This window comes from Neopelma chrysocephalum, unplaced genomic scaffold (genome assembly GCF_003984885.1).
Source record: "Neopelma chrysocephalum unplaced genomic scaffold, ASM398488v2 Primary Assembly neopelma1_75, whole genome shotgun sequence".
Taxonomy (NCBI): Eukaryota; Metazoa; Chordata; class Aves; order Passeriformes; family Pipridae; genus Neopelma; species Neopelma chrysocephalum.
In genome coordinates this window covers 9,140,211-9,211,063 of record NW_020897736.1, presented here as the reverse complement: position 1 = coordinate 9,211,063, position 70,853 = coordinate 9,140,211, and the positions used below count along the sequence as shown (strand labels likewise).

Below are 70,853 nucleotides of genomic sequence, written 5' to 3'. Positions count from 1 at the left end.
GCCACAGCCATTAAATACTTCCCTAGAACTAGCTTAGTATCTACAGAAGTCTGAAATCCATCATTTCAAACCTAATGGAAATAAATCCAGGGAAACACCTCATCTAGTCAAGTTAGAGCAAAACTCAGGAAAGCAGAGGATATTTGCAAAGTCCCAGCACGTAAAGCTTCACCCTGCAACATCATCAGGTAGGATCCTCCAGCACTTACTAAAATAGAATCATAGAATTGTTCAGGTTGGAAAAGACCTTGAAGATCACCAAGTCCAGCTGTTAATGGGGGATGCAAGGTGATGGCTGTGCCCTGGGAACCTGGCTCCTCCAAGAACATCACAAATCTAGAGCTTCTTGCAATAACTGAATACATCTACTGTTCAGTTACCCTGAAACCCCTCGCTCCTCTCCCAGCACAGCCATGACTCATCCTTCAGAGAATGGTGCAGACAATTAGGAGCATCTGTCAGTAAAGCCAGTGACAAACAACTCTGAGCACACATACTTTGGTCCATAGTTTTGGCAACTCTGAAGTGTTTGGGAAATATATCACCCCACAGCAGCCTGACCCCAGCTTGTTTGCCAAGCAAGTGCTGTTAACGGGGAGCCTGTTAAAAAGGCCATGGTTGTAGGACACTCCTGGTCTGTGGAGCAATCAGGCTGAATTATGGTGTTGATCATTAATTACTGGGGATGAAAGGGGGAAGAAGGACAGGCTTAAATTAAAAGCAAAACCATAGTTCTTTAGGCACATGGTAAACATGGAATAAAGACAAAGGCACTCAGCTCTTCCCTGTAACCATACCTGGGACCAAGGGATCAGGGCTCTCTTGCCAGTTCACAGTGCTGCTGTCCTTGTATAATATATCTCAAATTGCTTGAGAAATGTATCCACCACTTATTACCACCCTTGATGCTGCTTTCAAGATCTCCTTGATTCCAGAGATTTAGCATAGGATTAGCCGAGCTCTGGGGTGCAAACATATATGGTCTCTACAATCTCAGTCAAGAGGTCTCACCCCTTCCCTGCACCCATTCCAGCACTCTACCATCCAAACTTGCCACTGCTCACTTGTTTCCAGCTTGCACAGGTGCAGCGCAGGAAATTCCCTGGTAACAAAAATAAACTTTTTTCCCCCAAAAGCCTTCCAGGAGAAAACACTGCAAAGCACAGCAAACTTTTGGCACACCCAGGTCTTTCATGAGTGACCAGTCCAGCAAGGACATTTGGCTGCTGAGCAAGTTCAAATTCACCTCTGGCCAACCCTTACACAGATGGAAACCACTGACTCAACCCCAGGTTCCCTGGCTGCTCTCCCCACCCAGCCAAGGAACCCAGCCACTGTGTCATCCCCCTGGAGCCCTAGAGTACTGATTTCAAGCTTCCCACCCTGTTTTCCAAACTAAGCTGGGATCCTTCTAGCTAATTCCAACAACAACAACAAAAAATTCTTCATCAGGAGTCCCAACATTTTAGCGTCTGAAGCCAAATCTCACTAAGTGTGCACACCTCAGAAGACCCTCAGCCTTGGGAGATCTCATGGGAGATCTTTGCTGCCAAATCCCAGGAGAAGCTGCAGTGTTCCTCAGGTCAGGGCAGAGTGTCATTCCATCATACCACCTTTTCCCAGGGCGGCAGGGAAGGAAAAAGGTCAACAAGAGCAAAAGCACAGACAGGTCTTTTGTCTCTGAGCTGCCTGTCACTGTGCAACCAGATGTGAGCAGAGTTTAAAAGGAAGGATTTATATGACTGCCTTGCCAGACCAGGCTCAGATGCTTTTTCCAAGGTAAGACATAAGAAAAAGATCAGTTTCACTCTCTGCTTTCACTCATGGAAGGAAAAAGAGGTTGACTTTAATTAATTTTGCTTATAAATGAGCTGTGCTCCCTGGGTAAAAGCTCATAGAAACTTAACATAGGGCTAACAAAAGCAAACCTGACAGTACCTCAGGTAAAACACAGCTGACACCACTGTTTCTTCTGGGTTCTTATTTGCAAAATAATCACAATTCACTGCACAGCTTGGAGGGATCGCTTTCCTTCTAGATACAGCCATGCACTCGCCTCATGCCCTGCCCATACACAAGTGTCAGTAGAGACAAATCTGAACTGAAATTTAATGAATCCAGCTAATTCATTATCTGAAAGACTGATGTGTTTCAGTTCTGTTTCATCTTGATTTTTTTTCCTTCCAAGCCGAGCACACCAGATGGCCAATACCACTCTCATTGCTAGCTACTAATCAGCCACTTCCATATGATATTTGCCATGAAGAATTAATACAATTAGGTCAGGATGTAAAGACATCATATTATTCATGGCAACAAGCCCAGATTTACTTTTTATTCCTCCTGCAACTGCCTGCAGCTCGGGTGAGGTCAGAATCCAGGTCCCTTTGCGTTGCACTGAGCTGAGCTGCTCCAGGTCTCACTGCACAGAACTCCTGCAGCTGCAACTCTGGTTCCCCTTCCGTAAGAAGTACAGTCAAATTCAGTTGCAAAAGGAAACCTTGCTAAGAGATCTCCAAGTCCACGCTTCACAAAAGGATGACGGCCTTGTAACATCTCTGACCTTTATTTTTTATTTTCCCTTCTTTTTCAGTCACCACAATGGACACGAGAAATAGTGATGGAGAATTCCTAAAAAGTGATGGACAGACTTCTGCCGGCCAAGCCCTCAGAGCTGAAAGCTCACAGAGCAGAGGATGGAAGGACTATGCCATGCCCTTACACCCTGTCACAGTGCTCCTCCCCAGCTGCTCACCCAGAAGGGAATAAGTGGATCAGTTATTTGTCACTGCTTCATTATTTTTCTTTTAAAATCATTGTTGGATTTTTCTTCCTTTTGTTTTCCATATCTAAGTAACTGAAATATAAATGATTTTTCCTGCAGCAGAGGTTAGCTCAGGGGCAGGACCCAGGTTTGCCTGGGAAGGATAGTTCCTCTCTGTTCCCCTCTCAGGGCACATTCCCAGTTCTCACCCACAATGAGTTTGATTTATTTTAATGTTCCTCTTTCTCATGGTTTAAGGATGTGAGCGAAAGCGGGATTGCCCAGTGATGTACAGGATATTAACTCTTGACCATTCACTCTGATAAAAACACACAAGGCATGATTTTGGCCAAGTTGATGGCTTTTTTCCCTGTGTCATAGATTCCCTGCCCCTACCAAGAATTCAAGCTGCAAATCAAGACTATTCTCTGTACAGTGTTCAGGGATGCAAAGGTGGAGGAAGAAAGTGCTCAGGCTGCAGGACAGGATGGAAGCAGATCCAGGACCTGCACCTGGGCACAGCCGAGGGGTCAGGACACCTGGCAAGTCCCACACAGGGCTGCTGTGCCACCCCCAGAGCTCATTCCCAAGAAGGGCTCTGCTGTCTCACCCTGCATCCTGCAGGCCTGCCCGAGGCAAACCCTCTCCTGCAAACCACGCGATGGCTCTGCTCTGCTTCCTCCGGCTACTTGCAATTCCAGACATCTGTGTTTACTCCGTGACCCATAACAGAGAGTTGTTTTCCCTGGAAGGGCTCCATCACTGCCTTTCTCCTGGTGCCTACCATGTGTCCATTTCTTTTTATTTTTTTTTTTAAGGAAGGTCTGCATGCTGCTATTTTCAGCACCCTCTCCATGTGCTAGAGGCAATTCATGCTTTGGGACACATGGCAAAGACTGCAGAAATATTTCCTGTTGGTCCAAGGAGACGCTTTCCTAGCAAAAAAAAAAACACATCACAGCGCTTCAAAGAGCCCATTCCCCATGTACAGCACAGCACACGAGGCAGATGCAGTACTCAAAAAAAGTTTGCTTTTGACACCACAAAAACTGAAAACCCTACAGAGAACCAGAAAGCTGAACAAGGTAGTCACATCTACTGCAACCCATTTCTAAGACAAAATATTCTCTCTGTTACTGCATTCATGTTGTTACACAAGAGGAACGTGACATCCCTGCCTGATTCCTTATGGAGCAGACTAGCCAAAAGTCACTGGACATGGACCTAAACCCCAAACCTGTTTCTAGACAGACAGCTCAGTCACAGCCTTCATAGCTGGCTCCATCTCCTGCTATCACACAGTACAGGGAAGGCATGGTCCCTCCCAGGACTGCCAGCTTTCATTCCTGCTCCAAATACCCTTTCATTTTTCTCCTGTGTGACAGCAGGATGACCAAGCTGTCATCTCATCACTTCCCTGTGGCAAGACACTAAGGGACACTAATTCACTGACCAGGAACAACCTCCTGAACTAACATTCTTCACATTCACGTAAATCCTTTCTTGTGCTCTCCCGTTTCACTTTGTGACCCAAGGAGAAAAAAATATTAGTGTAAAAAGTTTGTTATTATTATCATTATTATATAGCATGGGAGAGGACAAGGCACAGGTAGCAGTGGGGGCTGAATGTATCATCCCAGCTGGGTGGATGGGAGGTGGCAGGAAGGAGAAGGGGTCTGCAGGAAGCCAGCAGAGCAGTTCAGGAACAGGGATAGCGCTGGCTCCCAAAGACCCCTTCCAACATGGAAGCGGATGTTTTTTCCCTTCCTACAGGACTGATTCCCTTTTGCTCTGCACTGAGATTTCCCTGCTGCCCTGGTGGAACTGGGAGGTGCTTGGCTGGGACTGGAGCCCGCTCAGGCTGCACAGGGCCAAGCCCCAGAGCTACACGTGTGTGCACCCACTCACCTCCCTCCTCCCAGGAGCAGGGAGGGGGTCAGCCCAGGAGAGCCCGGGGTGCAGGGCAGAAGGGGCTTTGAAGGCTGACAGCCTCAGGTGTGAGCCTGTGACTGCAGACATTCCTGCAAAGCAGGAGCAAGAGATTTGTTACCTGGAGAGGGCTGATGCTTGATGAGTGATGTCTTCATCAGCTGTCCAAGAGCGGGTTATTCTGCCTGCAGGCAGCTTCTGCTTCGTTAGGGCCAAGAGCCTGAATGCAAGACACAGTGAGGTCCTTAAGACATCTGTGAAAGAGGGAGAGGACTGAGGAAAAAAACTATATTAGCTGGGGAAAGGGTGCCTCTCCTGTTTCCGTGTCAGCTGGTGAGGAGCTGTGGAAGGCTCACAGAGCTCCCGCCTGCCTGCACACTCCTCAGCATGGGACCTGCAGAAACGTGTTCCCCCTCCTCAGGAACTCGTGTCACTAATCTGGCAGCCAGCCCTCCAAGGGGGGATGGCCAAGCAGCCACAGCTCTAGAAAACAGAGACAGTGGGACATATGGAGCTTTCAGCATTTTTCTGATTTCCAGAACTTGGAGTTTTTTTTCCAGTGGTGAGGCATTCCTCTGGGTAGAGAATGCCAGGTTAAGCCTGGTTCTCTGAGGAACCTGTCAAAGACAAGTCACAAATACCCCACGTACTGCCAGATGAAAATCACAGGGAGGATTTTGGAAGAGAATATTTGGGTACATTGTGGCAAGGAGCAAGAGCCTGAAGGAAAGTGCAGGAGAGATGGGCTCCCAGCTGTCATCCCACCCACACTGCTGGATGGTCCCGCAAGCACAGAGAAACAAACCCTGTGCCCCACTCCCTTTATCTTTAAATCCAGGCTGGTTCATTACCAGCACATTTTTAGAGTCAACACATGAGGTTTAATTTATTAGTGCCCATAAAATCCTTTGCATTCCAGGGTGGGAGTTCTCTGCAGCACAAACCTCACTGCTGCCTTCTGCTGCCAAAGCACGCCTGTCACTTCTTGGTGCTCACCAGACCACAGCAAGGCACTTCCTGGGTAGCACCAAACTGGGATATTTTCCTAGGGTGTAGTTCACTTTTCCTTCCTCTCACATAGATTTTAGGCTTCATAAAACACACACCCCAGAGAACCCCATCTCCCCACCATGCAACCACAGCGACAAGACTTGGGAATGTGCAGATCCAGCTCTCACTGGGGATGCAGCCCAAATCCTGGCACCTCTGATGCAAGTGGAAGCAAGAACACTCACCAGTGCTGAGGGGTTATTTCTCATCCCAGAGAGGCTGGACATTGGTGGGAACAGGATGACAGCTACTCATAATTCATATTGTTTGGCCATCAGGAAGGAACAGTCTCCATTCACTCCTTACCCAGCCTAGATCCCAGCATCACAACACACTTTCCCCCCTGCAAAGTCAGGAGACAAGGAGCCCTGGGACATCAAAAGGAGGCAGGGAGACAGGCCAAAGACAAGGCAAGGGGTATACAGAGGCACTCCCTGTCTGCTCTGCTCAGGTGGAGCTGTTCAGGAATACTTTCAGGTTTGGCTAATCCCTTTTTAGAAATACATTTCAAGTGCTATTTCTGAAGGTCCTCGAGGCAAGATGGCTTCAACTATAAACCTTTGGCTAAACAGTGAAACCTAACCATGCTCAATTTACCTCCCCACCTGAGGGTATGTCAGTCTTACACTCTCTTCTGGAGTTTCAAGTTTATGGCTCGGCAGCACAGAGGAAAAGAAAATGGATGATCTTGCATCTTGTCAGAAGGATGCAACATCAGAGGGGTTTTCCTAGTCTACATTAGGAAGAGGATTGTAGATGGCGTTATGGGAAAGGGTAATTCCTTGTGTTTGCAGGCAGACTTGCAGCACCACAGATGCTGGGAATTTGCTTTCCAATACATCCCACCAGTCATTGTCACCACACGGGGAGATGCAGGGGACTAGAGCAGGGTAAAGACATATGAACATCACATGAAGATGAAAGGAACCAGATTCAGCCTTGTGCTCTAACTGGATGCCAGTTACAGGTCTTCTACTTCTGAACATTCTCATTTCTTCCCCTTTAAACACATTTCCACTTGATGCAGTCCCCTGAAAGCTGTGTCCAGAGGCTCCAGTAACCCAGAGGACCCCAGGACTTGCACAACTCACCCCCAGCCAGGCTCACCACAGGCTATTGCAGAGGGGTTAAAAGGCTCCACATATGGCTCTCATTGGCCTTTTATCCTGGTCATGCCCAGCAGGCAGAGATCTGGAGGAGGTGGGGAGAAGGAAGAGGGCTGGGAGAGGGTTAAATTGAGGGAGGCAGGGAAGAGCCTGGCCATGGGTTTTTAGCACAGCCAGCAAGAAGGCTGCCTGCCTGCCTGGGGGGACTATTAGGGGACTATGGTGACTTTCATCTCCAGGTCACCAGTTCAAATCTGGCCCAAGTCAGGGACAACAAAGGTATTATGTGAAATTAATTGCTGGTCTCAAGTCCAATTCCTAGTACATGTGTGTCCATTTCAGTAAAACTTGCACCAGCTAAAGGCCACTGGAGCACAGGGCAGGGAAGTGAAGGGTGATGAAGCTCCTGCCTCATCCCCAGATGGAAACCCCCCTTTGGCAAAGGTCAGTGTGATCAAACAGTGCTTGTTTTCCTGCTCACTTCATTTCCAGAGGTATTGTTCTCTCACCACATATGCTTTTGCAGAGAAACAACATCAAGATTTCTCAGATTCACACACAGAGTCAATAATTCAGAGTCATGAGTAACCACTAACATGATGCTGGAATCTTTCTTTTCCAAGGAAAAGTGTCTGAGATAACATGATGGTGTTAGACACGGAGATTTATAGGGCAGGGACAGACTTTTTGCTCCAATTTTTCACAGCCATTAGCACAACAGTCCCTCACCCACGAGCACAGGAGTAAGAACCCATCACTGCTCTGACCCATAACCGGGCAGCACCACACCTCTCTGGTTCCTGGTGAGAATCAGTGCTCTTCTATAAAGAAAGCAAATGAAAATGAAAACTTCTGAGGGAAACCCACTCACCAACGTGTTTGAAACAAAAAGCTGAGAGTTGAGCAATGACTTCAAGAGCTCCAGGCATTTATTTTCTATCTTTAATCTGGACAACACACCTCTGCCCATCTCCCACACTGGGGCAGAGCTGCTCTCCAGTCACCAGGACAGATTCACCCTGACTAATGCTCACCCATGACACACACCAGCTCCCTCATGCTAACCAGAAGCATTACCTTGTTTAATTCCTCTGTCAAAAATGACAGCAGATGGTCTCAGCTGGGAAATGTCGCTTGTCCCTGGAGTTCCAGCTGTACCTCTCCTGACTGCTCGCCTCTTCCAATTAGAAGCAAATCTGCCTCCTGTCAGGCAGAGGTTCATTCTGCCCCTACAGCCCACCCCATACTGGCTCCCATTTAAAAATAAAAAATTGCCTTTTCTGAGCTTCTTATTGCTGCCTGCACTGACAATAATTCTGTGGAAATTGGTCGTTGCCACCGCTGATGGCCATTAGCATGCTGACCTGCTTTGACTTCGCCATCAGCTTTGAATATCAAATCAGTGATTAACGACTTCCAGTAATGACCCTGCCAGGAGCATCCCTGTGTTTCTCCAAGAAGGTACCCTCTGAACTAGATCATTACAGGAGCTTGTCATTCGTCAGCAATTTAAAAGCTGATAAGTCAGCAGCGCACACTCGGGGATGAGACTATGCTGGTTTCCTTGATGTCTGCTGTGCTTTTCCTTTTTCACCAGCAGAGACAGATGAAATTCATATGGTTATGGCCAGTATTGTTTGTTTAACAACACCAGAGAGAACAGAATGAAGATAATCATTCCTTACTTGCCCCCTTCTGATCCTCTTTCCGAAAGCATCTAATGTTGAAAATCTAAGGCTGTGATTCAAAAAAAAACACGTTAAGTCCAAAATTTGTTGCCCAGTTAGAGCTCAAAGGCACAATGATAAAATAGCATAACATATAATTCCAATAAAAATGCATTTTTCCAGCTTCAAAAACATTGGCAGATTAACTTTGACATCTTAGCTGTCTATGTTGTATTAAATAGCATCCAACTCCCTATGTGCCTACTTCCTCAGCACGTAAGTGTAAAACCAGTGCAAGCCTTCTATATGCCAAAGGTGATCCAGATCAAGTGTATCACTGACTGGCCCCATGCACAAAGCCAGTACTAATGAGTACAAAAGCACATCCTCAAAGGCAGCGTGTTGGGCAAACCAGACCTTTGGTCTGCCCAGTTACCTTAGTTGCTCATAGAAAAATAAAGCTTTAATAAAGCCTGGGCCAGAAAACCCAATCCAAGGTAATACATCCACCTTTAAAACATCCAACCATCTCTTTGATACTTTTACAGGGCTTTCTAAAGAGCTCCCTCGAGCTGCATCAAGACCAAGCTCTGCAAAGAGCAGGTGAGACACGCTTGGAAGCTGCCTTCACATCTGCAAGTGCTTTATGGTCCTAGAGAGAAAGAGAGAGGAAGAGGGGATCCTCTAATGAGGTTATTACCAGTGTCTGGCACTGCAGCAAGGCTGTACAATGCCTGCTGCACTCCTTCCTCCTACAGGAAAGGAAAACCCTTTGTGGGAAGCATTTAAAGGGCTCTGACTGAGACACCAAGGGTACCACCTCTCAGTAGAGAGTCAGGGCCATGGAGCAATTCGGCAGGCAAAGGAAAAATTTCTAGTATTCTCAGCAAACCAAAAGCAAAATAAACAGCAAAGAGTCTCTACCACCAGATGTGCTTGTGTGTTTACAGTCTTGATTTATCTGGCAGAATAGAGGTAATTTAGGCTTGGATTGCATTTGTGCATAGCCTCTCTGTGCCTCAGTTTCCTTCTTCTTTACAAAGGGTTAACTCTGACTCAAAGACTAGGAGTTCTTATTTCCTTTAGACCCATCTATTCTGACTATAATAACCAGGTCCCAGGGGAAAGGAAACCATCAGGCAAAAGCCATCATTCACATCAGTATTGCCAGCAGGCTCAGAGACACAGAACTAGAAGCTGCTCTCCCTGACCCCATTTCCCCACACAACACTGACGTGGAATCTAATACAGCAGTGAGTACAGAGCTACCCCAAGCTCAAATAGGTATCTTCATCCTAAGATAGGGATGAGCCATACCCTCCTGCAGGTCCTTGGAGACCCCACCTTCTATCACACCAGCCCCTGCAAGCCATACAGAAAGCTCTTCATCTCACAGCTGTGACCAAGCAATGGGGAAACCAGAGCCACAACATCATCATCTCACAGCCTGAGCTTCCACAGTCCCACCCCAGACCCACTCACTGGGAAAGCGCCACAGCAGAAGAAAGATGCAGCTCCAGTTTTTCTTCCCAAGTAATTGAACAAAGAGACACCCATCTGGAAGCCCTGCCAAGGCTCCTTTCTCCTACCTGCCCTAGGAAGCTTTCTTCTAGGTATTTTTTGTTTGCTTCATTGCAATCTCACCCCACAACGCAGCTCTGTTGGTTTTGTTTTTTAATCCTTCCATTAGTTTCATAGCACATTTCTAAATCATGAGCAAAAAAACCAACAAATAAACAAAATAAGCAAAGCTTTCCCCCATTCCAACAACACCTATTTCCTTTTCCAGCCTCCCTTTAGTGAATTCAGTGAGGAACTAGCTTCCTCCAAGGACCCCATCAGAGCTTCTTATCAACTAGGGTAATTGGCACCCAGCTGAGCCTATCTCCCAGTTGGGACCCATTAACACTCAATCAAGACAACCCCAGGCCCTGTTCTCCTCCCCGTTGCAGCTCTCCTCTCTATCAGCCTATAGGTCTGTGCACAAAACCCTCTCGAGGCCATGTGGTCGTCCATCCATCCTGGCTGGAGAGGCAGGGATAATGATAATGAGTGTAACGAGCAGGCAGTGCTCTTGGGGAGCTTTGCACAGAGCTGTTCTCTAGCATTGGAGCTATGCAATTAGCCTTGCCCCCCTATCACAGACAGGACAACACCAGCTTCCTGAGGGAAAGGGCAGTATGGGGTGCCCCCAGGCACAGCTACCTTGCTCTTGGTGGCATCAGGTGGGGGATTAATCCCTGCTATGCATTAGGTCCAATATCCCATTCTTTGTGAGTACAGCACCTCCACTTGTCATGGCCCTGGGTAGACCTAAGTCACCTTTCAAGGGCTTTTTTTTTTCTTTTATCTAATCACAAGGGTCAGAAAGCAAATAACAGCAACCCGACACATGGAAAACGAAAGAGGTCCATAACCTTCTTTAACCTTGCGCTTTCTTTAAAGTCTGGATTTACTTTGGTTGGCTGCTTGGAGCTTATGTCCTGGGACACTTTCAAGTAGTTGGGTGAGGCAGGGAGCTGGCCCTGTTGTCCTCTATGTTCTTTCCTCCACCACTTCCATAGAGTCCCCCAAGGCTGCAGCCCCTCTTAAACCATGTAGCCATGGGACAGAGAAAACAGCCCTCCTCTGCACTCTCTTTACTATAAGACTTCTCCCCACTTGAAGCTGTCAGCATTGTGCTGTACCCCTTCAGCTACTCCCTAAATACACTTTAAACTCCCTGTCAAACCCACAGGCCCACATGGTTTGATCTGCATCCACCTGCCTCTTCAGGAGTTGTGTCTTGCTTGGTTGTGCAGCCCTGAGCAAATCAAAGCTGCCAGGGAGCAGCACAAGTTCCTCCCTTGCTCTCCTCCATGATTTATTTCTATGCCACATGTCTCCAAACAGCACACCAAGGTTTGGTCTAGTTTTAATATATACATGAAAATATCCATGTCTGCATTTCCATGTGTATATAAAAGCAGGGGGACAGGGAAAGGGAAATCTGTCAGATGACCAAGCAACTCAGAGCCAGCCAGAAAGCATTTCTTCTCCCATGTTTCTGAAAATAACCAGTACACATTTGACTTCAAAGTAATAAACAGTACAGACATTTTCCAGCCATATTTATATCACTGTAGGAGGACGCAGCAGGAGACTGGGTTAGTGAACTACTTTTTCTCTCTGCTGCTCATGTTCTGGATGAATTGAAGCAGTACTTCCAGAAAAATCATCCGTTCCCAGGCAAAAATCACTTTCTTTGCCCTTTCCCTTGTCTGCTTCCAGAAGGTTCAGGGAATTCACATCAGCATCAAGCAATAATCCCATCTCCCTGCTGCAATCCAGCTCACAGGAGAGGGAGGAACCAGCATTGCCCTGAGAGATGGGCTCTCTGGCTCTGCCTGGTGCACGGATACCATCTGTCTTGAGTGTCTGGAGTAATTTAGTTCCCATTTTTGAGGTGTTAGAGCTAATGATACTAATTTATGTCCAACATATTAGACTCCTAGGGATTCTTGTTGGGACCAACCTTTTGATCACTCCCCTATTTAAGCCTGATGGTATTCTGCTCATGTTTCGAGATCATGTTATGCCTGAAGCCCGCAATGACTGTTACTGCTGCTGTTATGAACAATCTCCTAATTGACTGTCCTGCTGCCCCAGATGCCAGACATCCCACTGACGTGGACATCACCCCACAACTGGTCAGTCACACACAACCCACCAGTGTCCACGATGCCTGGCATTCCTGGGAAGGTTGTGAAGGTGATGGGAGTGTGCTCAGGGTGTCCAAGAACTCCTCAGCACAAACAATGGTGAATCGTTAAATCGGAGCTCATTCATAGGGAACAGAATCTCTCCAGTAAGACCTCTCTCAGGAATTTTGCACCAAACTGTGGATCAGATAGTGCTAACTCAGCCAAGGAGAAATGCAGCACCTGGCACAACAGACCTGAGATCTCAGCTGGGCTACTGGGGCTTCACTTTTTGAATCTTGTACAGATAATAATAAGCAAAGATGACTAAAGATATGGCCATACTGGCCTGGAAGTAAGAATCTCCTGAGATCTATGGCCATCCTCAACACTTAATCTTTCATCAATCTCAGGAAAGACATTTAGCCATTCCCTCTCTGGTTTCCCTCCTCTAGCACAGCTCATTTATCACACAAATAGTCATAGGAATTCAGGTCATCTCACAGGTGGCTGTGAGCAATGCACCCCACTTTGTTCTCTCCTGAACTGCCTACATCATTGTGGGAGCCTGAATCTCCTTGTGGGGCACATCTGTGACTTAACCACTGCAAAGCAGCAGCATTTTCTAAAAGTCATGTCCTAAAAACGAGTCAAATGATCATCCAAACTCTCTGTAAAAAAACATAGCTTCTACATAAGGTTTCCTTTTGTAAGCGTATGGGTCAGAGAGGAATAAGTCTGCACTTCTTGGACGGAAGTAGAAAATTATTTATATTCTTCTCATTAGGTAATTTTTTGGTATTTTTTTCAAAAAGGAATAGTTTCATTTTACACCTATTGCTGCACTGTAGTGATTTCCAGGAAGATCTTGGTCAGAGAGCCAAACAAAAATACATCGCCCAGTTCCTCCCAAGGAAAGAAACAGGTGAAGGGGCCATCTATCACCACATCAAAGCAGAGCTCACCCCTTTGTAGTGCCCATGAATGAGACTCATTTTGTCCTCCTAACAAGTGGGTCCCGTGTGGAAGATGCTGCATTGATTCTCCAGCGGCTACTTTTAAGGGCTGCAGCAAAACCAATCAACTTGATGTCATCGACGGCTTTTGAGACGCTGACTAAGGATCTCTGGAGGGCGGAGGGGACAATACAACCTGGAAAGCCCTCCTTCCTTTCAGCCTGCCCTGCACTTCCCCTCTCGCCTTGTTCTCCCTCTCCTCTTTATTAAGCAGCTTTTGTGGGGCTTTCACCCTTTCTCTCCAATAGTGAAAAAGTGAAAAAGTCCAAGTGAGTGAATCTCCTCCTCCTCTTTTTTTCTTTTTTTTTTCCCCCCTTTTCTCTCATCCTTTTTCTAAGTAGTGCTTGCAAGGGATGGCAGGGCTTTCAGTGTGTTGGGGTCCCTGCCACGCCGCTTTGTTGGCTGCCCCAGCATTGTGCTTCCCAAGGCAGTGCAGGTGCAGCAGGGTTTTGTCTGCGTGTTAAACACGGGCTAATTAGCCAGAGGGAGGGGAACGGGAATTGCAGTGGTAGCATTCATTACACAGAGACATTCAGGTTCCACAGGAACTGGGATTTGCCGGGTTAGCGCAATCCCAGCTTGCTTCTGCCCCTGCTGCAAGACAGGAGAGATTTTGGGAAGCAGGATCACACCCGGCGTGGGTTCACTCACCTCCTCTCTGCTTGTATTTGCCACTATCTGGGGAGAATATCTCTGATGGAAAGAATAAATTTCCCTCAGCTCTCCACAGCAATCCCTCACTCCGGGAATGGTGAAACGACATATTGGCTCAGGAAGCTGGAGAAAGACACACAAATTATCTGCACATAAAATAACATGGACAGCCCTGGCATGGAAGGCTAATGGGTGAGGGTCTGCCCTGACTTCAGCAGTTTTTCTTTGCAAGCTCTCATGAAAATAAATCTATAATGCACACCATATGCACTTTATGTGGCATTTGGTCTGGATATTTATTTTGAAAGACAAGAGTCTTCGCTTGGTTTCATTCGTCACTAAAATGGAGAAAGAAGAGGCATAAAGTAAGCAAAAACAGAAAAAACTTTGACCCAAATCCAGAACATCTATGGCAGCAATTCCACAAAGTAACTGATATAAGCTTCATGCCAGGTATTACCATGTGCTCACTCCAAGGTGTTTGGCACTGGCACCCTTCAGAGCAGCAACTGAAGAGTCATTGAGAAAACCACACCAATGGCCCATGCTCATGGGATGGGCACAAACCTCCACGGGCTGGTAAAATGGGAATTTGTTGGGAGCTGGGGACTGTACTTTCCCTTTGGTCTTCCGACCTCACATTTCCATAATGAGAGTCACTCCCTACTCACATCTCCCATTTGTAAGCCCAGCCAGGTCAGAGCAAATCCCATGTTGACTTAGCAGCATTTTACATTTACTTTGGACTCACTTTGTGCTGGTGTGAATAACTGCATGAGTATCAGGCAATCAGGGGAGCAAAGATGTGCAAGTAAAGCAAAATAAACCATACAAAAATCTGGAAAGGAACAGTTCCAAAATGTCAGTCAAATATTTTTGATCTGCAGAAATTAGGCATCTGCGTTAAGTCTGGGTCTGGGTGAAAGTTGCAGATAACTCTCCTGCAGTCCCGGTCAAAATTAAAAATCCCATTTTGTATTTCCCCTGTCAAGCAAAGGATAGTTCTGCAAAGCCCATGTTTGTGGGAGTTTTCCACAAAGGCTTTCAGGCAACATAAAATGTTCCTGGCACCATTTTCAGCTGTGTGTCCCAGAGACACTTAACTCTGTACTTAATTCAGGTTTAATAGGCTGCGATTATATTAAATAAATACCAGCTGAACTGATTATTTAATACGTAGTTATAGCTGTTTAACAGCCGTGCAATTGACTGTTACATCTCAATAAATGTGTGTTTTTCATCGATCACCTTGTATTTTATTTCACATCCCATAATTTTCCCATATAACTCGTGGACCTTCAAAGCATCACTGGGGGTTGCCCCAACCTGCAGTCACAGCAGGAACATGCCCAAGGGCCGCTGGCTTTCCAGGGACTCATCCCAGGTTAGGTCACTGCCTTCCACATCCTCCTTGCCTTTTCAGGTGATGTCAAATTCCTCTTTGCATCCCTTCCAGCTTTGCCCAGCTGCTCCATGCCGGTAACACAGCTGCATCCCTCCACCCCAGCGCTGGCCTCCTCGCAGGAAGTCAGAGATCATTCTCCTCTCAACAGGCTGTAAAGAGTTTAAACCTTCAAGAGCCTCTAGAAATGTATAATCCGGATTTTATCCTTTAAAATTCATAGTTCCTCACCCATTGATGCTTTCCCACTGATATTTGTGCTCTCCCCTTTGCTATCAGTTTGCCTGCAGCTCTTTTGAAAGCAGTTACTCAACTAAGTGGCATCTCCATCCTGGTGCTGTCAGGCATTTGGAATGATCATAAGATATATAAATAAGAAATTGTTTCTAAAACCTCCATCTATTTGCAACCCAGGGAAGTGAATAATAAGCTGTTGCAAAAGAACATTTGCTGAGATCTGACAACTGCACCACAGATACACACGGTTTGTGCTGCAGAGCTGGTTACCCCAACTAATCACTTCACCTCCCCAAAGACAGTGTCAAAATAAAAATGATACATATGTGTATTTAATTACCTTCTGCTGTTACTACAAACAATATGTGTTTTTCAGGGATACATTTTACAACGGCTTTTAGCCCAGTACCTGCAGAAACTGCAGGCAATGCCATTTCCATATATTATAGCACGGAATTTTCATGTTCCCACAGATATTTCAGGGGAACACAGCAAATAGCAGATTATTTGTCTGATTTGTGTATGTCAGTGTAAGGTCAGTGAGCCTGAAAATACAGATGTCATTTGAAAAGTGGCAGGGAAAAAAAATAAAAGAGAAGAAAAAAAAAAAGATGTTTTGCACTATTTAGTGCTGCCTACACTTTCAGAATAAAAAAGACAAACCCCTCCACATTCCTGGCTGTCACAAGCTGTACTTTCCTATTCAGAACCCAGCCCACCGAAGCCAGTAGTTACAAATACTCAAGAGCCAATAAACACTCCTCAGGATTCAGCACTGGAGAAGCACATGGTAAGGAATAGACAATTCCTTGTTATTACCATACCATAGCCCCTTCCTTAAAATGCCCTGACACAATTTCTCAGGCAATAAATCAGCTTTCTTTTCCTGATGTGCTAAAGCCCATCTATGCACCATAAAAGCTTATTTTTCCTCTCCATATTCCATATCCCTGCAATGGCCTTAATCACAAGCAAGCACACGTGCATGAGAAAAGAAAATGCAGATCTTGCATTTCTGAGCAATAATTCTTTTTGCAAATTAATACTCCTCTGAGCAAGTGGAAAAGTCCCATCCTCACCCAGCCAGCATGATCTTCATTTGCTCTATATTTTCCTGACACAGTCACAGCTCTGCACCATTCCATCATATGGTAGAGGTATTAATTCACTATTTCCTGCATTATACAATCTCCACTTCCTTTCCAGTTTTCTCACTCTAATGATGCTATAATAAAAAACAGAGGTAATAATGAAATTGGAAAATAGTGTAATTTCTAGCTGGCTAGAATAGAGCACAGCTCTGGAAGCTGCTTTGCTACTAGCTTATTAGATGAGGGGTTTGAACAGTGCTTGAATGACTACTTGTGAACTACCTCGAAAATCTGCCAACGCAGCGTTACTGGATCTCCAGAGCAGCAGACCAAGGACTGACTGATGGTCAAAGCCTGGTAGACCAAAGAATCAACAGCTGGGGGTTGTGTTCAATACTGACAGCAGAATTCCCTCAAATGGGGTGGATTTTGAGGTCGAGTTGTAATTGCTGTGTGCTTCAACACAGTGAGGAGTCCCAGACGCAGGGATTGACTCTGCTCCCACATTCCTCCTGCTGCACTGGCCAGGTACTGCTTTATCACCAGCACAGGCTGTGCTTCAGGAGAGCTCCTCCTGACTGCACTGGAATAAACAGGATCTGAATCAGGACATTAAAATGAAGATTTTAATGAGCAATTTCGAGATAACATTTCCTTTCAGCACACCCAGAGACACACCTTCCCCTGTATGCTCTACCCCTCAGCTGATTTTCAACACTTCATTCACTTGCCCATGACAATTCCTTATACAGATGCCTTTTCCCAAAAGAAGTCTTCATGATGTAGGGAAAGATACTGATCTTCTGGCTGCCTTCAGCTTCCAGAACTCCTAATACCAGGGGAAATGGCATTTCAAAAGCTGGGTGCTCCTGGGAAATGCAGTAATATCCTTCAAGCCCTATTTGTGGGCCAAGATTGTCAATGGGGAAGTTATCCAGCCAACTTGAAACACAACAGGTTTCATTGAGCTCTGCACAGAGAGTGCCTCAAAATTGCACAGATGGTTACTGCAGTGCTACCTGCATGTCACTGAGAGAAGAGAAATTGGTGTTTTAAAGAAAATCTGGGCAATTCTGACCAACCACATCCATCAGCATTCTCTGGCCATATAAAGGAGAGAGTAGCTTGGATGATTTTCTCAACCAAGCAGAAGAAATACCCTCCTGCTCCTACTGCACAGCCACAGAAGCAAATATGAGGAAGGGAATGCTATCTCCAGAAATGGTGAAATGACAGCTTCTTGATGTGTAATCAACCAAACTGGGAAGGGAGAAGTTTAGCAGGTACTGATGGAGAGCAGACCATGCAAGAGGCTGTCCTCTGTCCCAACGACACCAGTTTCAAGGTCTCTGCTCCATGGGCCACTCAAGCCGAACCTCTGAGCTCTCTCTTATGTTCCATTAGCCCCTTCCAATTGCCTAAATTTATGCCTCCCCTTTCAACCACAGGAGAGCATTCAGCTTCAGGACAGGCCTGGCCTCACCCTTCTCCAGTGGAACAGTGGGCTTGCAGAGGAAAATTTAACTCTTCAGCTCTGTAGAGAACGGGACAGAAACACAAAATGTGGGATCTCTTTCATGGACACTGGCTAGAGCATCCCTCTGATATGAGTTACCTCTCCATGACCCACAAGGAAAAGGCGAGCGGAGATGAAGGAGGGGGGTGTGGGCTCTTGCCAAGCTTTGCGAGCTCATACTGAGCAGCCAGACCTGTATCTCATCCCGAGACACAAAATCCTCATGTGGAAGAAAGCGTGAGAGAATAATTGCTGCTCTCAGCTGCCTCCAATGAAACAGGAGCCTGCAGCCCAGCCCTCCCCAGCTCCTGCAATTAGAGCGAGCTTTGGGGGCAATAATCAGCACCCAGCTGGTTGCAGCACAGCCCTCAGCGCTTGGGTTTCAGTGTCTGGAGTCTTTTCAAGCTTTGCAAGCATGGACTCAACAGGGAGAAGCATTTACACAGGTGATGGTGGACTGCAGCTGCGAGGAGGGGGTGGATGGTGGATGGATGGAGTGCACAACGTGGGATGGATCCAGAGACACCAGGTCTCTCGCTGGTCAAAACGTGGAAATGAGATGCAGCCAACCCTGATTTCCAGCAACGGTGGAATTGCGTTCCCAGAGAGCAGGAGGGTTACGTACCTGGTGTCAATGTGATATTGTGCACCCTCTTCCCAAAATAAAGGGGGAATGGGTGTCCTGCACCCCTTCACCTGGCTGTCAGAACTCTCCACAGGTCTGTGCACCTGCAGAGAAAATTCCCCATAATAGAAGCAGATCCCAGACTGCATCAGCTTCTCCATACAGTGAACAGAAAGGCACACTATCCATCTTTCCTCTGAAGGGAATTTCGTGCCCCCACTTCTGCTTTTTTGATCCAATAGCTGTCACCTGAGACTGCCAGAGCTTCCAAGCACGACCACAAAGAGAGAGACAGTTGCTTGATGCAGCACTATTCAAAATCTGCCCAAACACATGATGGATACAGTGTCTGAGTGTTTTGACCTTCAAACCTCTCCCTCAGCTTTTCCATAGTCTGTAGTCAGACACAATGGTGGTTTCATTCATCCGGGATACGTGGGCAGAGATAGGTGTCTGTTGACTGATGGTATCAGGTTGCATAATTTGCTTTTAATTTATATCTGTCCTCCCAAAGTGTCTAATGGGGGGAATAAAATAGATCTAAGGATAAAACAATGGCTTCAGGGCAGCAGGGATGTACAGAACATATAGTCCTCTGTTCCCAACACACGTCAGCCTCTGCTAAACACCTAAACAGACGTTAGTGGCTCCTGTGGGCTTTAAACTATCATGTAAGGTAGAAGATGATGCCTAAGTGGTTAGAGCCCAGCTAGAACTGGTTTTGGAGTAGATATCAGGAAACAGAAATCTGGGATTGTACTAAACTGCAAGCCTGTGCTAAAGGGATGCTCAAGCATGCCAAGAGTCAAGGAACTAGAGAGAGAGCAGGTGTCACACCAGACAGGCTCAGTCACACCAGACCATCCTGTGAACTCCTTGACTTTTGGGAGGGAATGACAGATCCTGAACAATGAAGACCAGCCTAGCATGGTACAGTGGGTTGTCTGGGAGCAGGGACAAGGACAGCCATGTTGAGAAGCAGAAACTGGCCATTAGGACAAAATGACCAGGAACAAGACCCAGAAGAGCAGCTATAGCACACGGCACACTGGAAAGGCGAGAGCAGCAAGAGGGATTGCCCAACACCTTTGCCAGCCACAGGGACTGGCCAGACCCAGGCCTGGCAAGATTGATCTGAAACTAGCTTGCCAGACAGTCTTTTTGAGACCTTGATTAAGATGACAATCTCTTCACTTGTCAGCCACACAGTTTGTTGTTTCATTTACAGCTCCTTCTACTCTGCAAACACAAGAGCAGCTTGTGTTTGCAGAGACTAGCAGCCTGTGTTAATTAATCCTGAGATGCTGAGCATTTTCTCAGCCTTTGTAGTCACACCTGACCTCTGCAGCTGCAGAAAGACATCCCCTTTTAAGGCACTTACCGCCAGATTTCACTGCAGCCATATTCAGCAGTCCTGCCTCTGCAGGATTGTCCCTCTGGAAGCAGGCACATGTTGTTGCCTTGCTCTGAACTTATCCACACACGTCAGCAGCTCACCTTCCTCCCCATGAGGGGAAGGATGCAGGCACTGCCCAGCACCTTCAGTTTGTGGCCACTGGTTTGCATGGGCATATGAGTAATATTAAATTCAATCACAAGGGTAAATGATCTCTTTGTCCCTGCAGGATCTCTGCCTGCTCACAGGAAAAGTATCTGCATCCTCTCTGTCCCTAGGCCCTCTTATATCGCAGGGATGATCACCTGACTCTTTGCTTTCTCTATAGTTGCTTTTTAACACATAAAGTTTGTTATTTAGATTTAAATCATCCTTGTGCACAAAGCAGCACTAGTGCAATTAATCCACCTGGATTCCCTGCTTTGCCATTTAAGGCTTCCCTGGACTCAAGATTCAAGAGCCCTATACTGATTTCCAGTGCAGCATTGTTCCAGCTAATCATTCACACACTGGATTAACTGGTCTGAATCCCAGTAAAGGTGGGGAACCAGTATGTAAAAAGCCCCATGTAAACCAAATGTTCATTCAGTTTGATTTCCTTGTAATGCCTCAGCTCACATCAAGGCTTAGCTGGGATAGAAATGCTTATTTCCAGTGCAATACTAACTGGGGTAAACCCAACTATCTCAATGACTCAGGGAGAAACATCCATAAAAATAATTTTAATAGGACCACTGGTCACTCCCAGCTCCATCACTCACAGTGGTAGGAAGGAGCCCTTTTACTTTCTTATGCCCCACTATTTGCAGCCTGGTCCTGTGAGCAAAGCATGGCCAGCAAGGAGAAAAAACCCATCCCAACACCTGAACCTCTCTGTGTCTTTGATAACTAATTTGACTCCCTACCTTATTACAAAGCACAGCAAGACTATAGGCAGCACTGAAGGGGAACCTGAGACCAGAATCGAATTTGAGCTCCAGAAAGTAATGGCTGCTTAGAAATAAAATAATTTAGAAATAAAACAAAATAAAGAAAGAAACAGCAGGATCCAGAGCAGGATCAGTATCTTATGAATGTCCATCAGACTCTAACTCCCAATCCAGCAGGTGAACGAGCCATCCAAAGAACGTGGCTCTGTGAGAGGATGGGCAGTCCCAGGAGCCAGGACAACACTGGGACACAGAGAACAAAGCTGGAATTTCAGCAGACATATCCAGGAGGTTGGACTGGGTCATATAAAAATGGTCCCTCTTAGTCTTACACTTGGTGAATGTTGGATCCCAGCAGTGCATCTCCCAATATGAAGGATGCCCAGGCTTTCAGGTTCGCTTCATACGCAAGTGAGTCTCAGGAGAGGTGGGTTGGGATAAGCCACACTCTGTGCAAGATTGAATTGATGGTCAGCACTTGGTTATTCAAAGCTGGAAACTGTGGGAAACCCTTAGAAACTTCTCCCTGGGATATCTCCACTAGTTACCTGGAAACCCAGACTGAGTTTTATGAGCAGAAAATATGTTGGGAGGCATGTTTGCCTCATCTGCTTTAAAAAAGAGCTATTTTCCCCTTTTCCTCGCTTAGCAATTTCATTAGTTGGGAACTATTTATGGTGTTTAACTACCCCTGTCTTCTTTGCAGCCTGGATTTCCCAGCTGCAAGAACATCCCAGCCCCTTCCACTTCCAGCACTGAGGCCTCACCCAGAAGGAATCTATACAAGATTCCACAACATCTACAGGACTTTGTGTGAATGAGAAGCGCTTTATGAGCCTAACACCTCTGCATGCTGATCTGAGACCTTATAGAAACCTACTTGTGAGACAGATTTTGCCTTGAGGGGGGCAAATGGTTGGGGGTGGGGGAAGCCAGCCCATAGTTGAACCCAGCGAGTTTTCCAGTTGATTGTCCTCTCCTTTTGTCCAGGATTTTGCTTAGCTTTCTTTGCAGCCTGTTTGCTGACCATCACAGAGCAAACAGCCCAGCGGCCAGCGCGTTGCTCCCGTGCCTCGTTTGTGGGTTGCAGGGGTGATTTCCCAAAGTCAGTGCCTCGCCTTAACAAAGCAAAGGGGGCTCAGTGGCGGGGAGGGAGGTCAGCGTATTAGCCTTTCACCTCTGGAGGCCTCGGCCCAAATCCTGGCTCAGGTTACCAGGGAAAGCGAGTCTGATGTGCTCTGACCGTGTCTGCAGGGTGACGCTGCCTCCCAGGCAGCCAGGCCAGCAGATGTGTTACACACCACACGCAGCCCCAGCACCCTCTGACCCCGCACAGGACACCCATACTGGGGCTCCCCTTCCAGGGGACCTTGACCAGCCTGACAGTTTCATGGCTACAAATTGCCACGTCTCTTGTGACCAGTGCAAAGGCCAGCAGCACTCAAGACAGCTGGGAAACATTTCCCTACTTATTCGCTTTCCTTTGGGTTTGCTGATCTTTCTCTTCCAGTCTAACTGTATCAGCTGAAAATTTACTGACTCTTTCCCTCTTTGTCACAAAAGATTCTCTCTCTGAGAGATGATGCAGTTAAAAGTACAGAAAAAATAATATAGTTTAACTATAAAATAGCTAGGATCATCACTTTTCTGTGGGGGACTCTGCTTTACATGAGCTGAGCCACTGGGGGATTTATTTCTCTAATTACAGTAGAAAGAAGCAGAAAGAATTGATTCTGGGGGAAAAAAAAAAAAGGACCTAAAAATCATCTCAAGCTCTTCAGACTTTTCCTGGAGATAAGGCTGAGCTTGGCACTCAGAAACGTACTTTTAGAGAGGAAAAGTTTTGCTTTTCTTCCTTATATTTAACCATAGCCACCAGCTGTGAATTTCTGCAACAGCCTTCTGGGAAGAGTATCAAGGACAAAAATACAGCTTTAGAGATTAAGGTAGAGCAGTTTAATGAAAGTTTAAGAAGTGGCTGCCAACAGGAGACGTGGGTTTTTGATTTTCTCTGAGATGTGGCCTACTTAGGGATTTAATATACGTTTAAATTGTTTGCATCTATAAAGTGCTCTGGTCTCGTTCAGAAACAAGTGAAGCTGAGGTGTTCTTCCTGCTGATCTCCTGGCACTCTCGAAGAAGACATCTTACAGAAACAGTAAGACTTCTCAGCACTTCTAAATTTTCTGCTCGCTGACAAAGAAAAGTGGGTTTGCTGCATGGCAAGGTGAGCATTCAGATGCTTTCAAGGCCAAGTTGGATGTAGCTCTGAGCAACCTGGTCTAGTGGGATGTGTCCCTGCCCATGGCAGGGGTTTTGGAACAAGATGATCTTTAAGGTCCCTTCCAACCCAAACCATTTTGTGATTCTGTGCACGTGGCTGCACCAGTAAAGGATGGGGGCAGGAGGACAGCTAGAAGCAGGCTGCAAACTGAATTACCAGACAGGTTCATCCATTCTCAAGGCCAGACTCATTTGCCATCCACAACATCAGTTCCCACATTTGTGTTTCAGGAGAAGCCAGTCAATCTCATGTAGATCAAGTACACCAGAGGCTCATCCTTTCCACCAGCACAAACTTCCAGGGGCTTAGTGATTGCTCCCCAACACCTTTATGTCCTGTGCAAGCTCAGATTTTACTCAGTACTTTGTGGATCCTCTCAGCAGACCTGACCTGCATGTTGGATATAGACAACCCAGAGTCAATCAGTGTGAACAGAAGGTCTGAGTCTAGGGGTCTGGACTTTTGAACCCACCCATCTGCCCATGAAGGCACCCCACTGGGGCTGAGCACGGATGAGTGAGTTTTCCCTACTCACATCACTGCTGTTTTGCAGGAGGCAGAGACCACCATGGCTGTCAAACAGATACGACCCACTTGTGCTATTTTCACTTTAGGTATTTCTTTTCCCTTCATGGAAGGAAAAAACAAATACAAGGCCTTTTGCACCTGGTGAGAAACGGCTGTTTGTTTAGACAGCCAAATGAAGTCATCGCTGAGAAACGATGCCCTCACACCCCCTTTAATACTCACTTGCCAGAAACCATAATGGAGTGAAATGACCCATCACCATCCGCAGCTGTCTGATATAACCAGGAATATTTCTGCCTTCTACTCCTCCTCCATCTCTTCTAATCATACAAAAGCCAAACTTATCATTGCCATTTAACAACAAACAAACAAAAAATCATGTCCCTAGAATGAAAATTATCACATAACTCATTTTTCCTGCAAATTGCCCTGGGAACCTTCAAATGAAGGCTACAGCACCCGAGCCTGCCCTGCTGTGGGGTCTGGCCAAGGACTACACCAACCCCCAGCCTGAGCAAAGTTGCCCTAAAGCAGCCCCACAATTTAACACCACGCCTGAAGACAAATGGAAAACTAAGCATTTTTAATTTGCATTTTAAAACAAAGGCTTCTAATATCCAGACCATTAACTTGGCTATGAGGCTTTCACAGCAAAACTTGTTACCCGCTATGTGTTTTGCTGTCACTAAGATATATTAAACGCTATTAATTGCGATGCCTTGCTATTATGCTATTTGGAGACTTGCCACAAGCCCGCTTCCGCCCAACCTGTATTATGCTGTGAACCTTGGAGGCATTTTAAACATCTCCTGCAAAATTCATGAACTTGAAAGGGAGCCTGTCTATATTTCCAAGATCTTGAGGGGCTGGGGAGTCTTCCTGAAACCCAGCTCAGTTCAGGGCTCATCCCTAACAGCTACTACATCTCAATCCAACCAGTCAAGCCCCCTCTCAAGCCCTGATGATTACCAAGGTCTATATGCACCTTCCTTCTAATGAATATAGGCTTACGGACATCTCATGCATTATTTACCAAGGTGTGCTTATTATGATTGCAATGATTTAAGGCAGTTTGTTACAGGCACAGCTCTGAGTGATTGCGATCAATAGAAGAAACAAGAACAAGCCAATCTGCATAGAACAACAGTCTGGGTCCTTAGGGGCTATGCTTCCCTGATTAACCCTTCCCAACCTGGCAGCAAAAGAGGTTTGCACCAGTTTGATAGACACAAATAGTTGGTTTCCCTCCTTCTTGCCCTCCCCACTCCAGCCAAGGGTGAAGAGGAATTCAAAGGGGTTATTCAGCTCCTCCAGCTGTTTGTTGGGCAGGATCCCACATGCTGGCACAGCATTCCTGCTGCTATTTAATGTGCACCTTGGATGTGGCTGTAATCTACTCATAAGCTTATGTCATGCCCCCACCCCCAGGCCCCACATACAAAACCTCTATCTTTTTTCCCAGACATAGATTTAGTAATAGTGCTGTCAATGTGGAGATCCCAGATTCAGCCCCAAGGATGACTAGGACAGCAGGCATGAAGCAATTACTGCAGACAAGTAGCTGGACATGGATCCTTCCTGCATGAAAGGCAGTGGGAGCTTCCTCAGTGAGAACTGGAAGGAGAAAGGGAGAGAGATGCAGAGCAGTTTTGTAAATTCCCAGGTTTAAAGGCTGAGAGGTCCCAATTCTTGCACCTGATACCTCCTAAAATACAGAATTATGGTACAGCATTCACTCTGTCACTGGGAGCCAGAGAAGATCTCTGGACCAGTCAGGAAGACCTGGTGATGTTGCTGTAACATCCCACCACAATAGTGTGAGGTCTCAAATGCCAGAAACCTCTCCCCTGTAGTACAAGGAGCAGGTAGCTATAACCTCTAGGCAGGACAGCCCAAGGACTGTGGTTTTAAGGGCAACCAGTAAACACTGCTCTATATTTATCCCAGAATCCTCACATGAGGTGAGTCTGGAGATGTCCTTCCCCACTGAGTACATGGCTCACTTTGCTCTTACATGAGAGCTTTGGATCGGACCCGGCACACGGGAAATATATTCATTACTTCAAAGGGGAAGCAAACAGGATGTCTGGACAAAGCACCAAATAAAAGGCTAATGACACAAATGGATATTTAATACAATGACTTCCTCTGATTATCCTATAAGGAAACACTTCAAATGCTGTCCATTTTCTACATCCTGCATCATTGTAATATGCTTCATAGGCTGGGAGGGAATTTTCCACACCATACACTGGTAAGGTGGGGCTGTGCTCTTACCTGCCTGCTGCAGATGAGATGGTACAGCACGTACAACCTGGGGTCTGGGGATGCTTTGCTGAGCAGCAGAATGGTAGCACCCTTCCTCCTCCCCATCACCTGCTCAGCATCCCCAGCATGGGGAGAAGGGTGACAAGGCATCGCTGTGGTGGCTCATCACCTTACAAAGCTGTTCCCAGTGATACAGAGGAGACCAGTTACTTTTCCCCCTCCACTCTATCCCTGTCATAGCCCACAAAGCATCAGAAGCCGGGGATAACATCAGCACTGGGATACCACAACTTGGATTCAGCCCCTAGCTCCCTCTCCACAGGACCGTCCCACAGCCTGAGCCATCCCCAGGGCACTTCTGTGCTGGGGGGGGTCACTGAATAAACAGAGTTTAACCCAAATCCCTGCTTAGATTAAACCAAGAAAGGACTTCATTAGGACGGCACTTGTTCTGCTGCTGCAGATCTCTCTGGAGAAAAGACAACTGAAGCCTTTTGCTTTATAACAACTGGAGAGAAGAGACAAGAACAAAGTAGTTCAGTTAAAAAAAAATAAAATTTTGTTTCCAGAGTCACCATGACCTGACAATTGCTCTGGGTTAAACTAAACCCAACCCAATTGGCCAAGAGGCCAGGGACAGCAATACGTAGGATTAAGATTAGATTCCTTTTTGCTGGAGAGAGAATCCTGAAAAACTTCTCTGTAGAAATCACTTTTCATTTCTCTTTGATTTTTGACGTGAGAAATTCAAGTGAGAGTTGAGCTCTATATGGTTACTGAATAGCAAAATAATGACACCATTAGGAACACAAAGCTGAATGATTGCGGAAAGTTCCTTTCTAGTTTAAACTCGTAGGTTTTGTTAACAGTTATTTCATTCCAGTGCATAGCCAGCACTTTGTTTAAAAGAGGTCTTTGTTAATATTTTGATTAAGTTAATAAACATTATTAGGCAAACTTGCCTCTAACACAGCTAAGGAAGACCTCCTAGCAAAACCAGAAGAGAACGTTTGACAGTCCTAAAAATTCTAAGATAAGGAAATACATAGGAAAAAGAAAAAGGAATTTCCCTCAACCTCAGCAGTCTTTAACCATTCCAGCAAAATTAAATACATAAATTAAATGAAGACTAATTAAACAGCAAATTTTATTACGAGCTATTTTCAAGGCACTGTTCTTCCAATAAAGGAAATCTATAGTCTGGGGAGGAAGAGGAATATTTTCTAATGTCTTTTGAAGTCTGACTTTCTTCCAGCAATTCACACACTGTTTGCTGGGATGATTCCACTGGGGAAAAAAAAAAAAAAAAAGAAAAAACAAACAAAACCAGAACCCCTTCTCTATTTCTCAGCAGCATCCTTGGGATATAACTTGCTTTCCTGATGCAATAAAGATAGCTGTGACCAGTGCAGCCATCGCTGTTAGTAATCAGACCTTAGTATCTTTATACACGGTGTGAATTATAGTTATTTCTGTACCAGTGATGCAATAGCAGCTTTCTACCCGTCTTGAGTTGTTCCTAAGCTCAAGGGAAAGAGGTTCATTCAATCCCATCTTTGCTGTACAGCTGCTGTAGGAAAAAAGCCAGTTCACGTTCCGTCCTGGGCCAAGAGAAATAATTTTCAGGGATGAGATAAGACAGAATCTGATCCTGTGTTTACAGCCCCCATTGCAGCCAAGGCCAAACTAACAAACCTGTGGGAAAACCTGGCTCTCTCACAGAGCATAGGTGTCACCAAGAAGACAATTTGCCCCAAAGGGCTTAACGTTCCTTTCAAACACCTTTCCTGGAGCAACAAAAGGGATTAACTGGCCTCACTCTTTGATAGCTCAAAGCTCCCTATTGATTCCCACCTACTGCTGACACTAAGGAATTACAATTAGTTGCAGTCAGCTTTCACACTGGGACAAGGCTGCTGGCAGCAATCCTTAGCAGGCAGAGGGACAGCCCGCAGTCCCCTTACCTGCTCGAGTAGCCCAACACCAATGGAAAAATCAAGATGCAAAATCAAGAAAACACCCTCATTCAGATTCAAGGCCAGCTCTTTCTTCTCCCATGAGAGCCCTGAGCTCCATCACCTCCTCCAGCCTGGGAAATAAACTCCTCTTCCCTCACAAACGGCCCATTTCAACAGGCAGCAGCTGATGCTCGGCCACTTATTAGCATCCACCTCCAGCTGCTGGAGGATTGCACAGCAGAGGAGGTTAAGTGTCACTGGGGCTTAGCAGCAAGATTGGACCTGCCCTTCTCCAGCTGCATCCGTTGTGCTCTTGGGGCTGGGCCAGGCTCGAGACAGAGGATCTGACGGGGTAGGAAAGGAAATTCTGTGCATTCCTCATCTGTAGCCTACATGCCAAGTGAAATGCAGCGATGAGCAGCGTTTGTCTGAAGGCTTCATTCTTGCTGCAGAGGTTGCAATGTTTTAAAGCAATGTTATTGAGTTGGGTCCAGAGAAACCAGGCTGCTGGGGGTATGAAATCATTTGCCCCTCCAGTAGTACTAGTGCAACAGATGAAATGTTAGGAGGAGCATAATTCCTGGGATACACCCTCCAAAGGCGGAATTCTGTCTTAGGAAAAACACCTGCCCCAAAATGTTCTAAGCATGTGATTTTAATTTTCTGTGACCTTTTTATGTCTCTCCTCAGCCAGGCACAAAAATATCCTCCTCAGAAATATTTCTGCCTGGAAATGATGGTCCTTTTTTCCCCAAGTCCTTTTAAAGGGAAGAAAATTACTTGTCTTCCAGAAATATGCTGCTATGAACAAGCAATGCATGAACTGCCTGTTTAGAAAATGAAAAGCATGTTCTGCACGGGAAATTCTCTCAGTGCTCATCTGTTCTCATCCCAGATATATCCTGAGCAACTTGATCTAGTGGAAGGTGTCCCTGCCAATGGCAGTGAGGTAGGAACTGGATGGTCTTCAAGGTCCCTTCCAATCCAAATCCTTCTGTTATTCTAACAAACACAACTGCAATGAAACTAAAACACAACAGCAGGAAAATCCAACATAACTGCAATGGGACCTTGACAATTATCAGTTGAAAAATCCAGCTTTTGGTTCCCTGCTGACAGTGCATTATTAACTTTTTAAATGGAAATCTCCCACGAGCAGAGTCATGGCTGCTAATCACAGCATTCTGACAAATGCTGGTGTGAGTAGTTTCCTTTTAGTGCCCCATCTGCCTTCAGGGGCTTGGGGGGGGGGGGGGCAGGGGTCTGTACTTCACCCCCACAGTAACATCAGCTCCTTTTCATCCCCTAAAGCACTCTGTGTTTTCTGGGACATCCCAGATCCAGTCACATCCCCTCAAGAACTGTCCACCCTAGTTAATTTTGATCCCACTATGTATCTAGGGCTCTGTGGGCATGAAGAGCATAAAAGACACACAGAGTGCATCCTTGTTATAAGCAGTGTTGGAGAAGGGTCTGTCCAGTGTCCATGCCCAGGGGTGCCTGTCAAGTATCCAGTGTCCCAGGAGTTGGACTCAATGATCCTTGTAGGTCCCTTGCAGTTCAGGCTATTATAATATTTTATGTGCAATAAAACCTTTAAAACTTTCAGCATGAGGGAGCTAGAGCCAACAATACTCATGGCATGGGGAGAGAAGACACACTCCTCCTAAAACACAACCTGTGTCTTCCCACTCCAAACTGGCAGCCAAGATATGGGCCAATACCACAACAGCACCTCAGCCATTCCATCCATGGTGTTTAAACTTGCCTGCACCAATGCCTCCTCGAATTGGATTTGATACTCTCAACATCCTTACTAAACCATCCCATACTTGTCTCCTACAGACTGAATTAAGTCTCTCTTCAGTGTTGGTTTCTGCTGAAACAGCTCAAACTCAACTTTACATTCCTCCAGCCAGAATGACCAATGTAAAGCTTTGGAATAAATATCAGCAACAACTTGTGTTCCTTGGGTAGAGCAGAAACTTTCTAAGGCAGGATAATGCCTGTGGGTGCAGCAGACAGAGCTTGTCTAAGTTGGCACAGGGTTTGGTCTCTTGTTGAAGGACAAGCGACACAAGATCCGCAGCTTTTCTTCCACATTTCTTCACAGAAAACAGTTGGGATCCAGGAACAGCCCTGCAGCACATGTGCTGAGGGTAAACAACTGCACTGCTTCTAAAACAGTGCAAACAGGGCTATGATAACATGGACCAAACTCCTTGTCCTAAAAGGGTTTTTCCAGCCCTGTGTGCTACAGTCCTGTTTCTTTGACCTTGCCTTTCTAACATTAACACATACCACACATTTTTCAAAAAGCAATCAGCAAAATGAGATATTTCACTCCATCTGATCCTCCCTGGGAGAGATGAGAACAAAACCTCCTAATGCACGTTAATCCCATCACCAGAGCACTGCTGAAAGATGGTTGAAACTTGGGATAGGAGCACTCTCAAGGGATAGGAAAACCTATATCAAGACTCCCACATCCCACCCTAGGAGTGGCTGCCTATCAGTGGTTGGTGAAGATATTCTCAAATATGATTTTTCCAGCAGAAATTAGTCTGGAGCCAGGCTCACCCATGTTCACACAGCACCATGGTTCAGGCTCTTTCATCTGCCTGTGTAATGTGTTGCATCATGCAGGGAGGTGGCCTGGTGGTTTGGGTGATGGGCAGCAAACACACACTGCTGTGCACATGTTGGGTCAAATCTCCTCCTCAACAGGAACACTCGTGCCTCCATCTCAGAAAAATGAGACAACCAGAATGAGACAACTTGCATCCATGGGACCTTCATGATCCACTGGTCTGGGGGAGAAGAAACCCTCTGGCAAACACATTGAAATACAAGCAGAGCCTGGATGAAGGGTGACACCTTCAATGGGAGGGAGGGAGAGTCAAGCAGCAATTTCCATCCTGGGGCTGGGGCAGGTGGCAGCAGCAGCCGGCGGGGCTGAGCACAGACTTGTTCTCATTTTTGTCCTTTGACCTTCTCCCCCTCAGCAGCTGAGCCTTGTTTACTGGCATTTCGGCAGCCCATCTCCTGTTTCCATTAACCCTCAGAGAGGTGGGAGGCAGAGAAAAGGAATGGGTTTGCAAGCTGGGTGGTTGGTGCTCTGCATGAAGGGCAGGGAGCTGCTCTCAGGCAACACCACGGGGAGAGGCTCAGCCTGTATTTATCCACAGGGGAAGCATGGAGACAGCAACCTGGCATGGACTTGCTGCTTTGCCTGGTCCACAGCACACTGGTAGAGGCAAAACAGTTATAATGGATCCAGAGTCACCAGCTTTGCCTCTGATGCTGCACATCTGCAGGGGTTTCACTGTTCCAATGATTAGACAGACGGTGTCAAAACTAGCCCTCCTTTGCCTTCAGGCTGTGTTTATTCAGCACACAGATGAGACATTTTCAGCATTCCTCCACCGAGTCTGACCTTGTAAGAGAATAAAATCCAAAGGACCTGTCCCCCTCAAATGACACCGTGGAGACTTCAGCACTACTGAACAACCAAGCCCCATGGGTTAAATCCGAGAGTTTAACATACAAACAAAGGGGAAATATTGTTCTGTTGACAGTGAGAGCCACTGAATGCAACTGATCTGAGCCACTTCTGGCCAAACAGATCAGAGATGAATGATATCTGCCACAGGCAAGAAGGCACATTGCCCATTCTCCCTCTGATAACACTGCAGTTACTACAGCATGGCTGGTACCCCAGGCTATAGATCAGGATTATTTGTGGGGACAGTCCTCAGACAGTCCTGAGCCATCCTGGCTATGAGCCAGGCCAGTGCTGCCCTGTGAATACCCAATTAAACTATGCTCCAGGGAGCACACATCTAGGAAAAGCCCTCCCAAGTCATTTTCAATCCATAGTGAGAAATAAGCTCTTCTTACCTGCAAACTGATCGAGGTTTACATTTGAGATATTTATATTTGTGGAATCTGGCTTACCTCTTCTTTTTTCTTTTCCTTTTTCCTTATGGAATCTATTGTTAACAACAAAAAAGAAATTTCATCTGTGCACCACTGCCAACTGCAAGGTATCAGCCCTTGATTTGGAGAAACCCCATAAACATTTTACATGATAAATGCTGAACCTAATGACAAGCTGCCACGCAGTTGTTCAGGATGGATAGACAGACTGAATCTCCTTCCACTCCGTAAGTGGAAGGATCTGTTTCAGTCCTGATGCAGTCAGTCATCGTGGCTCAGCCGTGGGTATATTTGTCATACAGGGACCTGAGGGATTGTGAAGGGCACAGATTTTCATTATTCCTGCAAGTGCAGGTTCACCCTCCCCACCCTGTGCCTCGGAATCAGCAAACGGCACAAAGAACAAATTGAGGATTAAAAGGACCCCTCGGTTCCTGCAATGTCCTGCTTTGCTGCTTGGCCCCAGGGACTCAGCACTTCCCTTCCTTTTGTCTGGTCTGGACTTGGGCAGGTGGCGAGTCATTGCTGGACTAGACACCCCACAAGCTCCAGGGTGCTGATGAATATCCATCTAATTAGAATTACGGATTCTCCAGACCAGCCCTTCAACTGCAGAAATTAGCTAGTTTATTCCAATAAAGATGCTAATATGGGGGGCTTTGTGAAGGGCGAGAAATTCCCATTGTCATTCAGAAGCAATTTGTAGCGGATTTGAAGCCTTTGAAAAGGTGACGCGCTGGTGGCTGGGTTTGTATAATACCCAACCCCGAAATTCACAGCTGAGCATTCTTTCCCTCCATATGCTTCAGTGCCGCCCAATTTGTATTCCCCCGGTGAGGAGGCGCTGGAGCGGAGCAGGGAGTGATAGCGAGTCACCGGCAGCAGTGAGGGGAGGGTGGCTGGCCCGGGGAAGGGGAACATCAGCCCTGCACGGTGGGGCTCCAGCCAGGCTGAAGGGGATGGAGATGCTTCACTAACCTCTTCAGTGGGGTGGGCAACACACAGCCTGAAACAGCCTCTTTGGGGGAGAGGGGTATCAGACGCCTTCAGCCATCGGTGTTAATAATTTAATGCTTCTTTGGGGTCTTCATGACATTTTGCTGGCAATGAGCCCCTTCATACAGCTCCTTTGCTTTTTGGAACTCCAACCTTCATTATTTTTTATTCCTAGTGATTGAGACTGAAGTTAACACCATCTTTCCAGAACAATCCCAAAATCCTTAGCTGAACTTTCCAATTGAATTTAATTTTCCCCCACCACTCACTTCTCCAGATGCAGCCTTCTGAACTGAAGACTCTACAGCCTGGTGTCTTGCATGAGGCATCCAATGGGACTGAATTATCTAAAGGAAGCCTAAGCTCTCCAAATCTTGTCAGGTGACTTTTTACTCACCTTCTAGCCAGACTTGCCTCTAACATACCACTCTCTGCAGCAAACCTAATCAGCATTTTAGGAAGGAAGCACTTTTGCAAACTGCAACCTAAACTCACATAAAACCCAAATGCCTCCCTAAACTACTCTTTGTAGATTGCTCTAGGAGACATAATGAAGTAAAAATGTTTCTCTAACAGCTGCCTGGAAATAGAGGTAGAGCTCTGTACCCCAGCGATGGACTATTTTTGCAGAGAGGGCATCCTCTTTCCACTGACTTTCTATCCTTTGCTCTTTCCATCTTGTGATGTAAAGTCAAAGAATGACAGCAGAAGCCATGAGCAGCTGGGGCTGCTCTCCAGAAGTCCAGGTGCACTTGACTCCTGTCCATCTCTCTGTCCCTATGGCTTTATCCATGCACAGCCTGGCACTGAATTTCATGTTCGCTGTGGAGTTCATCACTCCATTAAGTCCATATGAGTGACAAGGGCTGCTCTACTGTAAATGTCATTCCAAGGCCCTCCCTCAGTCAGGTATTCTAACTTGTGCCTAAATTTAAACACAGGATGTCCATGCTGAACCCAAGGGACTACTCCCATGCCTGCTGCAAATACCTTGAGGTCAGACGGTTTAGAAGCACAGGCAAGGGAGAAGGAATATTTCCACCCACGCAGGGTTTTGCCTTTGCCCATGGGCCATGTCCCCACAGCATTGACCAGGTCAGAGCCCATAAATGATCATTCTCAGCCATGGTGAAGAGCTTCACATCTCTGGGAATGAGCCCATTAGCGGCTGCAGCTGAACCGGAATCAGGTTTTGATGCTTCAAGCAAGTGTCAATTTAAAACTAATAAATAGAAAATATTAATAAATAGCTGCATAGGCAAAAAGGAGGTTTGGTCCCCAGCCAGGGCAGCTGATACATCTGTGAGATGTTGCTGGCTGTGCAGCCTGGCTTGCCATGGATCTCTCGTGTGACCAGAGCGCAGATGAAGATCATAACAGAGTAGGAGAGTAGTCTTGGCTGAGCTCAACTTTATGCTCTGAAATAAGCTAAATTCAGCTCTGAAACAAGCTAAATTCAGCTCTGAACCCCCCTGAGTAGGGATTACAGAATCTGTTTGTGATCACAAAGCACTACATAATTGTAACTGAACACTTCTTATCTTATTTGCAATGTTAATATGAACTTTAATGAAAAAGAGAAGGAAAAAAATGTTTCTAAGACATTTTGGCCAGCTCTGAAGCAATGCTTTGCATTATCTATCCAGGAAGAATAGCTTCATTAGCACAATAGCTTTTTTTTTTTTTTTAACCTCTTGAAAAATGGAGTGAAGATAGTATTTTATTTTGGGTTTCCAACTGGCTTCATTTTCTCTGTGGGGCTCAGAATTGGGGAGTTTTCTCTGGTCCTTGATGAGGATGAGGCCATGGTACCTTCCTCCCAAATGCAACAGGGAAAGGAGAAAGGAAACGATTTCACTGAAATGTCCCAAATAGGCAGGTCAGGCTAAAGCCAAGGACAAGTGTAGCGATCAGAAAAGACCCAGAGCACATGTTGACAGCACTTCCACACTGAAGAGTTCACAGGGGAGAGGGGAAAGGAAAAGTTACTGTGTTCCAGGATGAACACACCTCCCTGTTCCCCAGCCCTTCCGCTCCTCGATGGCTCCACATGTTTTAGCTCTGCAGTTCAGGATCTTAGGGACCCCATTTTGGTGTAGCGCATGATGCACTGAATAAAGGAAAGGGGCTGGTAGAAGGATGTCCTTCCTCTGACACACAGTCCCCATGGGAGGTTTCCCAGTGCCACCATCAGCCCTACCAACACAGCTGGGTTGTCACCTCCTGAATGGTGCCATTGTTCCTGCCTCCAAAATAAAAGAGACACAGGAGGCGTTTCCACCCAAAGAAAACCAGTTTCCACTGGTGACTTCTCCCCCCTTGCTCGAGAATCCTCCCTCCCTCCCTTTCAGGGCCCCTGTAGCTTTCCTTTGTGCCTCTTCCAGGATGAAAAGAGGTAGTCATTGATTGTATTAATAATTCAGAGCCTAATCTCACAGACGGGTGTTCACGGCCCGTGAGGTGGCAATCTTTCATCTTGAGATCAGGATCAGCCAAATCTTTTAGAGGTCAAGGAAGATAGCTGCAGCATGGAAAATGCCTTCAAAATAATAGGTTTAGGCAACCCTTATGCATGGATGAACACGGCAGATGAAAAGTTTGTGTGTCTCACACTCTCCATTGCCCTGGCATCCTGTGCTGGTGATGCCCACAAACACTTGAAGATGATTTCCATCAGCATCAGTGAGCTGTAGAGGGATCTCTGCCATATAACCCATTGCAAGAGGGCTGGAACTAGATCATCTTTAAGGTCCCTTCCAACCCAAACCATTCTATGATTCTATGACATGTCCCAACTCATCAACGTTCCCCAAGTCACCTGAGCCCTCCTGCTCCTCAGGACAGCCACTTGCCTCCTGATAATGGATCTTCCACTACTGTTCTTCTTCTCCCATGACCAAACTCCTCCTTTAACTGCCTTACTTGTCTTGTCTTCATCTTTCTAGAAGGACAAACTCTATTGACGCTATTTGCTGTGGTTGTTTTGTGGCCAAGCAGGTCCCTGTGCAGGCAGAGGGGCAAATTCACCTCCAGTACAAGTAGGCGAAACTGGTCACAGGCACTAAATTGGCACAGACAAGATAAGGAAAAGAGAAATCTGAATATTCTGGATTTAATTTTCACCTGGCTGTACTTTACACACCAGGACCAAATGTACTCTTGGAGCCTATCTGAAAGGACAACAGTCCATCCTCCATTGAGTCCTTCTCTTCTCCCACGATCCGCAGTTATCTGCACTAATGCCCTGCTGGCTGGATGTTGCTCTCACCCCAAGGGCAAAGCTCACACGGAAGGGTACCCAAGAAGGGCTGCCGTTACACCCACACCTCGGCTCTACACCTCACCAGGTGTTTATGGAGGATATGGGAAGGTCAAAGACATGCACCTTGCACATGGAACTGGAGGTGCCAACTCCCGTGGTGATGCCAAAGATTAACGGCGCGCTGATAAGAACTGGGGGAAGTGGCCAGCGGAGACTTCTGAGAGTTCCCACGGACGCAGCTGTGCTTTGCTGGAGCCTCCCTGCTCCGGGGCTCCTGGTTCCCAACAGGAACAGGCTCAGCACCAGTTTGCTGCCGCCGAGATGCTCTGCCGCTGTTACCAAGGCACCTCAGCTCCCCGTGCATTTGCATTCTTCTGCCTTGTGCTTTGTCTTCTTAGGGAAGCACTTCCACAGCACAACCAAAGCCGCTGTGGTTGCGGTGGCAATGCCCCCCCACAAACGGCGGGGGCACAGTCCCCAAGTGCTCGGATTAGTAACGCTCCAGTGTACAGTGTTTTACAGCCTGGGACTCGCGCCCGACCCACTGTGCACACCTGCAGGAAGGCCTGGGCTTGCCATCACTTCTCCCCCGCTGCTCTTTGTCTGCTGCATTCACTTGGGCTCCTCCGAACAAGCAGTTTACCTTCTCCCAGGCAGGGTTTGTGCGTGGTTTCCTGTCTGTGCAGCATCCCGAACCTGACAGAAGCAGCTCTGTTTCTGCTATAGTGTCCAGACACCACAGTATCCAGAACTGTGGACTGATTTGCAAATAATTATTACGGAAGGAAGCCGTTCCTTCTATAGCTGATAACTTATCTGGTATGCATCAGCCTTTCCCCAGTCTTCTCTCTGTTCTTGCTTTAGCCACTCATCCCCAAACACGTTGTTCCTTTGTCATGACTATACACCCGTTGTGTCCACATTTAAGAAAAAGCCCTTTTTGGTGGCAGGGTTTCTGCAGCAGGACCATTTAGATTTGTTGTGGTTAAATCACATCCATTTTCTAATTTGTACCTAACACACACTCAAATCCCTCCTTAAGCCTGAGCTGTACAGGCACATTTTGTCTTTGCTGCTGACTTAATCAAGCAGCAGCGAGCTGCTATGTGCTCTCTGCAATCTCTGTCTCTTGCACTGGGAAAAAAAAAAAGGAAGGGGGAGAAAGAAACACTTTGCAAAGGGCTGCTATTATCCATGCACTACAGCGACAGCATATTTAGTGTTTGTGGCTCTGGGGCTGCAGTAATTAATTGTGTGTCTGACACTTTGGCTGGCACAGCCTTGCACCCAGAGCTTTCCCATCCCAGCAGGCACCCTGGTACCCATGCATGCCAAAATCAGTCCCCCCAGGCCCCTCTGGAAGACGGGTGCTCACCCCAGGCATGGTGGGGAGGTTGCGGGGGGAGCTGTCCAACTCTAGGCAATGCTGGGAGCTGGGGCAGCTGGGGTGGGGGGCTACACCAAGGGGCTGATAGGGAAGCCTGGAATCTCCATCCCTTCCCCACCTCATGAACACAGCCCTGCTTGGGGTCCTCCTCCCACTCCCAATCCCAGTCCTGGACACAATCCTGTAAAGTCCTCATAAAGATGCTCTCTGGTCCTATACAAGCCCCACTGGCTGGAGAGAGGCTGTCCCCTCAAATCCCCCTTTTCCTTCATTCCCGTGGCAGGTGGAGCATCCCCACCCCTCCGGGAGGAGATGAACGCTGCAAGCCCCCCTCCATCTCCCCCAGCCCCGGCTGCCTGCACAAGGAGAGGAGGTTCTGGGGGTCGGACGGGGGGGTGTTGAAGCGGGGACCCCCCGCCCGCCCTCCCCGGGGCCGGGGCTGCGCCTGCCCTCCCTCCGCCGCTTCTTGCGAGCGACGCTGCTCAGCGTGTGCTGAGGGAAGGAGGGAGGAGGGAGAAGGGAAGGAGGGAGGAGGGAGGGGACCTCCCTATCTGGCTCTATCTTCTCCGCTGCCTCTCACATGCTCCGGGAGGGCGATGCGGCTCCCCGCGTCCCGCTGAGCGAGGCCGCCTGCACCCCGCCGGGGCTGCCCGCAGGGCGGGGGGCTGCCCGCGCCCCCCTCGGCCTCCACACCCCCGCCACCCCCGCTCCGACCCTCGGGGGCTTTTATTATTTTATTTCGTTTGGGTTTTTCTTTATTTAGTTTTTATTTTATTTTATTTTATTTTTGTTTTATTTAACCCTCCTGGAAAAACAAAACAAAACAAACAAAAACAAAAACAAAGCCGCCGCTGCCTGCACCGACCCCCGCGGGGCTGGAGAGGCTGATGCGGCCGCCAAGGTAAGCGGGGCGGGGGGCTGGGGGCCCCCCCGGCCGCACGTCCCCGGCTCCCTGCATGGCCCTTCCTCCTCCGGACCTGTTGAGGCTCCCGGTCCCCGCCTGCCTCCCCCCTCCCCGGCCGGTTTTTTTTTTTTAAGGAACCTCGATTCTTCCCATTTTCCCTGCCCAGCGCTCCCTGCCCGGCTCGGCGCTAGCTGGCGTGCATGCGGTTATTCATTTATCCTCCCTTCTGATGGTTGCCACTAAAGCTGCTCCCTGCTGCGCTAAGTCAATCGAGTAATTCCTTGCAGACCACTGATGAGAACTGAAAACATCCTCCCCGGTATCTCCCCCTTTCCCTTGGATAGCTCTTCCCGGGGATGATCGCGATTATCGAGACCGGAGCGGGGGCACAAAGCTTTCCTTGAACTCCTCTGGTTGCAAGCGCTGGGGGGTCTGCCAGCTCCGAGGGGAAGAAGGTCGGGAGGGTGACAGCTGGACAGATGTGGGATATGGCAGGGATGGTCACATCTGTGGATGGGCAGCTGGCGCGTGGCTGAGCAGGGGGAGAGAGTTTGTTCCTGATGCCCTGAGTCCGTAAATGGCACTAAACCTCATCCAGGAGACGGGGGACAAAATTCAGCCCCCAGCCAGGACAGTTCAGAGGCACCGGCCAGCGCAGCCCCTGTCCGGGCTTACTGCCACTCTGGGACATGCATGTTGCCTTTCCTAAAAATTATATATATTTAAGGAAACCGGGCTGCGTTTGCAAGACAGGTGCTTTTTGTTGTGGTGGTGGTTGCGAGGCAGGAGATGAAAGTTTGGTGTTGTTTTGATGTGATTCTTGATTGCTGCCTGTTGGAGTAATTGCATCGCAATTGCTCAGAGGTAGAATCAATTTCCCCAAATTGAGATTTTAATGGGAGCTCGCAAGCTGCTGTTATGTCATGTGGTTTAAGGCGGCGTTGGATTGCATTTATTTTATAAACTGGATACTTTCGCAGGCGGCGCAGGGATAACAGCACCACCCAGCGGGGCCACAGCCCCGGCCCAGCCCAGTCCCAGCCCAGTTCCCCCCAGTCCCGGCTCAGCTCAGCTCCAGCTCCAGTCCCAGCCTTAGTCCCAGCCCAACCCCAACTCAGCCCAGGCTCAGTTCCAGTCCAGCCCAGCTCATTCCCAGTCCACCGCAGTCCCAGCCCAGCCTTAGTCCCAGCCCAGCCCCAGCCCAAGCCCCGAGCCGGGCACACCCGGGAGGATGCCTGGTGCCACCTCCGAGATGATCCCCCTCCACAAAACTTCCCAGTTTCGTTTGCCAAAGTCCTACAGAAGTGTTGGAAAAGTTGTTTGAGTTTTTCCCCCCTGCTCATAATAAGGAATGTCTCTTTCTCAGATATTCAGGACAAAGTTTTAAATCAGCTGAGGACACTGTCACTTAGTGTTTCATGACCGAGAGGGCAGGAAAGGTTTCCTGTGTTGGGTTGTATTTCTGGCCACTGCTGTCAGGAATTCACAAAAGGGGACTTGGGAAAGGTGATTTGGTTTCACAGAGCTTTTTCCATAGGATCCTTCAAACACCCCTTGCTCAATGGGCTGCAGATGTAGATTTGCAAACACTTGATGCCATCTCCCACCTTTAAACGAGATGGAGGAGATGTCCTTAGCTGACCTGTCAGTCAGAGATGGGGAATTAGAGAGCTATGTTTGCACTTTCTCAATATATCAGGAGCTTTTAAAAGCAGCAGAGAAAGACTGTCCCGTTCCACAGCCTGGCTTCTGTCTCTGCTGATAAACACACAGTTCTCTGCAACTCTTCTGGTGTCCCTGCCCAGGGCAGAGGGGCTGGAACTAGATGATCTTTAAGTCCCTTCCAACCCAAACCATTCTGTGATTCTGAGCATTTTTTGGCAGTTCAGATTTAGCCATCTTTTCTGCTGAGCTAACATTTGGCCATTTGAACTCGGTCTTGGGAACCTCCCAGCCCGTCTCCTATGTGTTTCACAGGGGAGCCTAGATGTGAAGAAGATACACTAAAGAGATATTGCTTGATATTTACCCCAAAGAGAAGACTAGGCCAGGAAGACCAGCTCCCTGCAGAGAACTAAATATACAGATGGTGAATTCCAGCCAGCCCTCCAAACACTGCCGAACAAGGGATGGCTACATGCTCCCATGTGTAGGAGTCAGGCTTTGCAAGCAAGGGAAGGGGAGAGACACGAATGAATGTCACCAGTCAAAAAAAAAAGTTGACTTGATGAACTCTGAAAATATCGCTGCTTGTTTTGCTTTCTGTCATGGGTGACAGCCCATCTTCCCTTCCCCTTGTCCAGCCTGGCTGGTTTTCAGCATTTAGAGGTGATTTTTATGGCTGTGAGCTTGAAGGAGGCATTTTGAGCAGAGAGGGTTGCCCACCACGACTTCAGTGGGGGCTGCTGATAGTCCACAAATCGACAGATGCAAAGATGCAGGTCAACAAAGCATTCTTATATTTTACTTATTGGTGTTACAAAGCTGTATTTTATTCCACCTTCAACCCACTGGCCTCTTTTTACACAGCCAGGTTGGTGAGTCTGTTGTTCACAGGGGCAGCTGTGGGGAGGGGGATTATCTAAACCAGCAAACTCCTCTCTGCACTTTGCTATGCAGGAGTGGGTCAGTCTTCTGAGCCCAGTTCTGTGCCATCACTTCTGCCTTCCCCTTTCAGCTGCTGCCCAAGTTCACTGCAGGGCAGTAAGGAGACCTTGAGAGGACACTTTCCCTGTCAGCTGCTCTACCTGCAAGGCAACTGGTTGGTAGGGAAGGGGGTTTAGATGTGTATTCAGCAGCTTTGAGGTGCACAGCTCAGGGAGAGCATCTGCTTGTTCAGCCAGGGAAACTGTAAAATGATAAAAAAATTGAGTGATGAGTAAAAGGAAGGTCTTTGAAATTAACTGCAGCATTTTCCACTATTGCAGACATCAGAGGTGGCTGTTACTGCATAAAGATGTTGGGGTTTTGTTGGTTCTTGTTCAGAAGTTTTTTTTCTTTAGTAAGGGCACTGTTCAGAGCACAAGTGTTTGGGTTTACCTCCACAAACATTTTTGGATCAGCTGTCAAACTTCTTCAGACAAAAACTTGGGGGTTTCCACTTCAACTTCCTTTCCTCCTCCTTTAAGGAGCAGTTTGCTTTTTGGTGCTTACCCTACACACATATCACTGCAGAACATTTCAGGATTAGCTTTTCGCAGGGGTGATCATGGCTTATCCCAGACAGGCCATGAGATGAATACCTTATCCTGAGGCAGAGCAGGCAAAGGCACATGTGTGGAGATAGTGGTGTGAAAAGTGGTCACGCAGAAAGTTCATGGGAGAGTCAGGAGCAGACAAGGAGCCTTGACATCCATTCCTCTAACTACTAGTTGCAGTCCTCAGAAATACCCATATTTACTGTTTTAGCCATATAATTACAGGTAGTGAATAATTCCATTAGGAAAGCTGTAAGGGGAGCTCTCATCTGCAAACCTTTGGGTGCAAATCAGCCACATCCATTCAGCCCCACTAAATCCCACAGCCACGCACGGTGTGACGCAGGGCAGAGGAAAATAAAGTTCAGGCTGGTGATCTCGGCTGAGTGTCCCATGGGAACTGGGAATCTTCCAGCTCATCCTGAAAAAACCTCGGAGAAGGCTGTGATTCACAAGTCACCCCTCTGCAATGACAGCAAACACGGGGATCAATGTGCAGATGACCGTGGAGGTGCCTGTGCCCTGGGGCTGAGCCGCTGCACGGCCGAGCTCTGCTGTGGTTGCGTTTTAGTGGTGGGTGGTTTCCCACACACTGTTTGCAAAGAGCACTGGGCTCAGTGCTGCCTAAACAGGGAGTCCTGGACGGGATTTAAGAGGGAAAACACAGTTGCTCCATGTTTCCAAGCCTGGATATCCCCATTAAGCAAGGCAGAGACCCGAATTTCACACAGCCTGTGATTCAGCAGGCAATTTAAAGTCCAGGTCTTTGATTGAGCTAATCAGAAAGGCAAAGGTTATTTGAAAAACATAGGAGGGGGAGCAGGATCTCAGAAACGCACCTTATTTGGGGCCTTTTCCTCCCTGAAGTTACGGTTTGGACACATCTGTTGTTTTCTCCAGCGAAATCCGCTGCTTTGATCGGTGCCAAGAACAGCAATCCCATTTGCAATGCATGATGCAACGGAGCAAAATCAAGGAGAAATTTTTACAAACTGGAGCCAGGGGCACCCGACCGTTGCTTTATGGCAGTGCAGTTTTCCCTACACCAAAGGCAGAGTTTCCATCAAGGGTCTTATTTTAAATATGAGGCTTCAAACTGGATTCCAGGCTATCGTTGCAATGTGTCAGCTTGCCCCAAAACGGCAATACCAAAGTGGTGCTTTAGCTCAAACCATCAAAACAGCCTCACAGCAGCTATTTAACAGCTGGGTTTTAAAAGTTCATAATTCAGATTTTTTTTTTTGAGTTAAAAATAAATAGATCATGTTAGATGTCATCAGTGGGGATAACAGCAGAAGTGATATTTTTCATTTTGAAATAAAAGCAAAAGTCACATTGCAAGAGGCGAGGGTGAGAGCAAGAGAAAGGAATTTGGGGTCTGAAACCCCATCCCCTGGACCTCCCCTCCCTTTCCTGGGCTCCCCCTAGCTCACAGACCCTCTCCCTCCTCCCTCCGGGCTCCTTCCAGCCTCCCAGGCCCCTTCCAGCTCCAGCTGCCTACACATCCCATCAGCAGGCATTTCTTCTTGGGTGGTAGGAGCAGCTGGCAGGGTTTGGACATATTTGCCCCTGTTTGACATCCCCCACAAAGAGGTGCTTCGAGTCGGTGTTCCTCCCACACTGCTTCTGCTACAGGTCTGGATCCGGCCTGCCAGCTTTCATCTCCTGCCCAGCTCTGCCCGCTCTGGCAGCTCCTCTGCACACAGAGCTCCTTCTGATTTTAGTGGACACCATCTGACTGCAGCTCTAGGGCCAGCAGGACCAAGACAGATCTCCACTCAGGCAGGAAAGGCCACAGGATTTTTGGATCCCATCTGGGTCCCAGATGGAAAAGCCTCAGTGTTTTAATTCCTGTTGCAGCCTGGATAAAGCCTCAGAGAAGCTCCTCCTTCATTTGGAGGCAGGGGGCTCACACCCCTCACAGAGAAATAGGTGTTAATAGATATCTTTGCTTCTTGGATATTTATTTCCATCTCCTCTTCCTCCTTCCATGGGATATTTGTTGTAGGTGAATTACAGATTCCATCCGAGACAGGGAAGAGATCACAAACTCTTGTTGGAGACTTTAAGCTACTGTCACTCCAAAAATCATCCTTAAGGATGTTTGTGAGGTGGAAACTAAAGAGGTTTCCAAGGACAACTAGAAAAAAAGTCAAGGAGCATCCCAGGCCTACAGCCTATAACAAGTTGCAGGAGAGAAGACCCATGGTCTTACAGAGTTGGAAGAAAGGTTGTGTAAAACAACCAGCCTCCCTTCATTCTTTGTATAAGAAGCCCAAGAGAAAGGAGATGAAACATCGGTGTGGCAAGGGGGCATTCGATCAAAGGAGGGCTAATGATCCAAAACAGGGAAGTTATTAAAGCCTACACGCTCATTCAGAAGTGAAGTTGTCTTAGTTCACTGTGGCTAAAACATCCTTCAAGGGAAATTTTTAAGAGATCCAAGCTAATGCCTTGCTCCTGGCCTAGCCCTCTCGTGGGTGGAGCCGACACCTGAGTTGGTGGGGATTAAGATCCAATCTGCTCACCTCCTCACGCTGTGGCATTGCAGGAGGTGGAAAAGAGCAGGATCTTGAAGCCCAGCAGGCAAATGCCTGTGTGCTCCAAGCTGCTGCTCTGTCCACATGGGTCATGAGCAGGTAGAGTTCTCCTCGGGCTGCTGTCTGCCTGGGGGCAGCCCAAAGGGTCTCTAAGGGGGATTTACAGAGTGAGACTCTCAGGACAGTCCTACCAACACACCTGGTGAGACTTTCCCCCAGCAAACGCCGAACAACCAGTTCTATACGTGGGCTGGTGATGCAGATGAGATTGTGGTGGAGGTCCTGAGAGAGTGTAGGTATATGTTAGTCCACTCCATCAGTCCTTGGCAGGCTAGCAGCTGGATTTGGGGTACCTGACAGTTATCCCCTTATCTAAGGAGTGACAGCCTAATGATAAGGATCTATGAAACTTGCTGTAAGTGAGTCACCTGGCCTTACCTCACCACTGCCAGTGCCAGTGCAGGTGAATGACCTGGATCGGTTGTGAAACACTCACACCTACCATGCTGCCAGGGCTGGGAGGACATGGAGGAGCTCCTTGTGCCGGGGCAGTCCATACCCCAGCAGGCCGGGGTCCTCAGCATTGCTCTCACAATGAATCCCTGCCCCACACCAGCTGCCTGGAGACTCCCTGACTCAGTTTCCCCCTCTGCTGTATGACAGCCCCTTTGCCCCAAATTGATTAATTTTTGGGCAATCCAAAGCGCTCTTGTCAGGCCCATGGGAAAAAGGCAGAGAGGACACAGTGGGTGTTGAGACCCGACGGGATGGGAGGAAGCCCCTCTCCCAAATTGCCACCGAGGTGCGATGCGTGACGGTGGGGAGGAGACGGGGAGACATCAAGAGCCCTTCCCGCAGCCCATCTTGCGTGGGACCACCGCCACTCCCTTCCTACAGGGCACGGGAGAGTTTGATGGCTCCATCCACAGCAGTAACCCCCTTGCCTGCCTCTCGCCGGCTCTTTTTCCCCGCTCCCTCCCTCACTCCCATGGCCGCAGTCGCTCCCGCCCCTTCCCGCAGCATGGCCGGGGAGGCGGGCGCGCTCAGAGGAGGAGGCGCCGAGGAGGATGCAGGCATTGGGAGGCAGCGGGATGATTGATGGTTTGGGCTGGTTTGTAATGGGAGGGGACGGAGAGGAGGAGGAGGAGAAGGAGAAAAAGTCTGTGTAATCTTTCAGTGCGGAGCCCGGAGCTGGGGCCGCCCGTCCCTGCCGCGCTCTGCGGAGCCATGTGGGGCTTTTGATTTCATTTTTCCCCCAGTTCTTTCTTTCGATTGATTTATTTTTCCCCTTTTTTCTCCTCTCTTCCCTTCTCCCCCCTTTTTTTTCCCCCTTTTTAAACTCTTCTTCCAGGGAGAGGATAGTGGTTAAAGCTCGAGCTGGATGGATGGGTATGGGGAGAGGGGCAGGATCCACAGCCCTGGGACTTTTCCAAATCCTCCCTGTCTTTCTCTGCATCTTCCCTTCAGGTAAGAAACAGCCTCCTTATTTTGCAGACTTCTTCCCTGTGTTTCTGGCAGCCCTTGGATCGCCGCCCCCATTCCCCTGTCCGTGGGCCTCTTTCCCTCTCCCTCTCCTCGCAGCAGTTTGCCACATGTTTAAAATAAGCAAGTGGGGCTCAGATTTGGTGCGTGCCCCCCCAATTCCCCTTTCCCCGAGCAGTTGCGGTGGGTGTTTTTCCTTGACCTCATCGTCTTTGTCTCCCCGCTCCTCATCCCACAAGGAAGGATATGGTGGAAATCAAAGCGGCGAAGGCAGCCGGGGGGGGGGTGTTCCTGACAGCGCCAGGTTACCTTGTTCTCCCCTTCCCGGGTGCCGTGAAAGGAAGGGGGACACGGGTGGGAAGGGCGGCACACTTGAGCTCCCCGACGCCAAATTTCTGCCTTGAGAGCACTGGGGTCCCCGCTCGGAGCGCCCCCGGGAAGGGCAGAGCCAGGGAGCGGTTGCGGAGGGGTTCAGGGGGGTCGTTGCTTTGTGCTTTGGGGAAGGTGGGGTGTGCAGGGGGTCGCAGGGCCCCGCGGAAGGGGGAGCGCGGCCCCGGCGCTCACCTGGGCCGGCGGGCGGAGGATGCGCGGGCGCTCCGAGCGGGCGCCCCTTCTCCCCGCAGCTCCTCCCGGGGGTTTGGGGGCTCGGCATCTTTATTTGGTTGGAAATCTCGCCCCGGCTGGGCTGGGAGCTGTTGTGCTGTCCGAGGGCGGGATGGCAACCAAATGGTCCCGCGAGCATCGGCACCCCCGGGCCGGCCGCTCGCACCCGCCGCGGGGCTCGGCCCCCCCTCCAGCCCCAGCCCCGCTGTTTGTATTGTGTCAGAAAAGGGGAGAATTTCAGAATTACAGCTGAAAACGCCATCTGTTTCCAATGAATCCCCCATAGTTTTTCACAATGTTTTTGGCAGATCTCTGCCTGCAAATTCCTTCAAGCCCTGAGTGCTTGTTTTTGTTGGGGGAGGGGAAACCCAGTCCACAGAGGCGGATTTGTTCCTTCCAAAACTCTCCAGTTTCTTTACCTCTTTTTTTTTTTTTTTCATTTGCAAGGGGGGAAAAAAAAAGGAGAGAAAGCAGGAGGGAGAAAGAAAAGCTCTAAGGCTTAAATCTCCTCATCTCTCTTTATTTTAGTTTAGTAAAACTTTCCTTTTACTCTTTTTAATTTATTAATTTTTAAATCGCCTCTGCCTTTCTTTTGCATAACCCTAGGTAAAGCAGTCTTGCACACACATGTAGGAAATAAATAAATAACTACTTTCTTTACGCCCTTCCTCCCCTTTTTGCCCTCTTCGCCCTCTTCCGAAGGCGAAAGGAAAACCTTTCCAGCGCTGGCCCTCTGGACCTCACTTCTCCCATGGGACTTCCCAGCAAGGCTGGAAGCTGAACCCCCTGTTTTTTCTGGAAACTCTGGAGCTGTTCCCATATGTGTTGCTTAACGCCCTTTTCGGAGCGGTTGAGTTGCAAAGCGTCGAGGCTGTGAGATTTACGGTGCAAGAAAGAACTTGATAGGAGATCTGGCTGGCTGCTTTGTTTGATTCTCCCTTCAGCAGTCAAATAAGGTGCAAAGAACTGGCAGAACGAGGCGATCCGGAGCCCGCGGGAGTGGGGCGCAGGCGGAGACGGGGCTCCCCGTGCCCAGGGCTGGGAGCGCGCTGGGGGCTTTTTCGAAAGCTTTTTGGGGTGGGAAGGTAGGGAAAAAGGGGGGATTTATTCCTTGACATATCCTTCGCCCCTTTTTCCCTGCGCTTCCTGGGAATTTGTGGGTTCCCAACGGATTTCCAGCAATGAGGAGGCTTCGCACCCCTCCTGAGAGCCCTGGGTGAGCAGGGCCGCTGGAGGCTGCCCAGGCGGGCGCTCGGCGTGTCAGATCAGTGCCTCGCCGAGTCCTGCCCTATTTATTTATTTGCTTAACCCCCCCTACACTCACACCCCGGGCTGGATTCCCACTTGTGCTGCTCTCACACCGATGGTTTCACCCTGCTGCCTCCTGGGCGGCCCCCACCAGTGAGTGCCCTCGGGCTGGGGGCACTGACGTGGGTCAGGATGACCCTGGGGCAGCTGGGGAAGGAGGTCTGGCCAGAGCAGGCCACTGCTGACAGTTTTCCTGGCAGAAGCCCTCCTTGGAGCTTGTGCCAAGTCCCAGTGTTGGATGTTCACAGGCGCTCTCCCCTTCCAGCTGAGACCCTGATTTCCTGGGGTGCTCGGCTGACCCCCGTCTGTGCATCCCAGTACGGGCTGTGCTGAGTTTTCTTGCAAATTCTTTTGTACCCTTTTGTGCTTCCAAAATCTGGCCCTGGGTGTTTTGCTCCAGGTGCATCAGGTTTTGCTCTCCCCCTCGTGCTAAGCTTTGGCTGTCCCTGTTTGTTTTCAGCTTTGCCACTCCTGCCTCCAAAAAAATTTGGAATTTTCAAGCCTTGGTCCATCCAGGCAATGCAGTAGGTTCTAGATAAGGATCCAACCCTACTGGGAGATGGATGGGATGGGTTGATAAATGGCTTTTGTCTCAGTAGCAGGGAGGTGATCGCAGCATTAAGCTGAAATTGAGATGGGGGCTTAGAGGCTGCCGAGGCAACACCCCCACAGTGCTGTAAAGGGGGAGCCCAACCTGGGGAAGGTAGCAGCAGGGGAGGAGGTGCCAGTGCGGGATGTTGTCAGGGCAGAGAAGAAGGGAGGGATTCAAACGTAAACCTGGAAATATTTTGGCTTCCCTGTTTTGTTGCTTGCTCGGAGCTCATCTGGTACTTGGAACAGTGAGTTCTTTGCCATTGCCAGAAAGGCTTGTTGTGGGGCCGGAAGGAGGCACCTTGTTTTTAAAGGAGATGAGGTGGATACGTTGCTTTTTTCCACAGAAAATCATTAAATTCCTGGCCCTTGGTTACTGGGAACAAGGTGATATTAAGAATGACTGGATTTATCATGGGAGCAGCTGGGGTTTCTTTCTCTGTGGCCTGGACAGCTGTGCCGAGTCGGATGTGCACATGAAAGTGCTCACAGGGCTGGGCAGCCACAAAAACTTCCTGACCTGGGGGCTCTTCTCGGGCTCTGCACCGACCTGCTGTCCCTGGAGAGCCAGTGCGGCCCCAGTGACAATGAGTTTTGTGGTCTCTCTTCTGGCTCCCTAATGGGCACATCCCATGAAGTATTGTAGGCTCTGGCAGGGCAGTGTGTGGCCCAAGTGAGCCCCTCCTCAGCCCGTCAGTCCCTCAGGGGATCCCACAGCCAAGCCCTACTGCTCTCAAGGGATGAATGTTAGTGGGACAGTGAAGAAGGTCAAAGATGAGGGCTTGTGGTCCATTTGGATGAGTGTGATTTGGTTTGATTTGCTTTTCCTCTTGGAGCAGACACCAAACTTGGAGTAAGGGGGAGTGTGGGAACCTAGGACCAAAAAAGCCTCAGGGTCCCAGGTGGTTTGAAGGGGGACGAGGTGAACTCAGGGCTGCTGCAGTCCAGAAGTGATGTGTGCTGGGGTGATAGGGAAGGGTTTTTGGAGAGCATGGGGGATGCTTGGAGGTGCAGCTGTGGTGGGGCAGGTGAAGGGATGCCCTGGCCTTTTTCAGGCTGTCCTGGCAAATCCCATCTTAATCAGGAGTAAACTGTGCAGGCAGGGCCCTGCTTGACCATGCGCAGCATCCGGAGCACAGTTGTTAGAGGAGAGCTCCTAAATGCCTTTAAAAAGCTCTGTAGCCTGCACTTGGCAGCTACTGGGATGAAAAGAAGAGGATATTTATTCCCTTGTCCGTGAGCTCTCAAAATAACAGGGCGTTCGATTGTAGCCTCAAGATTGCTTTGCACTCAAGTGCAGCCCGGCTGAGTAAATCACTGCTCCACCAGCTGAAATTCCTGCAGCAAGGGGGAGAATTGAATTATGGCCAACTGCAAAACCAGATGCCATCCCCTTGATGAAGTCATCGGGCTCTCACTGCGGAGAACAAGCTGGCTCCGACACACACAGCCCTGGTAGGCACAGACTGAACCGCTCTGTCTGACCGTGCTGTGTGGGGTGGCCGGGGGCTCATGTCCCACAGCTGTGGGGACAGCAGGTCCTTCAGAAGGGTGTTGAATCCCACTTTCTGCTGCATGAGCATTCACGGGAGCTTGACCATTCAGTTCCCAGCAAGCGGAGCTATCGCTGACATACAGGGTTTTATGGGTCAGGCAGAGAGCAAGCTTCACTTGAGCCCAAAGAATTTTCTCCTCCCTCGGTTTCCTCTCCTTCCTGGACAGCTGTTGACTTTGGTCCCCAAAGCCCTAGTAATGATCTATGGCGGTTTGGGTTTTGGACAAGCTACCTCTTTCTCTTGCTGTGTGACACACTCCAGCTGGCCCTTTCTGAGATGACAAGGACATGTGGCAGGACATTTTAGGGATGGATCATGACTCTGGGCTTTGCCAGCTCACAGTGATGAGAGTATCACTGTACTGGGGATGGGAATGGGGGAGCAGCAGAACTGGGGGTGTGGATTCAGTTAGAAAGTTACTTTTTCTCTTAAAATTAAAACCTGAGCCCAGGAGGGGCAGCAATCTAATGCATTTAAAAATAAATAAACTTCTGAAGGTCTGTGGCTGTGAAGGATGGACAGATATTGAGGCTTCTGTGGGGCATGAGAGATGGGGAGGGAGTCTGGTTCTGAGTGGGAGCCCAGCCTGCAGGAAAGGATCCACAAGATCCCCTGCATCCCTGGGAGTGGCTCCAGCATCAGTCAGGTGTCCACATGGATTTTTGATGGGCTCATGGGGCCATTGCCATCCAGCCGGGCAGCTGCCACCCCACGCCCTGCACAAAACCAACGCCTCCGATTGAGATGCCGCAATTTTTTGGCAGGCGTTTAATTGTATAAATTTGCCTCATCCAGATTTATGTGCTCCAGGCTTTTCTCCATCTCGTTGTTTTGTATCTCATTTACCTCTGCGTTTGAAGGGTAGAAATTTCACAAGAGCACGGCAGGGATGATTATTCCTAGAGGGAATCCACACCTGTGAGCAGAAAGCGTTTCCCTGCCAGCCCCGCCGCGGCCTGGGCGAGGGGGAGGAGGGTGAGGGACCCGCTGCCACACCTGGGGGGCCCCCGGGCGCTGGTGGGTGGCAGCTGTGCCTTCAAAGGCACCCTGGGAAAACAGCTTTGGCACGGGGAGAGTGATGTCTGCTGGAAACCTGAAACACTCAGCAGTGGGGGTGGCTGGCAGAGGTGACCTTATCCAAGTACCGCTGCTTCAGAGGGAGGGGGACATGGGTGGTGGTGGCTGAGGGAGGAAGCTGAGGGTGATGTATCCTGCAGGGATGAGAGTGCAAATCCACCTCTCTTCCCACCGGGCTCGTCTTTGGTGAAACCCCTCACATCCTCAGTGTCCTCATCTGTAAAATGGACTACTTCCCCAAGGAGTTTTACCAGCTCCTGGGAACTCTTGGTGAAAACGTCGGGGTGCTCTCCAACTGGGAAAGTCAGGTGTGCAGCTCCACAACAGCTTCCCAGCCTGCAGCACACTGTGGTGCAGAGCCAGCACTTTTAGTGCCCTTCTGCAGATGGAGAGTCAGAGGAGATCACTTCCCTATTGCTTCCCTCCTTCCTCATCCTCCACCCACCAGCTTGTAGTGGACCAAACCTGCATCCTCTGAACCATCCACTGGTGCTGCTTCCTCTGAGCAGGTGAAAGCTCAGTGTTTGTGGCAAAGGCAGCGCTGAGGCCTCAATCGCAGGAGGAAGATTTAAGAGCGAAGTCTGTGACCCCATTGCTGCATTGTCTGATTCCTCCTCTCAGCCCATCATGCCTACTGAATTTCCCAAGATTTTCCAGTAGTTCTCAGAGCAGCATGGCCCTGGCTGCCACCTCCATGGCTGATGCCCTCTCCGGTGGTGTCTGCTCACTCTTCTCCCTGCACGGGGATGTCGAGGCGAGGCTGGAAGAGGCTGGAAGAGGTGCGGGGCTGGCCGGGGGGCTGAGGAGAGATGCATTTGCTCCCGCTGAGCATGCCGGGTCAGCAGTAAGCTGACTCTCCAAGCCAAAAGAGCTGACTAAGTGACAGGAGCCATCAAGGGCTCCTTCGGCAGCATCCGACAGTTTGTGCTGTAGCCGGTGAAGACACTGACTCTGCTTGTTTCCTGCCTGTACTTGCCCCGTGTCTCTGCGACGCCTGGAGAGGAGGGATGGGGGGCCGTGAACTCGGTGCTGAGGACAAAAGGGAGTTGGCCGTGGCAGGTCCTCCAGATGCTTTAGTGATTGACACAGGTTGAAACGAGAAAACTCCATCGTGTCCTTCTTTTGACTTAAAGGAACTGGTTTCTCCTTTCCCCAGCATCCTCTTGAGCAAGACAAGGATTGGGTTAAACGAGGCTGTGTGGATTGAGGTGTGCGCTCTGGTACATCTAAAGTTACTCTGTCGTACACAAATACAGCCTTTGCCTGGATTTAGTGCATGTGCTGCTTTTGCCAGTGGAAAAGAGCACAAACCCCCGGCCCCAGCGTGGAAGGTGGCCCCACCGAGCCAACCTCCCCACGCACACCCTTGCAAAATATGAGCCTGAGCTCTTTAAGAGTCAGGTTTATTTTTCTCCTTCAGTTCCCTCCTCCCGGTCCTGCCCCCACTTCACTGCAACTGAAACCTGATCTAATCCCTTTGCACATGGGTAATTTATTGGTCTATTGGGCTTTTCTTGATGGCAAATTGCATTGTCTTTCTTCCTGGGTTGAGGCTTTGGAGCAGTTTGCTGCATTCCTGCAGCTCTTTTCTCAGGGCTGATCTTTCACACCCCCTCTGAGCACAGTCAAATCAGTTTTATTGGGCCTCTTTGTTATGCAAACAAGGCAATAATAACCAGGCTATTATTCTGCAAGATTGTGCTTGATTAACAGTTCAAAGGAGGTCGCTGGAAGAGCCCGGCGCTGCCTTCACGCACAAATCCTTTCACCAAGCTTGGGTCAGGTGGCCCTTGGGTCTTCCTCACCCCAGGGTGCCCTGTGGGGCTTCGGGAGAGCTGCCCCTGCCCACGACACCCCATCCATCATCCCTCAGGGCTGCTGATGGCACCGATGGCTCGTTTCTCTCCCTGGTGTGACAAGGCGCCGGTTGATCCGTGTCATAAAATAGAATCACAGAATGGTTTGGGTTGGAAAGGACCTTTAAAGGTCCCCTTGTCCAACCCCCCCCCCCCCCCCGCCACTGGCAGGAACGTCTTGAATGTTTCCAGGGATGGGGCACTCACCACCTCTCTGGGCAACCTGTGCCAATGTTTCAGCACCCTAATTGTAAAAAGTGTCTTCTTTATGTCTGATCTGACAACCCTCCTGGGCATCAAGATGTGGGACCAGCATGGCCATCATTGGGGTGGCTCATGTAGACTTCCAGCAAAGGGCTCAGTTTTTGCTTTGGACTCCCGAAAACTTGCTGGAAGGGATCCCTTCAGGCATGTTTTAAGCAGCAATGTGATTTATTTTTTTCTAACTCTTTTGGGGTCATTTTGGTGCTGGTGGTGACTGCTGTCCGCCTGTGAGCAGAGCAGCCCACATCTCCTGGCAAATGTTGCTGGTATTTAGCACCTCAGAGAATCGTGCCTTTCCTATTGAGGTGTCAGCATAAATATGTTTATTTAGATTACTTAAATAAATATGTGTTTAGGAGCCTAAGTCTGGGTGCTCAGATCTGAGGCCAAAGGTAATTACGTTTTACTGTGTTCTCTGAAAAAGCCTTTTACTGCATGTGTGAGGCTTGCACATCTACACTTCAATCCATGTATTTGGAAAAACGCAGGATGATGTATTTGCATCACATGTGGGTGATGAAATACTTTCCAGCCCGTTAGTAGATATTAAACAACATCTCTTAGCAGTGAACACTTTAAAATTAACAGGTCTGGTTAAAATGCAATCAAGAGTCTTAAAAGAGTTGGCTTTTGCTTACTGAAATTAATTTCCAGTAATTCTCTTTGTTAGAGAAATTACAGGAGAATAGATGAAATGTTGATTTTGTGCTAGTTTTCTGAAAGAGCGTGATTTGGGTAAACGAAATCCAGGTTACCTGATACCAGCTTAAGGGAAAATAGGGGGGCACTGGTAATTAAGTGCTGTTAAAATTAGATGTGTGCATGTAGTATGTTTGAACACTTAATTTGACAGCGAGTAATATAATGTACCGATGACAAGGGCAGAGCAGCAGGACTGGGGTCGTGTGATAACCCAAACGCCTGAGTGTGTGGTGGTCCACGGGATGCTTGCTCAATGGAGGACCAGTTCTCTCCAAATCAGGAGCTCTGGAAAAGGTCACATCTCAGTGCCTGCTCAATTCAGTGTCCCGGTGGAAGGGGCAACCTCGGGAGAGCTGTGAGCGTGTCCTTTATCCGTATCGCCTGTCGGGGTGGTAGGTTATGCAGGAAACAAGGCTGCTGGAGGGAGGTCTGATGGTGGGGCTGGGCAAACACCTTCCAGTGAGAACTTAAAAGTGCAAACCGTTTAGCTTATCTGGAGGATTGACAAGGGACTTGATTGCAGTGTGTAAATATCTTTGTGGGAAACACACTGGTTACTAACGGACCTTTTACTGCTTTGGAGAAAATCGCTGGTTCTTTTTATGTCCTTACAATGAAATCAGATAAAATCCACTTAGAACCAAGACCCGTGTTTTGTAAAGGTGATAAACTCCTGAAACAGCCCGCCGAGGAACGGGGCAGCTTTTCATTCTGCACAGACCGCAGGAATCCTCGTGGGAGGTGTACCTGAACAAATGGGGGGCACTGGGCTACACGGGGGGGCCGCCCTACTCCAGGTGGTTTTGTGATCTCCTCTGGCTTTAAGCTTTCCAAACCCCTTGGTTTCAAGATAACAAAGGAAATTTTGTCTCTGGTTTGAGTGCCACCAAGGTCTTGAAAGGAGATGATGGGGAGTTTGGAAGGTGGCTGGAGGGGTTGAAGTCACCTGTCTATGGGATGAAGGACCCTTTGCCATGGACAAGAATTCACCCAGACCTGAGGATGTCTCACAGATCCCAGGAGTGCCTTGCTGGGTTCCTGCTTGAGAGGGATTTGTTTCCGTGCTAAGTCATCTGTGGTTGAAAAACAGATCCATTGTGAGTCGATGGAAAATAGATTATGCGAAATTGAATAAACATCGTTTCTTGGCCCGGGTACAAATGAGCCTGCACCACTGTGCCAAAGCTGCTGCCAGAGGGGAGAGGCAAGGCTTGTCGGGAGGGGTAAGGGTCGTGTTTGCTCTCCTCCACAGCCTTTGTTGGCCATGGTCCCTGCCCAGCAGTGTGAGGGAATCGCCAAACCTGGTGGCCGCTGGTGAGGTTGGAGAAGTGTCCATGGGAAAGGCCAGGCGTGAGTGGATGGGGAGGGTGCGCGGCCCCTGCGCTGCCCGCGGCACCTGGCCTGGGAGATCGGGCCTTATATGGGGCCCTGAGCGAAACAGCAAGAAGGGGACGGGTGCCAAAACTGGAGCGATAACATCTCAGAGCAGAACGCTCCCCCTTCAGGCCCGGGGAGGAAGGAGATGCGCTTCCCTGCCCTCCGTTTTGTTGGGATTTTTCAATTCAGTACCTTATAAAGTCATGTGTGACCCTGGGCAGAGTGGCAGTGAGGGATGCTCAGCACTGGGCTGTGTTTTGCACTGGGTGTGGGGGGCTGTTTTGCGGAGCCCACTCTGCCTATAGGCAGCTGCAGCTCATGCCTGCATCTCCTCATCCAAGCGATTGAAGCAAGTCCTGAAAGAACAGGGGGCTGTGGCTTTATTCCTGCTAAAAAATTCCCCTCTACACAGCAGCTGAAGGGCTGGAGCAGCCAGAGTACTACTGCAGCCTGGACTCTGCTCACAGGTTGGGATGCTTTGTGCAGTGCATCCTGGTGCCTTACCGCGCTGTGAGGTGTGTGGGTCCTGTGTGTCCAGGGATGTGTCCTCCAGCTCTTCCTGGGGCTGTGCTGGCAAGTCTGTCTGCAGTGACAGTGCCTTCTGCCACATGCAACCTCAAGGCATCCTCAAGCTGTACATTAGCATAACTACTAGGGAGCAATGACTTTAATTGCCTGATGCCACAAGGGTTTGGGATAACCAGCAGTGGTGGCACTGGTCACACTCCTTTGTGCTGTTTTGACTCCTACCTTCCACTATGATAGTCCTGGAAAACCACAGTCCTGGAATAAATGAGAGAGGGATATGAAATAATAAATATGTTTAAATGTTTCCCATGCATGCAGAAGACTTAGCAGCAATGTGAGCCTGTGTCCCAGGTCAGAACGTTTTTGTTGAGTCACCTGTGGTCAATGATGAGTTAAAGGCTTTCCACAATGCTTCTTGCAGGTTTAAATGGGATGCTGCCAAGACCAAACAGCTCCCGGGTCCTCGGTGCTGTTGCTAGCATCTGAGTTTATTAAACATGAATTTTAAAACTGTGAGGAACCTGTCACCATTTCCTATTTGCACTTCACTCTTCTTGGAAACAGAGAGGAGACAGGCTTGTTTCTCACAGCCGAATTGCTCAGTGTTTTATAGTCTCATTCTCCCTTTCTGATTTTCTAGCACCAACTCTGTTTAGGTTTCCATCACTGTGATGTTTAAAACTAAAACATACTGTTTTCCCTGAAACAATGCTGGGTTTTGTAACTTTCTTTCTAAACAAATCTGAAATGCTTTTGGCACATGTGCCTTGCCAGGCTCATTCTAAACAAACCCCGAGACAGGAATATATGGGTACGCCTGCGAGAGGCACCACAATAGCATCTGGAAATGGTGGGGCTTGTCTTCTCCTCCTCCTGCTGCCTTTTGTGCCTTAGCCCATCCTGTTTCCAAGCACTCCGAGGGGGTCGATTAAGAGGAGAGGAAGGAAAATGCCATGAATTTTAAGTGGTGTGAGCCTGGGTTCACCCAGCAAGACTCCAAATTGGCAGGGGCAGAGCAGTGTCTGCGACAGTTCAGCGATGGCCAATGTGCTTTTTTTTGCACAGCTGCTTTCCAGGCTGCTCCAGGGAAGCCACACTGCCCCAGGGAGCAGACATTGCAGGGGGAAAAAAACAGGATCTGAATTTTCTTTGCCTTCCTCCTCCCTGCCAGGAAGCACCAGGGCTCCAGCTGAGCCCGGCAAAGGCCCTGCAGCCTCTGGCTTCGCCTCCGCCTGGGCGATGCACGGCGGGTGGGAAGGGGAGGCGGGGGCTCACTGGCATCCCTGTACCTGCCACGCCGGTTTTTCTCCTCCACCTCTTGTTCTCTCTCAGCGGGCCGTGGTGGGGAATGGGCTCCCAGGGCTGGGCAGAGCCACACAGCAGCCAAGAAAGAGGTTTTTTTGGCTCCTGCTTCTTTCTGGAGGCGCAGGAACACGGGCAAGTATTGTACCCATCACTGCTGCAGCCATGGGGATGGTGGGGGGGCCTCTGGCTGTGCTGCAGGGTGGGTCACGGTCCTGCTGTAACCTGGCATGTGGCTGGGCACAGCGGTTGTGCCAGCACTGGGTTTTCCCATGCCCATGGAGGATAAGGAAGAGAGGCAGATTTTTGTGCTGGTAGACCTCAGTCTGGACACAGCACCCAGAACCTCATGCAGCACAGAGCTTTGAATGTCAAACCCTAAAAAGGCATTAAAAACCCCATTGCATCTTCACACCACATTAATGATCCTCCCTTATCACTGCTTATGAATGTGTCCCATTCTTCCACGCCATGGTTTTCCCCCAGGAGCATTCATCTAAAGGCTGGGTGCTCTTTCCCGTTTTGGCTTAAATTGGGGCAGACTCTGTTGGTTTCTTTGGCTTTGATGCATGAGAGTTGGGTCATGTGAGAGGGTCACGTCTGGTGAGTGAGTCCCATCACGCGGTAGATCCGGTGTCATGAGTTCGGGCCGCGGGAGGAGGACGCAGCCTCTCGCCGGGGGTAGAGCTGGGTGTCCCACAGGCGGGCACTGACCACCCTGTGTGCTTTCCTCCCCTCTCCCGCAGTGACGTCTCCATGCAAGATCCTCAAGTGCAACTCTGAGTTCTGGGCGGCCACGTCGGGGTCCCACCACCTGGGCGCGGAGGAGGCGCCCGAGTTCTGCACGGCGCTGCGCGCGTACGCGCACTGCACCCGCCGCACCGCCCGCACCTGCAGGGGCGACCTGGCCTACCACTCTGCCGTGCATGGCATAGACGATCTCATGGTGCAGCACAACTGCTCCAAGGATGGCCCCACGTCCCAGCCCCGCCTCCGGACATTGCCCCCCGGGGACAGCCAGGAGCGCTCCGACAGCCCCGAAATCTGCCACTACGAGAAGAGCTTTCACAGGCACTCGGCCACCCCCAACTACACCCACTGCGGGCTCTTCGGGGACCCCCACCTCAGGACTTTCACGGACACTTTCCAGACCTGCAAGGTGCAAGGGGCTTGGCCGCTCATAGACAATAACTACCTGAACGTCCAGGTCACCAACACGCCGGTGCTGCCCGGCTCCTCGGCCACCGCCACCAGCAAGGTGAGCCTTGGATGTGCCCCCAGGGGCAAGGACAGAGGGGCTTCTGAACAGCTTTTCTGTTCTCCATCTCTTCCCCCATTTGCACTTCTCCTTGGGGAGGGTAAGATGGAGCGTGAGCTCCTCTGAATTAGAATGTTTGTCCCTAAATATGAGACGTACGTTCTTCTTTTATCCCCAGCCTGTGGTTTCTTCTTGAGCACGTCCAGCCCCATCATGGTGAGCAGGCTGAGGATGCTGCAGCTCAGGGGGCCACCATGGCCAAGTGGGGGATTGCAAATTTAAGAGGGCTCCCACCTTGGAACTCCAGATTGCTGGACAGCCAGCCCAGGAATCATGGTAGCACTTCTTGGGGGACACCCAAGGCCCAGGCAAACCCAGGACTGCCCTCCAGGGAAGCTGCAGCTTGCAGGGAAAAGGCTGGAGGGAGCTGAGCTCCTCGTCCTGCCTTCCCCTTTGCCCAGGCTTGTAATTGTCTCTGTGGTTTGCAGCCAAGTCAAGGCATTTTGTGGGGAACAGTCTGTTCTGGAGGTGCTTTGACAGCCTAAATAAACATCCTGAAGGTACGAGGCAAACACTGAGAAAACCCAACTGAAAATGTGCTGCTGTCATACAGCAGGACTTGTGTGGCGCGGCCTCAGCTCCAGGAGAGACCTGGGGCTGAGGAACTGGTGTGCTGCCCCAAGGTGCACAAGCTTTAAAGCTAACAGGGCAATTTTTGTGCCAAAAAAAAAGGGAGGCTCAGCAGGAGGCATCTTCTTGTTTTTGGAAAATGTCCTGTCCTGCCACGTCTGGGAGTTCCACGTCTTCTCCCTGTGTGTTGGGAGAGAAGCGTGTTGGATGGGCTGCTTCTCAGCTTGCATTGAGGTTTTGACCTGTCCCTGATAAACCTCCTAGGAGATACTCTGAACTCCTTACTCGCTAAAAGACATCGAAAACTGCTGAAGCTTGCAAGTCTGGCTTGAGGAAAGTGGTCCTTAAGGACCTGCTGGGATCGCAGGATCACCATCTTAATTGAGCCTTTTCACTCCTTATCTGCCTCACGGGCTTGTGGTGAGGAGCTATTAGTCATGAGATGTGCAGCATGAGCTGTGGAGAGCACTGCTGTGTCATGGCTGGAGGACTTTATGCTGTTGGAAAGGATGGGAGCACTCAGCCCATAGGGCTCTTTGTGTTCTCTGCTCACTTCTCCAGCCCTACCCCACTCTGGCCAGGTCTCAGTCCCCTCCAGGGACCACAAGGAAGGAGATCCCCTTTACCACTTCTCCCTCACAGGCAGAGGTGCAAGAAGAGCAACTCTGCCAGAGGTGGAAGAGGAAGCGTCGTTTGTGTGGGAAGAAGAGCGAGTTGCTCTTCTTCCCATGCAAACTCTACTGATCCTTCTCCTCAGGTCTGCCCCATAAAACCAGGTCAGCAAGGGAAGAGCAAGTGCTGTGAGGTCCTTCCTCTGGCAAGGGACCTCAGCCAGGGGTGAGGTTGGGCTCGGTTTGTATCATAGAATCACAGAATTAATTAAGGTTTGAAAAGACCTCTGAGATTATTGAGTCCAACCATTAACCCAGCACTCCCAAGGCCGCCACAAAATCACCCCTAGAAGGGCCATCCCACAGGAACACACTGAACACGTGTGTGCCTGTGTGGTTCTGCGTGGTTGAGGTGGAGCATGACATGTTCTAAGGCCCACTGGGGAAGACTCGGTTGGTCTGTGAGTGGCCAGGGAAGGGAAGAGGTCCAGCCCTTGGGATGTAAATGTCATGGGAGTGAGAGAAAAAGCTCCACTGCCTCTAAGGGAGTCAGAACTCATCCCCCGCTGCCATCTGGCAGCCCTGGAGGCGAGGCAGTGCTGCGTGCACAGGCATGCCACCACAGGCCTGGGAGTAGGGATACTCCACCCAGCTCCAGCTGCAAGGAAGATCCTGCGTTGGGCCTGGAGATAACATTGCAGATCCAGGTGGTACATTCACTTCAGCCTTTGGGTCTTGACTCCATACACCCTGTCCATATCCCTTTGCTGGAGCAGGATGACCATGTCTGGGTGGCTAAAATTGGGGCTTTTAAGCCTGAAGCACTTGCCCATGAGCTGAAGGTCACTCTCCCATCCAGACTGAGCATCCAGCTCATCCACCTTCCACACCGCTCCTGGTGGCGGCTGTGTCCTCTCAGGTGGTCATCAGTGGTTGTAACCCTGTCCCTTTCCTCCCCCACAGCTCACCATCATCTTCAAGAGCTTCCAGGAGTGCGTGGATCAGAAAGTGTACCAGGCAGAGATGGACGAGCTCCCCGCTGCCTTCGCCGACGGCTCCAAGAACGGTGGGGACAAGCACGGAGCCAACAGCCTGAAGATCACCGAGAAGGTGTCGGGCCAACACATCGAGATCCAGGCCAAGTACATCGGCACCACCATCGTGGTGAGGCAGGTGGGGCGGTACCTCACCTTTGCCGTGCGCATGCCGGAGGAGGTGGTGAACGCCGTGGAGGACCGGGACAGCCAGGGCCTCTACCTGTGCCTCCGTGGTTGTCCACTCAACCAGCAGATTGACTTCCAGACCATCCGCTCGGCTCAGGCCACGGAGGGTCGTGCTCGCAGGAAGGGGCCCAGCCTGCCGGCCCCCCCCGAGGCCTTCACCTACGAAACGGCCACGGCCAAGTGCAGGGAAAAGCTGCCCGTGGAGGATCTCTACTTCCAGTCCTGCGTCTTCGACCTCCTCACCACGGGGGACGTCAACTTCATGCTGGCTGCTTACTATGCCTTTGAGGATGTGAAGATGCTTCACTCCAACAAAGACAAGCTGCACCTCTATGAAAGGACACGGGAGCTGGCCCCGGGCAACATGGCTCCCACAGGAACACATCCTACCCTCTGGGTAGCACTGCTGTGTTTGAGTTGGTTGTGCTTGTTATAGAGGTTTGCTCCATCACACCATGGAGAACAGGCAAAGGGGAGCAGGAGGGAACCAGGGATGAGATGGAGGTGCTGGAAACCGCACGGGTTGTCCTCAGACCTCAGTCTCTCTCTTGGCCGCAAGTCCTCCACCTTCCCAGCTCTTGCCTGGGAGGAACATGCTGCCAATGGGACCGGTCAGGAGTTTTTGATGGACTGTACCTTGTCTGGACCTTCCTGACCTCTCCCCTCCTCCTACTCCCAGTAGAGTGGGTACTGAGGAACCCTTGTAGCTCCTCTCCTCGTAGCGCTCCCCCAGGTCCCAAAAATGCACGTGGTGACTGTGACACTGACGTGCACGGACGTGGCTTTGTCTTCGGAGGCCAGAGCCCGTGAGGAGGGCACAGAGCAGCACAGCAGGGCTGGACATCCTAATCGCCATGGCTGGGCTCTGCTTTTTGGGCATGTCCTGCCCACAGCCCTGTTGTTGCAGAAGGTGATGCAGAGGGCCAAAGTGGTGGGGGATGATCCCACGCTTGCTTGGCTGCTAGTGCCAGGCATCTTCTGAGTGGAAGGAGGATGTGTTCCTCAAGCCTTGGCCTGCGTTTGCTGTGGTACAAAGGGCATCTTCCGTTCCAGCCAGTTCATCCGGCTGATTCACTCAGTAGTTTCATTCCTGTCTCCCTTGTCTCTGCCCGGACCCACCGTGGACTCTTGATAGCAGTGGGAGAAACCTGGCCAGTATTCAAGTGGTTCCTGCAACTTCTGCCCAGCGTTGGATGAGTTTCTCACAGCATTTGCTCTCTGGTCCCCTAAAACTGGCAGCGGGGCAGCTGCTCAGTGGGAGACCCAATCCACACATCCCTCCAGCCCCTCACCAGCTCGGTCTGGCCCTGGGGTGGAGCAGGAGTGTGGCACTCCTTTTTTGCTGCTAGGTCTCTGCTCTGCTCCCCATCCTGGGGCCACGGCTTGCAACCCCATTGCAGACCAGTTGCACCTTAAGCCGTTCTGGGCTTGAATCAGAAATGGGGCAATGTTAGAAATCCAGCCAGGAGATGGGATGCAGCAGAGGACCCCCCCCAGCTGCCTCCAAATGTCTGTTCCCTGTCTCGAAACCATCAATAGTCTCCTTCCCCACCACGTAATGCTGCCCATCTCCTCCTCTCCATGTTCCTCTGTGGTTCACCCCATTGCTCACTGAACAAATCAAGACTACCTTTGGTCTGCGCCTTTGAGACCTCCTGATGGGTTTCCCCTCCTTTCCTCAGGGGGAAGTTCCCAGAAACAAGCCCCAAAACGTGTCACACTTGGGGGCACCTCTTTGCTCTCATGGGAGGTCTCTGGGCATGATGAGACAAGCTATAGCACCAAAAGAGGTGGGAACAGGCTAGGTTTGGCTGGTGCCAAGAGGCAGCCTGGTGTAAATACTCAGCGTGACTATTCATTGTGTCCTAACAGCTCTAGAGCTCCATTTGTAAAGCAGCAGAGAAATGCAAACTTGTGTCAATGGATGTAATTTATATTGTCTCTTTAATATATAGAGCCCTGGCATTGATCTCGTGTGACTGTACAGATGAAGAGATGTAATTGGTTTTTAAATGTTTAAGGAAAGAAAAGAAACAAAAAGATGTGTTTACTACTTTGCTCCTTGCTTTGTTTGCTGGTGCCCCAGATACTCTGTTTAGGGAAATTTTGAAATAAGGATATCACAGTTTGGAGACTCTGAGGGGAGCAGCCACTGGACCATGGCACAGGACAGTTTAATTCCCCAATGCACTAATTGTTCAGCCAGGCTGATTTGGACTTTTTATTTCCTTTGTTCAAGGAAAAAAAAAAAGTTTTTATCTTCCCTAGAAATTCAAAACTCAAGTTTTAAAAGCCAAAATTTGGGTCAGAGGAAACATTAGTTTCTTGCAGTGTTGCCCCATATCTAACTGCAGCTGTGCGCAGCATCCCTCTGAAGTCACGGTGCTGCTTGAAAGCTGCCTGAGCTGGCCCAGCCTCAGTGTGCCAACAGGTCAGTAATTCCCTTAAGACCTCCCTTTCCTGTAAAACAATCACCCCATGGCACAACGTGCTGTGGTTTAGGGATGGTTTCCACCCAAGGAAAGTCTGGTTATGGCGTGGCTCAGTCCCTCTGTCTAGGTGGGCGCTCCAGTGGTGGCCACTGGCATACGGTGGTTGGGGTATCCCTATTTTAGAAGCAAACAGTGAAGCACTTTATTTTGGTTGTGTTTGACCCAGTCCTGGTTAAAGGTGAAGTGTGGCCAAGAAGGACCCGATACTTGGAAACAAAAGAAAAAAAAATACATAGGCAAAGGGGGGGCATTATGAGAAGGCCCCCCCCACCTCCTCCCTGCGCTGAGACCCTCGGGAGTGTCACCATATGTACATACTGTAAATTATTTATTGAGAGAAACGCAAGTAAAGTTTGAGGTTTTTTGACAATAAACGAGTGGGTCTCGGTTTGTTCCCGGTGTGTTGCCTGGTGCTGTTCCCCATGTGGGATGTGAAGGCTGCCCCATTTCAGCTTTCACTCCAAAGCATCTCTCTCCCACCTCTAACCCTCAGAGAGCTCATTTCTGTCCTGAATTCTGCGAATTTCGTTCTGAGTTTGATTTATCTACAGCCAAATGAGAAAAATGAAAAGGGGGTTGGGGAAAAAAATATAGGTAATAAACCATTAGAACCTTGCCTCGCTGGGGAAGCAGATGTGCAGCAATGGAGTCTGAGGGGGTGCCATTACCCTTCCCCTGCTCACCCCAGCAGATTGTATTGTGCATCTGGTAATGGTAATTCCTCCATTCCACCTCTCCTGTCCCGTTTGGGTTTGTTGCTGCCCTCTAATGAGGAAAAGCAAAATTGCAATTTTTTTTTTTAGTTAAATTTTCCATTTTTGAAATCTGAAGGACTTCTTGTCACAGCAGCTGGGCACAGGGACATTCTGAGGGCAGGTGGAATACCAGCACCAACTCAAAACACACATTATTTGGCCAAATCCATGCAATGACGCCCAGTATCCGAGATCTGAAACCTGACCTCCCGTTCCTTCAGAGCCCTGGAGAACTAAAAGCTTTTGGAAAGAGCCAAACCCAGGCCCTCTGCCACACGCTTCACCAGAGCTCAGGTTTAGCCAAATCTGCAAAGTCATCTAAAAGGTGCCTAGAGCACAGGGACTGGGGGGGAGAGGGAGGTGTCTCTCACTCAATGGTCCCCTGCTCTCCAGCAGCAGGCAGGCAGCGAGGGGGCAGCAAGCAGGCAGCACCCACACATCCTGGTGGGACAAGGTGCTGATGTGAGGGCATGGTGACCCCCGAGGGACAAGGATGCCCCATCCTCATTAACCACACATGGCACTGAAGCTTCCCCAGGAGGTGAGCAGGAAAGGCACAGGCCATGCAGGGACACTGGTGGTGGCAGCAATGGTCCTGTGGCACCTCGGGAGGTTCAAACTGCTCTCAGACGGTGCTTCGTGGACAGTGAAGTGCAGCCCCCAGAGTCACATCCCATCATCCTGCAATGGACCACAGCTCAAGTGCCACTGCCTGTGATCTGGAAGGGGTTTCCAGCCCCTCTGTGGCTGTGCCTGCCCATCCCCTGGCCTTGGGCCACTGCCTCAGGTGGTCTGAGCTTTGCATCCGAGCACTCGGGGTGAGCAGCCGCTCCGCACACCTGGCTGTCCTGTCCAGGAACAGCCACAACTGCAAGATATTGTTGTTCACCAAAAAATGGCTTTTTTTCCGGGAACCAGCTGCCCTCTAGAGGGTCCACTCTGGCATAAAGCACAGCAGGGGGGCTTCCCAGCCTTCCCATCCCTTCACTGAGGTGGGTGCAAGGCAGGGCTGGGGGTCCTGCTCTCCGTGCCAGCATTGCCGGACACCTTGGGTCCCCTTGCCAAGGTGAGCCAGCAGGAGTGACCACAGCTCCATCCTGTGCTCCCAGCCGGAGCCCCAGCCCTGCCCAGCACCCTGGGGTGGCCATGGCACTGCATGGACCACGTCCTTATGGATGATATGCTTCTGTGGGACTGACTGGACCTGCCTGGCAGTGAGATGTGGGGAGGGGTCATTTCTCCATCAGCTTTGAGAAGGATTTAACTGTTCTTAGTGTGGTGCTGTGGAGATGGGTGGGCAGGGGGATGCTGGGCTGAGCTGTGCCAGGAAGATGGTGTCCCCAGCATCAGGGTGCCCATATCCTTACCTGTCTCCTTAAATTAAAAAAAAAAAAAAATTAAAAAAAATCACTGGCCTCAGGTAGATTCACCCCCCTGTGCTCCAGGCACGTACGCCCAGACCAGCTCCCTGCAGCCCCTGTGCCTCCCTCCAGCCGAGCCCCTCTCCCTGCCGCAGCCCCATGGCTAACAGCCAGTCACTCTTTCCATTAGGAAATCCATTTTTCAGGAGCATATAACTCAGCTGTGAAATTTCACTCTTGGCTGAAACTTGGCTTAGCGGCAGAGAGGCTGGGAAGGGCTGGACCCAGTGGCTACAGGTGTGAAAAGTGCTTTTTACAATGAGCTTTTATAACTTGGGAGAAATGGCTCCAATCCCTGCTCCCTGCCCTGCCGTGTGGGCCTCAGCATGAGCGGTGGAGGGTAACGACCAAACCAAAGCAGCCCACTGGGTGCCATCACGTCCCACCTGGGGAGAGGCACATCCTGCCCAGGAGGAGCCAGAGACAGAGTGGAGAACTCCTTTTAGAGAATGGGGAATTCTCCCCAGAAAAGGTCAAAAATAAGTTTACACGTGTCCAGAGATCCAGAAAATATGGAGGCTGGATAAACACGTGAACTTTGGTATCATCACAGTGAAATCCTGGTGGATATGGGTGAGGGAATGCCTGGCTCCTCCTGATCAGGTGGAAATTCCCATCCGAAAGGGTTTCCAAGTCTCTATCACTGCAGACTGTGAAACTACATAAAAGCAGCCAACAAGAACATGCTTATTCCTGCACAGTGAAAATATCCATCGTGGCTTGCAGGAAAGGGCCCTGTCATCCCAAAACAGCCCCAGTGTCAGGCTCTCACCCCCCAGATCTGCCTTTGTACCCAGGGGCCGCAGGACCCCCCAGAGACACCATGCTGGGGCCGTTCTGAAAATCTCAGTAACACTTTTTAATATACAAGAATCAAAAGTACAGCAGTTTTACAAGGTAGGAAAATTTCATACATACTATATAAACAACATATTTACATCAGAAATCACTAGGACAGTGGCATTTCTTTCACAAATATAAATTAATATTAATTACTGTTTTTAGTCAACAGGTTTAAAAGTCCGCATTTTTTACAGTAGGAGTCCTTCTCTCCCTGGAGGGGAGGCAGAGGTTGGGAGGAAATGGGTGAAAGCAGAATAGTATTTTTGTGAGGATCACAAACCGTTCACACAAGGACTTCAGTGCGTTGTTACACATCCATTTTGGTTGGGACCACATCGCCTGTCCCCACAGCAGGTTTTGGTCTGCAGGACTTGCAACATGTGAATTCATAACTTTACACCATTTCCAAAGAGGTCAGGCTAAAAAACTTTTTTTTTTTTTTTCAAATAAAACCCCATCAAGTTGGTACTTTTTCCTGCAAAGTGGCTGGAGGGAATCCAGCAGGCGGTTCGGAAGGAAGAGCTGTACCTGGTGTTGACACAAGCACCACAGGGAAGTTTATGGCTGTGGACGTGTCCCCTCTGATCCCACTCATATCCAAGCGACTGGGTCTGGTCATGGTCCCTATGCTGAGGGGACATAAAATGCGTGTGTGTGTGCTCAGGGAGAACTTTCTCCCAAATCTCATTCTCCAGCTTCACTAAAACCAAACTCAGCAAAGACCTGCCCACCACAAGTGGACAAAACGATGTGCCTTCAGCATCACTATGAAGTGACAGCAGGGACAACTCTCTGGTGGACAAGCATAAAGCTGTTGCTGTTGCACAAGAAGGAAACCCAAACCAACCTCATACCTGGAACCCACGATGTGCAGAAACCCCAACCAACCTCATACCTGGAACCCGTGATGTGCAGAAACCCCCACATCTGGACACAGAAAATGCCTCTTGCCGGGGTTCAAAGTTTTCCTGCACCAACCCTAACACTGGTTGGCCAGTATTGCCTTTGCTACAAGAGTATGGCACGAACTTCCCACCATGACAGCACCGCTTGGGGACAAAAAGAGCAATTCTCTTTGCCCCTTCTGAGGTTTCTTCCATTTTCACATTAAAAGCTAATACCTCTGAAAAGAAAGGACCTCTTTGTTGAATGCCACAGGCTGCAGTCACAGCTTAGTGGGAAAAGCTGCGGAAACATGCTCTCTCCACACCTCCCACTGCCTGCCAGCTCCAAGGGGGACTGTGGAAGACTTGCATTAACCTCACCCAGCACAGGTAAACACAAGTGTAACACTTTCTCAGGGCAGCAAGTGCCCCTAAGGAAACAAAACTGCCCTGAATTTGGTGGAAATCTTGCAAAATAAAAACAAAAAGGAAGAAAAACCCTTCCCGTGTGTCCCGTTAAAGCAGCAGGCTCAGAAGGAGTGACGGCAGCAGATTTCCAGGGATACACTGCGTGGAGGGGACATGGGATATATTAGTGTTGGTTTGCATGCGCCTTCCAAGGCACTGGCTGGAGTCAGGAAACCAGCCCTGAACACCCACCTGCCCTCAGTCTTTTGGGGAAAGGACATCACAGCTTATTAGGGTCAAATACTGGCATCTTAACAGGAGGCCCAGCTTCTATCTCTCATCAAAGAGGGGAGTCTGGAACAGCCTGGTCTTTAACACTGAGCTCTGGGAGGTGATGCATCCCCAGACACCACGTTCTGGGCAGTCTGTCTTTTGGGAGAGCTTTGTGGTGTCCAGGGAACTCCAACCTGAAAAATAATCACCCAAACTACTTCTGGCCAGCAATCTGTGCACAACCACAACAAAGTCCAGGCTGGATGCTGGTTTGCATCAAATGCTGTGGCTTGAATACTTGGAGTGTTTGCCCTGAAGTCCACTGAACTGGGCTGCAGACTCCTCTTTTCCCTCTGCCATGCTGGGCTCTTAAGACGTTTGCTCCAAGGATCAGTCTTGAATTCCTTATTTGCTCCCTGCTCACTGAGGTGCTCAGTCCCCAGGCTTATTTCCAATTTAGACAGACAGAAGGTCTGCAAGTGCAGGTACTTTTAGCAATTCTGAGTCACTGCTGGAAGGGTGGCAGGAAGGTGACTATTCCTGATCAGTGGATTCCTATTTCCCTTTGTTCTACCATCCTTTATCCTTCAATTGCAGTAAAGGTTTGTGATCACTGCTTCATGAAGCACAGAGAGAAATTATTTGCCCAAAGACCAGAGCACTTCAGTGGGGGGGAGATTGGAAGTTCCAGGATCCCCAGATGCCCAGAGCTATCTTTTGATCTTGCAGCTCCCAGCCAGCACCTGTTAGTTCCTGGACCACCCAAGCTGCCCATGCCAGAAGAGAAGCATTTTGTTATGAATTCCTGATCCCTGTCCACTGGGAAATACTGTTCTCACCCCGATTTCTTTACTACTGGTTAGAAGTGAACTAAGCCTTTGCTAAGGAAGTCAGTCTTTTTTTCACATATCCCAACTCCCGCCCTCCCCAGAGTCAAGATTTGCCAGTTCCAGCCCTGGAGATGGGAGGAAGATCACCCCCAGCTCTCCTGTTGCAGAGGACAACAGAAATCAAAGCAGAGCCAGTTTCTTGAAATGGATAAAGACATGGAAATGATAACATGGCCAGGAAAGTGATGGATTGTCACCAGCATAGCTCACTCTGCAGGGACAGTTAAGTCCCTCTTTCAACCAAAGTTGGCTGCTGAGGGTCTTTCTCGTCCCTCCTTGAATACATCCTCCCATTGCCCCATGCTGGTTACACACAAATCCAGCCCAACCAGTTTATCCTCAATCCCAAAGCAGCATCTCTCATATAACGTCAAGTTGGAGCAGGCTCACAGCCTTCTGCACCATCCTAAGCAGCACTGATCTGCCTTCTCCTTCTGAGGAAACACTGGTTGGGGAAAATTCCCTTGGGTCCATTGGACTGAGGAAAACAAAAACAAAACAAAGACCGAGGCAGCAAGGCTGGTTCCATGATAGAACAGTTCAATGGTAAAAAAGGGGAAAGGAAATGGGAATCCAAACCAGAATCAAGAATTAGGGAAAATCTTCCTCCACCCACTCCCCCATAATCCTCCTTGACCCAGCCAGATGATAGCAGCATGTTCAGAATTTCTCATTGCTGGCTTGGAGAAAGCAGCCACCGCCACACCAATCCAAGTATTTCAGACGTGCGCTTTCCCCTCTCAGTCTCTTCATGCTTTCCGAATGTTCCAGTTATAATCTGGATTGTTTTTCTGTTCCAATGACCTATCCAGAGGTGACCTGTGATCGAGAGGTGACTTGGAATCATGGGGGGATTTCTGAGAGGGGGGAGAGCGAGGGTCCGACACTGCAGGGTGAGATGGAGGGAGGGGCTGTTTGTAATCCCCCAGTTTGTCTGTGTGGAAGGACCTGTAGTGGTCCGAAGGTCCTTGGCCATGGTATCCCATGGGCGGCCTGTGATCAGACATCCGTCGGAAATCCTGCTGGTGGTAGTTCTGAGGCCTGAAGTCATCGGATCGTCGACGTTTGGACTCGTGGTGGTGCCTGCGGAGGGAAAACAAACGGATGGAGATCAGTTCCCCAAGGCAAGCCTGGCCAACACAGTGCATCCTTTCGAACTCCTCCCAGCCTGTCTGAGGTGGAAGGGAGTTAATTACCTGTCATAATAGTCTCGGTGGCCCCTGTGGTCTCGGTCGCTGTTGTACTGCTCGTACGGCCTCTTGCGGGAGAGGTTGTTTGGTCTGTAGTTCCCGGAGCTCCGGTGGGGATCCCCCCGCGACCGCCGGTCCCCATAGTGGTGGTCCTTGTACCAGTGCTGCTCGTACTGGTGGTGCCTCTCCCCACCCCACATCTGGTTGCTGTTGCCACCATAGTTGAACTTTCGATCCCTCTGCCAGTCTCCTCGGTCTGCCATGAGGAAAGAGCACCTGTAAGTCTCTTCCATACTTTAGTTTAAGCCCATTACTTTGCTGAACTCTCACAGAAATTGTAACTATTGATGCCCCTTTAACTTTCTGCTCCCTAAACTACGTGGGCCCAATTTTCTTCTCTGAATTTCTTTATCATTATTCTGACAAATCTTATTGTGTCCCATTCTTATATTCTTTTCCTCACTACATCATCATGTTTTCTAGTCCAGCAGTAAGTACAATGGTAATATTTGTTCTATCCCATCACCTTTACACGTGACCAGTCACAATTCCCAGAAGGATTAGTGTCCAGGAGCATTAGGTTAGAAGGGGTGGTTTCTCCTGGCTTGCCAGCACTCACCTGTGTTGCTGAAGTGTCTCTTGTTTGGGTGGCCATAGTTGTCACGTGGGTGCCCGTGCATCTGCTGCTGGGTGTGGGAAGGGGGCATATGGATCTTCTGGGAATGAGGGTTGTGAGGCACGTGAGACTGGGACATCACGGAATCACGGCTGGAGCCTGAAGGCTCTGGGCGGAACGGCTTCTTCATGCTGGACGTGTCCTCCTTCTTTTTCTGCTCCTGCAAGGTGGAAGAGAGGGATACAGCTCAGCTGGTCTTCCATCAAAAGATTTGGACTCTGTGTGGAATGGCCTTGTCTGTCGGGCTCTGGATTTTCCTGCCTCTTTGAAGACTTGGTGAACCAACTGTGCCCGAGCACGGTGCAAACGTGGTAGAGGACAGGCACAG

General features: G+C 49.3%; 2 protein-coding genes across 12 annotated transcripts in view; one reads left to right on the top strand and one right to left on the bottom strand.

The window, feature by feature from the left end:
* The first annotated feature begins 38,285 nt into the window (after positions 1-38,285).
* On the top strand, positions 38,286-63,559 carry RGMA (repulsive guidance molecule BMP co-receptor a). Its single transcript, XM_027688234.1, has 4 exons — positions 38,286-38,585; positions 45,677-45,792; positions 57,718-58,229; positions 60,434-63,559. The coding sequence occupies exons 1-4, from the start codon at positions 38,572-38,574 to the stop codon at positions 61,127-61,129; spliced, it is 1,338 nt and encodes a 445-aa protein (XP_027544035.1). The 5' UTR covers positions 38,286-38,571; the 3' UTR covers positions 61,130-63,559.
* Positions 63,560-66,199: 2,640 nt separating this feature from the next.
* CHD2 (chromodomain helicase DNA binding protein 2) overlaps positions 66,200-70,853 on the bottom strand; it is a 91,719-nt gene continuing 87,065 nt past the window's right edge. For 10 of the 11 annotated variants that reach the window (XM_027688230.1, XM_027688227.1, XM_027688229.1 and 7 more), the window contains 3 exons: positions 70,469-70,685; positions 69,856-70,105; positions 67,084-69,742 (listed from right to left, as the gene is read on the bottom strand). In XM_027688230.1, coding sequence (XP_027544031.1) covers positions 69,409-69,742; positions 69,856-70,105; positions 70,469-70,685 — 801 coding nt within the window. In that variant the 3' untranslated portion in view covers positions 67,084-69,408. Of the gene's footprint in view, positions 67,059-67,083; positions 69,743-69,855; positions 70,106-70,468; positions 70,686-70,853 lie in introns of those variants that run through there. The other variant, XR_003534974.1, reaches the window with a different exon arrangement.

Coding starts and splice junctions, on each gene's coding strand:
- RGMA (XM_027688234.1), top strand. Junction 45,793..57,717: donor TCTCTGCATCTTCCCTTCAG/GTAAGAAACAGC, acceptor CCTCTCCCGCAG/TGACGTCTCCATGCAAGATC. Junction 58,230..60,433: donor CGGCCACCGCCACCAGCAAG/GTGAGCCTTGGA, acceptor CCTCCCCCACAG/CTCACCATCATCTTCAAGAG.